Below are 70788 nucleotides of genomic sequence, written 5' to 3'. Positions count from 1 at the left end.
TTTGGGGGAGGGACTCCACGCAGCAACAAGGGAAGAGTAAAAGAAGTCATACCCCTGAGGAAGAAGGAGTGGCAGAGAGGGCATGAGATGAAGTGACTGCAGCCCCCACTTCCCATCCTCCTGTGCTGCTGTGGGGAAAGGTAGAGAAAATCGGGAGTGAAGTTAAGTTTGGAAAGAAGGGAGGATGGGTGTTTTAAGATGTGTTTGTATTTTCTCATTATCCTACTCTGATTTGATTGGTAAAAAATTAAATTACATTAAATTCATTTTCCCCAAGTCGAGTCTGTTTTACCTGTGACAGTAACTGGTGACTGATCTCTCCCTGCCCTTATCTTGATCCACAAGCCTTTAGTTGTATTTTCTCTCCGCTGTCCAGCTGAGGAGGGGAGTAATAGACTGTCTTGGCAGGAACCTGGCATCCAGCCACAGTCAACCCACCACAATTACAGTGAAGGAAAATGTTTCTCCAAGAGGCACAAAAACAACTCTCCACATCCAGGCTAGCTCTGGTCATGGACAACCCACAGGCAGTGGGAGCAGGGACAGGAGTGGAGCACAAGCAGGGGAGACTCCCACAGCTGAGCAGAGCTGTCCTCTGGCAAGGGAGAAGAAAGCCCAGAATTTGCAGAAGGACCTTTGTATAGCTTGGGAATCTCTGCCACAGAGTCATGTGAAGCCCACTTCCATATTCTCCTGACTAAAGCATTCTCCACCTTTGCTGTTTAATAGGGAGCAACTTGACATGTTGTATAAGCTGTTAATAAGTGTACTTGGTTCCTAACATCCATGCCTGTAAATTTTTTTTCCCTCCTTGTACAGGGGTAAGTCTCTAGGCATTTCCTCACCCCCTCTTTTCTTTAAATAATTTTTCTCTCAATCTTCATTTCTGCTACAGGGAATCTCCCTGAAAGGCGTATCCTCGCCGTGTTTGTCGTTACCCTTGTTAGCCTGCTTAGTAAAAGGGTTTTAAAGGCTGGCATAAAGACAGCAGTACTTTGAACAAGCCATAGCTGGATGAGAAGGAAGCCTATCCAAAATGTTGGTATTTACCCCTTTGCAAAAGACATTCAGGTGGCAGCGGAGCCACATTCTGCTATGATGCTGCCAAAACCAAGGGTTTCCTCATATTTCAGTGAAAACCTTTCATGGGAACCCAGGTAGTACAAGCAGCAGGGGAGGTCACTGGAAGTGACTTTCTGTCACTGGTGTATTAATGGAGTGGTAAGACAAATGTAACGTCTTGACATGCCAAACATTTTTGCCTGCTGGTGCTAAGCTGCTCTTCGATGGGGCTTGACTTGCACAGGGATGCCTGCTGCGCTGTGTTCCTGCCCCCATGCCCTCAGCACCTCGCTAGTTAGTCAGCCAGTCCTTCTGATAGATTCTTTAAAGTCTAGCATTACAGTAAGACCCTTGGTCACACCTGGAGTATATTTATATTACCGTACACAAATAATTTCAAAAAGATGGAATGAGTCAGGGAAAAGCCAGGAGGAACTTCAGAGGGACTCCGGAATATCAGTATGGAGCTATGGGGTAAGGGAGCCTCTTTCCCTAGGATGCTCCAGAACAGACCAAGACTCATGCACTGCCCATACATAGAGAGCTGATTTCTGCCCTAGATGCACCCCATCAACAATGGGGCATAATTCTGTTTGACGTCGCTTCCAGTACCTGCAGGAGGCTCCTTGCTACATTCAGTGTCCTTCCTTGGAAAGCAGGCCCTATGCTGTGGATTTCTGTGGATTCTTTTTAATTATTTTTTTATCAGGCTAAAGAAGGATATATTTTATCATAATGGTTTCAAATCCAATGTGTACAGGCCAACGCAAATAGGGTATTACAAGTTGAAGAACTGTACCTCAGGCACCATTTTATTAGAACTAGTGTTTACATCAAACAATACATCCTAAGTACTTCATATTAAGCTTGGACAAATCATTTGCCTGAGGATTAGGGTGTTGTGCCACTGAAATGTAATCCTTCTGTTGATTTTTTTTTTAACTGCCAAAGCAAACATGGTAAAATCAGTAACTGCTAAAAAAACAGAAGGGTGAAAACCTTAGCCTCAATTTGATGTGTTAAATGAAACAAAGTAAAAATTATCAAGGTGGGTTTGCCAACAAGTATCTGAACAGCAGGTCAGATTTTCACCTGTGTAGATCAGCAAAACTCTGTGGGGTGACAAAAAATGTTATGGTGGTTTTCATTGTTCCATCATGGGGGTAGAGGAGGAAGAGAGAGCTGGTCTGACCAAAAGGTGTAGGTGACCCTAGCACGTGGAAACTTGTGCTTGGTGGAAAATCTGGGGAGCAGAGCCAGGAGCAGTGGCTAGAGCAGGCTGTGTCCCACCAGATGATGCCCTATGCCCCTGTGCAGCCCAGGCATCATGCCCTGCCCCAGCAGACAGGCAGGATGGCACGAGTGAGAGCGTCAGACTTTAGAGGATGACCTCTGCTCCCAAAAATGGAGGAGCGAGTGTTGAGACATAACACATAGATGTGTAAGACCAGCTGTGAGGAGTGGTGGGCAGCAGGGACCCAGCTAAAATTTGTGGTGTTATGTGAATTGGAACCAGGCTAATGCCCACTGGCTTCACAAAAGCAAGCTGTGCTCCACCTAACCACCTCCTGCCTTTCCACTACTCAGAAAAGCACATTTCTCCCTGTGTCTTACCAGTCGATCATAGCTAGGCTTCGCGAACGAAGATTTGGGAAGGGCTCTACCCACGTTTGTTGCAAGCGCGTTGGTGGCTAAAAAGGCCAATACGAGATAGGCATGACCGGTTGCAAAAGGCACAGCAGAAAGACTCCTTGGGTGGTATATTCTGCAAGGCTCGATTCTTTCTGCGTTGTCTTTTCTCCTCAAGGGTGATCCTGCGTGCTTTCTCAAAAGTATCAGCAGCGTTATAGATGGTGTGACTCCACGTCTCCCAATTGGAGGCCATAGTAGACCAGTTATGATGATCAATGTGGCCAAGGCTCTAATTAAACCTACGTCCTGAGGACCTCGCTGCCACCGTCCAAGCTTGCTCGGCCCTGGCAGATAAACCTTGGGATTAAAGGGTGGGTTCAGTTCCGCGCATACTGCATCTCACCTAAAAAATCCATTGCGCAGGCTTGAAGGCTTTCCTTCTGGCAGTCATCCTAGGAGAAGGACAACTCTCATCCCAAACCCAGGCAGATGGAGCTCACTTAGCCCTGTAAGGCCATCCATCTAAGAGAAGGTCACCCTGTGTCTTACACAACCAAAGTATTTGCTTTTACATGCATGCACTGTTTGGGCCCCTTTTAACAAAAGACATCCTCAAAGGACAAGTCCTCAGGCACAAAGGACACCCCTGATGGGAGCTGCCATTGGGTATTGAGAGGCAAAAAAGCTTGACACCAAGCTGAACACAAAACACCTTCCATTTCCTCACAGGGATTTAAGCTCAAGTCAGAGGCAACACAAATATTACATAGATGCAGTCCCTGAACCAAAAGCCACAGTAATTCCTTCGAGGCTGTTTTCAATAGAAACCCCATAGCAATAGCGAAAGAGGATACATTTCCATCCTAAGTAAGAAAATACCTAGATATAAATATTTGGTTGTATTGAGAGCGAGGAACTGGGACTCTGACTGCAAACTTTCCTGGACTTCTGCAGCACCAGCATTTCACCTGTTGGTTCCTCTGACCTCCAGCAATGTGGTGATTCTCACATGTTCATATGCACTTCAGGCATCTCTTCCCTGCTGTCTCTCTCTTCCCTCCTTCCAGAATAAAGTCTCATTTCCCCTGTGGATGCCCTCTATCCACCCTCATGATTCTTCCCTGGCTGGGCACCCCTAGTCAGTGCTTCTAAGCTGCTGGCTGGTTGAAGCTTCAGGAATCAAGAGGGAAAAAATGGGCAGCAATGATGTGTCCCCACCTTTGCCAAGCAGGGTCAGGCTACTTAGTTCCCCAGTTTCTCTAGAAAATCAAGAAGGTGGAATAAGTACAATGTCAGAAATCAACATCCTGTTTTGGGTACAAGTGTGACAATAATTACTTCTGTTAATAATTCCAGGTGCATCTGTGTTTGAGAAATCTAGCACTCAATACCTTCAAGGAGTATGAGATAAAAAGAGGTGAACTGGGTTGTGCAGCCACCAATGAATGCCAGAACCCTAGTACCAGCATGCAGTGCACTGATCACTGGCCTTCATGACTAATCACTATAGCTACAGCAAAGTCCTGTTCAGAGGGAACTGAGCCCCGTGAAATTTTGCTTCACTGCTAAAGGCACCTGTTTTGCAGAGCAGTCACAAACAATGAAGTGTATATCAATCCACAGAATATGCCTTGGGAGATACTGATACTTGGTATTTAAGCATATCTAGGTTTTTCTAAGACTTTCCAGCCAGAATTCTCCAACAAAGTATATTTGTATGCTTTGGTTTTATATATGTGTGTCTGTGCCTATCCACTTATCTACATCTGTATAATACTGCATCTTTGGGAATTACATACTTAATAGATCTAGATCTTGCTAGAGATATAGATAGAGATATAGATATGAGACATATATGAAGAGGTTACCCAATACTGTGACAAGTGATGGTGTGCAAGCACATGCATAATCCATGGAGCTGATCCCACAGTCAAACAGATGACTTTCAAGTTTAAAGCTAAGGACAATTTTAGGTGTTTCTAAATAAAGAATTCAGCCATTGCTGAGGCAATCACCTCCATCCTCTTGGAAAGAAGAGTCACTGAAGACAGCATGAAAAAAAAGAATACACAGACTTGTGCTCTTGCACCATTGGGAAGAAAACCAAGGATTATATCTAAGAAACTAACTAGTAATTTGCTAATATGCTCCTATACATATGTGCACACACACTATGCTTACTGCTTGTTTCACCACAGTTAAAAAAAAAAAAATCATTTATGTTCTTTTACCAGACACGAGTTACAGGCCTTGCTAACTAAACTTAGCAGCAGCTCTTTGCCTGCTAGACTTTGTGACTGCTGAGACGTATCACAGACTTGTAAGGGCTCAGCAGCTCAAGTCAAGTGTGAGAGCCACAGAGGTGTATCCCACCCTGCAGTCCATCAGCCCTCACAAGCTTCATGGGCAACTCCTGCCTTGCCATTGATGAGCTAAACACTCAAAGTTGTGTCTGTTGCAGAGTGCCCATGATCACATACCACATTCTCCTGCTTCTGTCTAAGACTTTTGGAATCACCAGATTTTGTGCAGGGGCACAGAGCTGCCAGTTTCATTGAAAGTCCGAAAGGTTCTGCTCATACAACACTCCCCTAGGGCATCTAGACACCCAGGCATTTGAAAGTATTGTGAAGATCATGCTTGCAGGGTCTCCATCAATGTGTCTGATTTGAGGGGTATCCACAAGATGTGGCAGAGATGATGCCCAGTCCCTGCCCATAAACAAAATCTCATTGATGAGTATCAGGGCATAAAAGAACTGCAGCAGCGGCAAGTACCATGGTTTTCTTGTAAACAGCAAGAAAATACTTTTTAATGTTATTTATTACTTTTGAAAACAAATTTTGGGCTCAAAATTACACTCTCAGATTCCAAGTGTCTTTCTGTTGAGTCAGAGCTGCTGTGCGTTTTGTTAAACTAAGCCATGTGCTGAGAGGTGATATTTCCTCTCCTTATGGGCCCATTCTAGAAAACCATGGCTCCCAAATTAGCAGAGAAGAAGGGGAGTGTTAACCTGCTGAAGCAGGGCTCATACTGATTGAATCTCCCAGTAGATCCCATCCTGTCTGCAGTTTCAGCATAGTACCTCTAAACAAGGCACTGCTTTAAGAGCTTCACTTTGCCAAGGTTCCTAGTAGCACTGGTGGATGCTACTACCTTTGCTTCAAGCAGAAATTTCACAGAGATCACACATAGGTGAGCAGAGCAGATTAAAACAAACAAACAAAGAAAAAAAAAACAACAGGAGGTAGAACCTGAAAAATTAGGAAATTATAAGCAAATAGGGAACACAAGCAGGGGTATTGCACACAAAGGGCAATAAACATATGGAATAAATTAGGGGAGTAGGCAATGGAAGCAAACCATGTAAATGAGTTCCACAGACACCTAGGCTTGCTGCTGCAGAAGGAGGGATGGGGGGAGGAGGATGGAAAAGCAGGAAAGTGGAATTAAAGAGGCTTTTCCTGTTCCCATGGCCCTTTCTCATGGTTCTTATACTCTCCGTATGCTTAGGTATTGCTGAGACTCCAGATCAATAAGCGAGTGATATTTGTAGATTCCATATGTACAAGCATACCTAGGCATACAGTTTCTCTTGGTTTACATCAAATGCTGAGCCTGCCTTCAAAGTATAGTATCAGGGTCTCTATTGCAAATTAAAACACAAGCATCTTAATTTCCCTGATACTCTAAACTCTCAGTTTTACCATCCTGATGAGAAGACAGGGGAGAGTATAGAGATATCCAAAAAAGAAGGAAGCAAAAGAGAAAGAAATTCATGAAAGCATGTTCTGACTTGAAAGAGCAAAATACAGTATGCCTGTACAGGGGAGGGGAACGACGGGTTTGATAACATTAAAAATAGCTTGGTCACAAGCTGAAGCTGCCAGAGTTAATCTTATTGCACTGGTTTTACTGATATTTTAATGTCTTACCCAGAATTTACAGTACATTATTCACTAAGAGCTTTGTTCCCACCAGAGAACATACAAACATCACTGCTAGCCCCTTGTACATGTACACTTTTTATGATGATGTTATGGAGTTAACTCTCAGGGGCTTTTTCCCCCTTGATCCCCACTGTACCCACTTGCGGTGACAGGCTTGTAGCTACAGCCAGGTTTGGCACCAGCCCTGGGCTCTTGTGCCAGATCCAAGGGGATATCACCCTCTCAGCAGGACAGAGTGGAGGCAAGACAGAGCTGCCTGCTACAACAGAGAAGATGCTAAATACAGACTTTCTCCTGGGTCGTGTGGGCATTTCAATTTATCCTGGTGCTAGTAGAGCATTTCCTCAGGCAGCAGACAGGACTGGGGAACAGTGATGGTGGCTGCTGCAGACAGGAAGAGTCAGACCAGGCTGTAAAAATTGAAGGTTTCACATACTCTGCAAGGATTCTCTTTGAGAGATATAGAGAGGTAGAAGACCATCAGAGACAACCTGATCCATGGCTTTTACAGGGGGGCTGAGGCTGCTGAATGCCACACCAGCTCTTCCCAGAGGGAGCAGCACTTGGACGTGCAGGAGGCTCCTCACCTGCGGTGCTTGCAGGGGCAGCACTGGCACTGACACAAGGCTGGACCCCTGCCTCCTGCAGCACCGACCACCAGGGCTTAAACGCTTCTGTTAGCGCAAGCCTCGCAGGTGGCACCTCTTTCTATGCATATTCTTACATTCTCTTGCTACTGGATGAACTGGGGATAAAACACAGGAGATTCTACAATTTCATTTAAATTACATCTTTGAAAGGCAAACAGAGTGAAGGAAAACCCACCACCACCATTTAGGCACCAGAAATTCACATATCATGCAGGAATTAAAAGTTGAATGGGAAATCTCTATTCTAACATTTTTGCATTTGCAATATCCTCATATTTAACTTCTGCATGTCTTGAGTTTATATCTGTAATCTACATCCTGATATCAAGAATACAAGCACACAAGACTGACATGTTAGTGGGATTTAGTTAAAGCAAATTTTATTCATGTTTCTATTCATGGATACAGAACAAATCCTCCTTTGCACCCAGTAATCTAAAAAAAAACAATTACAAGGGGCTTGTAGTTTGTTTCCAGAAAAGTCACACCCTAGTGCAAACTCTTTCATATCTTCATTTTATTCTGTATGTCTACACCATGCTTATTTCCTCCAGTGCGCTGGAAACCCTATACCACTCTACAGCAGGAAACAGAAAAAAATTATTTATGCTAGAATTTGAAAGGCAAGAGGCTTGCATTTCTTTCCAGATCTGTGTGGGGTGGGATGTTCGGCCTTGAATAACTCCTTGAACAACTTGGTGCTTCAATTCCCTTCTCACTAAAGGACTAACATCAGCAGTCTCCTAGAACGAAGATATCAAAAGTCCTAGGGCCAGGGACACTGAAATATAACACTAGACCAACACATAGAGATACAGATAGCACCCATTCTTCAATTAGTTTTAGGTAAAACCAAAAAGTGGCAAAGTTTTCTGGTAGCAAGACCCCCCTGATAGTGGGACCGTCTAGCTAATTTCCTGGGAGACATAGTGGAAAGGAAAAAGAAGCAATTACAGAGCTTGGCCACATTATGCTCCACAAGCTACTTTGCACCCCAGCAGGCTCCCAGGTCAATGGCTCTAGGAGCGATTTTCTCTTTCCGAGCATAGCTGGGAGAGGCATGAGAACACTGCAAGCCATTGCTCTCCCCTGGCTTGCAGAGCCTCTCCTTGCCTAGATGACTTCTCTGACTCACTTGGAACAAAATTTGAAGAAGAAGGACTGATCGTGCCCTCACTTGCCTGGGAGGCATTGCTGAACCATCATCAGAAATGGCCTGATTGCTATGAACAAGGGGAAGCACATTTTGAAGAGGCCTAGGCAGGGATGCCAAGACATATCACACTGCTCAGTTGTGTTCAGAGTCCTTTCCTGGAAGTTCACAGGAGGCGTTTAGGGACAGGACGAAGGGCAATGGCTGGGGAGCCACAGGTCTGTCTGTCACTCAGAGGACCCTATGGAAAAGGCTGCCAGTTTGCGTTCTGCCAGCAAGATTCTTGTTGAATACCAGAGACTGGGTCTGGGGGAGGCCATTGAGTTAGAGACAAACAACCCCTTTGAGGAGCAGGCGGAGAAATGTGACACAGCCATGGAAGAAACGCAGCAGTGGATGCATGCAACTGTTCCCACCCTGGACACTGCCTGGGCAACAGCGAGGAGGGAATCAGAAGTGACAGTACTACTTTCGCACTCAACAGGGTGAATCCAGGACACAGGCACAGCTTAAAATGTGACTTTCCCATCACTTTGGGTTCAAACCTTGGTGTTATTTATAGGCAGGGTTGTGGGGTTTGCTGCCCTTCCTTGAGAATTTTTCCTTCTCATTAATTTTATCCATAAAATGGAAAGAGAAGGATCTATCAGTGAGGGTGCGAGGGATGACACAAGTGCCATGGCAGCTCAACCTCTTTGTCCAGATCTCCAAATACCAAGGCTTAGGAGTGGCTTTCCTAAAGTGACAAGTCCTGCTGAACTCAGGGGGTGCACACTGTCCCATAAATCATCTGCAGAATCTAGTTTTCCATATGGCTTTATTAGCTGCTCCCCTGACAAATGTAAACTTGAAAGGCACAGACCTAAAGTACACTTTTTGTCTTTATTTTCTAACTTATTCTTAGAAACAGGCCAGCAAGGATTTTTAGTAAAATTTTCACCTGCTTCCAAGTCAGTTAGGCTGATCTTAAGATAAGGACATAGACACAAGGCACAAAGGGATCAGATTTTTGAAGCACTGAAGTACCTGAAAGTGCAGAGAGACACCTAGCTGTTTCCCATTGCTCTCAGTACAGAAGAACTAGGCACAGCCCAGTAAATGTAATCCCAGAACCTCTATACTGGAAAAATGTGAAGAACAAACAGTAGATTATAGAAGGAACATGGTGCCTTTCATTACTCTCAGGTGTCAACATCTTGTAAGTTATATTTTGCAACTTAATCCACAGCAGCCAGCCTTATGTGTTGAGAACAATCTTAGTTCAGGAGCCGGTGCTAATTACTTATAGTCTATTATATTTCTCACACAGACAATGAAAGAATAGTACTTGTGTACTGTGTTATGATCCCACTTCCTCCTACCTATTTCCTATGACAGAAGTAACAGAAAACAGTGTAAGTCTCCCAGATCCCAGTCTGGTTCCCAGTCTCCCCACCAAGATGTAGATCACCTACATCCTCATCCCAGCACACACCAAGCCATCACACTGGCCAAGAGGTGAATGAGCAGCCCCACTAAAAATGTGTCCGTGCAGAAGGTCTTGAGTGTTCACACTAATAAAAATGAAAAGTTGACAAGTTTGGGCCCTAAATGTTGTCAGCATTTATTCTCATGGCTTGGCTAATTACAGTCTACAGTGTTGGTTAAGAAAATTTATGCTTCCCAGTGAGTAATGTATAAACCAAGATTCACATGAGGGCAATTTTTACAAAAAACACAGTAAAATGCTTCAAAATTATACTGGCAATGGAACTGCAACCAGCATGACAATTAGACACAATGTTAATCAGATATGTGCAAAATTAACCAGATTATTCTATTAGCCTGGGAAAGATGGTCAAGCTCCTTCCAGCTCTCACTTACCATTTCCTTTAAGGTTATGATGATGACAATTTTATTGTTAGAGTAAAATTTCTCCTGTTGTTCTTTTCTCGAGAGTCCAACTGCTTTACAACACGGTAGTTACTTAAGTCACTCTTTCAAGGAATTGCTGCTCACTCTCAGCTGCTGCTGTTGCACTAAATTGCTCTTATTTTCAAATCCATCTGTCTTGCTATTTTTAATGTACTCGTCCTGATGAGAACTGCACTCACACCACCACACCGTGCCTCACACAAAAGGGACTAAGGAAACACACCTCAGCTTCTCCAAAATGAGTTGTTTAGGTTGTGAGCTTCACTTAAAGCCTGTCTTTAGAACACAGGTAGAGCACTGTGGGCATGCTCGTAGCATCCTGCTCAATTCCTAAATCTCTACCTACCTACAAAGGAAATCATCCTGGCATCAGGGCTGCCTCAGAACACATGGATGTTTGCAGGCTGTCTGAAGTATAGCTTTTCCCTTATGTTGTGGTTTAGGAATGGTATTCTTCAATTTAGTACTCCCACTAAAACCATGCTCTGCTTCCCCTCCTTCCCCTCCAATTGGAGCACAAAAGCTAAAGATCATGGGTTGAGATAAGAACAATTTACTGGACACAGCAATAAGATAAGAAAACAAACAGTAAGAGCAACCATATTAATAACAAAAAGTATAAGAAAAGAAAGGATTTACACAGAAAGCCCCTGACAGTAAACAATACCAGACTGCTCAGTCCACCATGTTTACCTGACCAGAAGGAAGACATTCTCCCCCTTCTCCCCAAAAGAGAGAGGGAGTCCCTTTCCCCCTGCCCCCAGCAATGATGTGAGGTGACATAGCATAACATCCAGGCCTTAGCCATGCCCCCTCACGGTTACTGCAAAAAATGAACCCAGTCCTGGCCAAAATCAGGACACCTTGCCAGACCTCATAGCATATCTTCAATCAGCCCAGTGCAGGAACCTGCACATCCTGAAGGGATGCAGAGCAGTGCTCATTCCAGGGAGTCTGTGCAGAGCACCCCTGCAAGGCCAAATATCGTGGTTCAGATCCCAGGGGTGCACTAGACAAACACCACTATGGGTATAAGTGGTGCAAACCTACACCTGCAAGTGGGAAAATGAGCTGCAGCATCCCTCCCTCTCCTGTCCCGCCTGTACTCCCTGCAAGTGTAGTAGGATCGCTCTCCAGGTGTTTGCTGAAAACAGCACATAAATGTTTCAAACGCCACTTCATAGGTGTCACTCAAAAGCCATAAAGAAAACAGGAGGCGGAAAGCCTCAGCTCAAACCCTTGAATACCAAATATTCTTCTCCCCCCTATGCAATTTTACAGGCTGAGAAGTGATGTTAGTAGAAACCTCTGTCTTACAGCTTTTCCTCAAAAGCTCAGCATACAATCAGCCTCAGAAGTGTTACTGATGTTGCCTGGAGAAGACCTCTTGGATTTACAGGCAATAATTAATACTTAATCTTTAGCTCCAGCGAGGCAGCTGTGCTGCAGGGTTAGTAGGAGTCACCATGTTGGTAAACGATAATTGCACTGCACATACAGCCCTGAGCTGAGTACCCTGCAATTATGGGGAAAGGTTTCCTGGGCCTCTTGCAAAGGCCCTCAGGTTAGGAAGGTCTCACCAGGCAAGCTGGGAAGACCCTTCTCCTCTATGTGAGACAGAGTTTAAGGCAGTGTGGCCTGGGCAGCTGAAGCTTCTGAGGACAAAGCACAGACAGAGCCTAAGAAAGATCCATCAGGTCACCCATGTCTTGCTGGCAGCAAGAGTCAGGGCTGCTTGCTCTGTGCTATGTCTTTATACATCGAATCCAATACCATGAGTCACTCTGAATTGGTCCATTTGACCAGTTGAGGAGGGATAAATGGGATGCTGAGCTCAGGTGTACTTCACTCCCTGTGGCTGCCATGGGATGAGAGAAGCACTGCTCCCCTCTCTCTCTGTTTTGACTTCCACCACATTTATATCCGTTCTCTGGGGTGGGAGTAGCATCCATGGGTCTCAACTGTGTTGACTGAAGGAACCCTTGCCCATTGCTTGCCATACTGGTGGATGGGAATACCTTGGGTGCAGCCCGAGATTCTTGCAGGCACCAAGAAAGTCTCTTTCAAAGGTGGTAAAGGGCCTATGGAGAGTGGCAATGCTGGTTACTCTTCGATAAAGACTCATCTTCCTGACACCTGGCAAAGTCTGGCTCCTCTGGAAACAAAATAAACAAGGAGTAAAAGAGGTTAGCTTTCATATGAGCAAAGGAAAAGACAGTTTGCCTACTGTTATATATAAGAAACACCAGTCAAACACCAATACCAGCAAAATAGCACCATGGATATTTACGAGGGACCAAATCACGAAGTCTTGAAGTCATTTATTAGTCATAGCTTCAAGGGTTTCGTCAGACCTCTCTCATACTGCAGGTTGTACTCTATATTGAGCCCAATCTCTCGGATTAGACTCAGTCACATTACCAGTGCGGACATCCACATCTCTGCCAAAATACAGGGATGAATGGGACTGCTGATGCTCCTAGTAGCTTATTCAAGTGGCTAATCTCTTGCCTGTGCCTTATCTTGCATTTGAATTTGTCTGGCTCCAGCTTCTGGCCTATAGTTTTGGAGAAGGTTCCTTCTGCAAGAGGTATTTTCTCCCCAGGAGGGTATTGTCATGCAGGGCACTTGTTGCTCACCACAGGATTCCCCTCTCAGCTGGGGGCACTAGCCCCAGAGGCAGAAGCCAGAGTCACACAACCTGACACTAAGTAAATACCCCAGCTCCATTTGAATGGATGAGCTGTCAAACTGACCTCAAAAAAAAAAAAAAAAAAAGTCTTGCTGGGCTCTGCTGTATTTGTTTTAGTTCCACTTTGCAGTCTAGGGAAAGGGGAAAGGAGAGGATAGGTATCCCTCAGCCCTCTTCTCCAAACCCTCCCAGCCCTGGTCGGGTGCATCTGTCCCCCTCACCCCTGCACTGGCTTTCGGCTCCCGTGGAGCTGAAGAGAGAATAAGATCTCTAGGGTCTGGCCCCTAAGCTGATAATTGCAGCCTCTTCACTGGCACAAGGCGGCTCTCATGCCATTTTGACCCAAACTATGTCTTTTTTCTGTATATTTTTAATTAGACTCAAGAATGCAGAAAACCCAGCGTGAGATCCCTTCATTCCCCTTTGTTAATATCTGTTATTATGACATTAAGTGTAGGGTTTTGTCGTGGTGGAGAGTTCAAAATCCCCCTCCGTTCTACTGCCGTAGCCATGGGTTCGTGTACATTAAAGTGGTCATTTTCGGATTAGCTCTTGCTTTCCCTTTGATGCATGTGAAACGCTGAGCCAGTTAGTTGGAGAAGGCATTTTACCTCTTTTGTTGCCCTTCCTCACAACCAACGGCAGGGAGAGGACGAAAGCCCCCTGGCTCTCTTAAATCAGAAAGGAATTTCCAAAGGGTTTAAAGCTTTAGTTGCCACTTCTGTCTGGGGTTGCCTGACGAAAAAGAGAGCGGGTTTGCTTTCAAATAGAGCAGGCGGCGAGGAGCCTCGTATTTGCTGCTGTTGTCATCATCGCTTGTGTGGCCGTTGCCTGGGAATTTGGGAGTCCTGAGGGCAGTACCAGAACCGAGCTGCAGCACAGCTCCAAACTTTTCACTGGGATACACAAGTTTTAGAGGTGGGAATCAGAATTTTGCGGCAATCAGGGCTTTTTTTCTCTTCTCTCTTCCTTTTTTTCTTCTTCTCTTTTTTTTTCCCCCTTTTTGATTTGGCAGTTAATGGGAAGCAGAACGAGGGTCTGATTGAACAAATGCTAGATTTCACGTATGCTTCGCATTACACCGCCAGCATATGATTTCTTTCCGTTTACATAAGACCTACGCTCTGCACGGCTGTTTCTCTGGGATGTCTGGTATTTTCTTCCGAGGAGAGAGTATTCTCGAGCCTTGAGCTCTTCCCACTTTAACCATTCATATCGTTACAACTAGTCCTAAGGGCTCTCGATTAAAATAAAACTGAGTCAGTTGGAAATAAAAATAATAGAAAAAAATGTTAGTTAGAAAAAATAAATACACATGCACAACTTTTCTGCTGCCTTAGAGATCATACCAAATACTCGTGTGAAAGTCGGGCAAACCGGGGGAGGGGGAGTAGAACGTCGCGGGGGGGAGGGAATGTTTATGTCAACACGGCTCAGTGATGGAATAATGCGCCCCAACGTGAAGTCGCAGCCGCGGGGCATGTGAAGTCACAACTTCTCCAGGTGACAGGTGCTGCAGCAGTTCAGATGCGAGGGAGCCGCTCCTGCTCCCTTCCCGCCCCCGCCCCGGGCATCGGGAACCGAGAGGCAGGGGTTGCCCCTCCAAGCGCTGCTCCTCCGCTTGACATACAGATGGGGAAACGGGGCTCATGAAATATTCCTGATCCACCAGAATAATTTTTACCTTGAGAAACCTGCTTCCTTGTTTTGTTTTTTTTTTTTTTTTAGACGCTACTCGTGCCTAATCAGCGAGATATGTTTTAATTTAAAAGCCAATAGACTGCAGCTGAACTGCGCTACAGAAATCCGATGTAAGGATAATTTGGAGTATTCAAAACCGCTGAGTCAGCGGCGGAGCCCATCTCCATGGATAGAATATTGTTTTTAACTCCCGCTGCTGTGTTTCACTTACTGTTATACCGATTGTATCGTGTAATTATTGTTTGTTTTCCAAAAATGTAATTACTTTTTTTCTTTGTTTCCTTTGCAACGTTAAATCTGCCAAATGCCTGAGTAAGGCAGCTCAAGAAAATAAAAAAAAAAAAAATAAAGCCACTGAAAGAAGAGAAGGTCTCTTTCTCTCTCTATAGCCGAGATTTTCCCTTTCGGACACCTTCTTCCGTCGACTATTTAGTAAAGATACCGGCACGTGTAGAACGCCAGCCCGGTTTCAGGAAGACATCGGCTCACGGGCAGCCCCACGCGTTTTTCGGGTGGCTTTTCCTCCTCGCCGCGGGCACGGGGTTCGACCGCCCATCACAGAGCGATCTGTCAGGGGGGTGATAGCAATACCAATAATGATAATAACAATAAAGCTGTGGAGGTGTTTCCAGCCTGGTGCTGGGGCCAAGCTGCACGGCGGGACCGGGGGCCCTGGAGCCAGGGGGCGGTCTGAGGGAGCCTGTGGGGTCGCCTGCGGTCCCGCCCACCCTCTCCGCGAACAGAGGGACGTCTGCCCACCGGCGGCTGCCGTCCCTGGGCAGGAGGTGGCGGGGATGTCGCCCCGCAGCCGGGAAAGCGGGTTCAGTGGCAAGTTTGGCCCTCGGGCCGAAAAGAAGAGAGGATGGCAAATGCTGACCTCCCGCTGAAACGGAGCAACTTTAAAGGATAGGCCCGGTGCAGGAGGGCAGCCAGGGCGAAGGAGACTGGCGTGCCGAAATGCGGGGCGGGCTTCGGGTTTCACAGCGCCGGAGGTGTCCAGGCCAGAGCCAGAGGAGTCAAATGCCAAGGCTAGTGTTCAGCATCGTGCCAGGAGACGTTACTCCACTTTCCCTCCACTTTAATGTAGGATTCGGGAAGAGTGACCCCGTATAAGATCGGCTCACCGGCTCGATAATTTATACCTGCTTTAGTCAAAACGGTGCAAAAGGGTCAGATCCCCCACACACCAGCAAACATCCCCCTGGCTTCCCCAACAGCAAGAGCTTGCGGGCAGCACCGGGGAAGGACCGGGCAGCTGAAGGCACTTCTCACCTCACCAGAGTCAGATAATGCTGCCGGGCTGAATCTGGAAAGGGGATGAATAGAAAGGGTAGGAAACCTCCCCCTCGCCTTGCCTGGGTAGAAGGATCAGCCGCCTAACGCCTGTCCTCAGAAGAGGGGTCTAGGGTTTCTCAGCATGGAGAAACAGATAGTCTCCGAAACCGCAGATTTTATTTCTGGCAAACAATACTCCCCCAGCCAGCGCTTGTGTGCGAGGCAAGTAATTGTGCTCCCTTGCTTAAATAAATCATTGATGGGTGAAATTACACATGCTCACTTAAAATGTAATGTGATTAAGAGATTATGGGATCGCAGTTAATATGTTGCCTCACAGCTTCTGGACCCAATTCCTGACACCAGAAATCCATCAGCCACAACTGTCCCTCCTTGCGGGGAGGCAGCTCCTCCTGCCACTGGCAGCAATGAGGGCTGGCCGGGAGCGGGGACCGGGGGTCTTCCGCCTCTGGTCCCCGCAGGGGGCCGGTGAAGGTGAGAGGGATCTTCAGGTTTGCGTTTAAATGAATAATAACTCCTTACCGTTGTTGTCTGGGGAGAGGAGGGGGAAAAAAAAAGTTAAATGGAAAGGCAGGAGACGGGTTGGGGGGAAGCGAGGGGCTGGGGCTGCGCCTGCAAGCTGATTACCTCTCATCTGAAAGCTGCTCCATTTCCTCACACATCGGGTAAATCCTTTATCATGAGGTGGCACAAGCCCTGCCGGGGGCTATTGGTCGCCCCGAGGAAGGAGCCGGGATGGCAAGCGGGATCCTATCATCAGGCTGCATAATAACCCCGGGCTCGCCACAGCTGCGCTGTGACCCTTTGTGATGGAGCTGATAGTGCTCCCGTGAAATAATGTCCTCCTTTTGGGTGTGAAATCACCATGTTTATTAATTGAGCTAGACATGAGGGTTACCTTTTTCTTTCCAAGCCATGAAAATTTGTGATTCAGGGCAAATGGTTCCCCCTTCCCCCCCAAGTTGTTTTGCCAAAGGGTTGAGAGAGAAGGACCAGCTGGGGAGAAGAGCTATTTTGGAGGGTCGAGAGGGACCGGGCTCCAAGGCAAGTTCAGAGTACATTCACGCACGGCCGCTTACACACCTCGCTCGGCTGCAAAAGCAGCCCCCCACTCCGGCCAAGCACGGCGAGGAAATGCAAAACTCATTCCAAAAGGATGGAGGCCGGGGCGGGGAGGGATACGCACAGCGCAGCTTTCCCTGGCCGTCCCGCGTGGGGATGTGCAGTAACCACGCCATGGGGCGCCGCGCATCCCCACGCACAAACTGCAGGAGGTGAGTCGTGCTGAAAGAGTACGGCTTCTCTCTCCACACGCACTTTTCCTTTTTTTTTTTTCTTTGGGTTTTGTTGTTGTTGTTGTTGTTTGGTTGGTTGGGTTTTTTTTTGCTTTGCAATTAGGCTTGTTACGAGCTTATTGCAGTATGTGCTTCTGGGCCAATAATAGTTGTATTTAACCTAATTAAAGCCGACCTTTTAAAATATCTGAAATCTAAACACGCCTTTTTTTTTTTTCCTCACTCCTTTCCTACTCTGGTTTAGCAGTTCAACGTTTGAATCTCTGAGCTAAAACATGCAACCTTGCACCAGAGCACGGAGAAAGAGGGAGAGAGGGAAGGGGGGAAGGTAGCAAAAACCTGCGGATGAGGCGAAGGGACTGGCTTTGCCCAAGCATCTGCGACAGACTTCCAGGTAGGCAGCTACCCTCAACCCTCCCCCGCCCCCCGGGGCCAGATTCTTTCCCCTCTCTCCCCCTCCCCCTCCTTCTTCATCCTCCTCCGGTGGGCAAGGGGCGGCAGCCAGGGAGCGAGCCGAGTGCCGCCCAGTAGCCGGGGTGAGCTCCTCTGCCCTGCTGGGGGCCGGGACCCACGCGGGGACAGCCAGCTCCCGGGGAGGGGTGTGGAAGAAAGGGACGCGCCTCTCCCTGCGCGCCAGGCAGACACGCGACTTCCAACCGAGCGCTGCCCGCCGAGGGGCGGGCGCAGCTGCGTGGGGATAGACACGAGCCTCCCACTGGAGGCAGCAGCACTCCTGCCTGGCGTTCCGCAGCCGAGGTGGGGCTGAGAGGCTGAGGCAAAGCCCCTGAAAGAAGTCGGTAACGAGTGTGTGTGTTAATGCCCTCTACTCCCGTCACACAGGAACTGAACTAGTATATTTCCCGTGAAAGCCCACCCTCGCAAAATCTCAGCGAGGTGGGGTTTTTTTCGATCAATGGGAAATTTAAACTTTTTTTTCTTTGCAGGGCAAACCCGAATATGCGAATTTTATAATTTTTTTAAACTGTGTAATCAAAATTATCCTGGGATTATTTTTTTCCGCTGAATGACATTATAAAGAATTTTGTTCAAGAAAGACAGACTAATTGCTGCCAGAAGAGTCTTTTCGTAGAAAAGTCTGGTTTTCATAAGGCAGTTTTTGTGGATGTTGTGGTTAAATCCTAACGTAGTGGAAAGGGGCTTGGTTTTTTGGGTTTTGTGTTTTTGTTTTTTTAATAAAGGCGATTTTTCTCAGCGGCAGGAAAGACCCACGCTGTAGTTAAAAAACTATTCAGAGATTCACGGGGCAAACATTGCGAGGAGCAAACGCCGGCACACTCCGATCGGCCGCATGTTTGCGGTGCGGCTCTGCCCCCGCGGCAGCTCCCCGGTGCTCTCGCCCCCCGCCCCGGCCCGTGTGTCGCAGCTTCCGCGGCAGTTGCGCCCGGGCCGGGGCTTTGCGGGCTCCCTCTGGGCGAAGGGCGGGGAGGATGGAGGGATGGCAAGGTGCGAAATGCGGGCATCCCGACCGCGCTCCAACACCCAGCTCTGCCGGGAAAGCCGCGGACCTCACCTGCGGTGAACCCAGCAGAGCTGACGGGGGGAAGGCAGGACCCCCACCCGGAGACCCTTCGCCTCCCAGCAGCAGCAAGGCTAGCAGGACAGCAGGCAGCCCCCCGCCTTAGGGAGCACAGCGGCCTTCCCGGGAAAAGTGGGCCCGGGGTCGGCGGCGGGGGCCAGCCCGGGAAGGCGTGGGGGCTGTCCCCCATCAGCCATCCCAGGCACCAAAGCAAAAACAAGTAGAAAGAAAGAGCCAAATAGTCCGTAGGATGTAAAGATCATGCACATTTTTCTCTTTTTTTTCCGCTTTTCTCTTTAATTTTGAATCTCCCCCGGTTAACCACCCCGACTTCCTCTCCTTCCACTCCTTCAGCTCGGGGCTCCTAGGAGGAATTTTTAAGCCCCTTAGCAACATCCAGGACTCCCTCGCCTGAAGGCAAAGGGACTCAAAACAAATAAGTAAAAAAAAAAAAAGACGGAGCCTTTCCCTGACGCGGCGCAGAGCCTGCACCACGCTGCCCCTCCAGGGTCCCGAGCCGGCCGGGGAGGGCAGGAGCATCCTTGCCCCTCTCCCGTCCCCAGTCGCTCTGTCCCGCTAGGTTAAGGCTGTCTCCACCGGGCGAGAGGGGAAAGTCGGGGCGAGGGCAGATTCCTGCAGAAATCTCCCATTCCCCTGGCTACGGAGAGTCGCGGGAGTTTTCCAGACGCTGATTCCCAGCCCTTGCCCTGTCACTAGCAGCTCAACCACCGACAGGTGGGTGTTCCACTCACCTCTTCATAACCCAGTGCCCTCTGACTACCGGAGCTGTCCCTCTTCACCGTGACAGGAAAGAGAGCTCAATCACCCGTTGGGATGGCTCACTTCTATTTTTGATTTTTTTTTTTCCTCACAACAACAACAACATACCCAAACGCCTTTGCAGACAGAGCGACCTCAGCCCGGTGCTGCTCGGTGGCCCTTTTGTTCCCGGTGGGGGACCTGGTCTAGCTCGGCTCGGCCCCACCGGGGCTGTGGAGAGCTCGGTGCTCCCCTCCCTCCTCTCGCCGGAGCGGGGACGTGATAAAAGGAGACAGGGCTCTGAAAGGATTTGATTGAAATGGCGTGTGCCAAGCTGATGGGAGCCAGCGAGGGACAAAGCGCTGAGGAGCCATGGACACTCGAGCAATTATTCCTCCACGCTGAAGGTGGATTAGCGCAATGGAAAGAAGCATATGTTCGGCCTGGGGCGACACTCCCCCTGGCTGGGTTTAGAGAATGAGAGCGGAGAAAGAGGCTGAACCTGGAATATCAACTATCCGGGAGACAGGCCACCCCACCCCCTCTTCTCCCAGCCTCTCCAAAAGTCTCGGGGATGGAGAGATAAATACACACGCCCATGAAGATAAATAAATAGACAAGAGCATACATACAAACACCCGTAAAGACAGATGCACACACACCTCCTTGTACAGCCACACGTGCACACCGTTCTGCACACTGGCTCTTCATAGGCAGGGAGGAACAGGCACCCTAGGTGAAAAACCTCCTTAGGTATGACAATGCGAACAAATAAACAGTCGGCCTCTGAGAGGGTCATAGCAGCAGCCAGTTCTGCTGGAGGCTTCAGTTTCCCTAGTCCGTTTCCAGGAAACTTTCCAAAAGCAGAGGCAGCAAGGGACAGGATGATCTCCATAACCCCTACCAGGGCCCTGTCCAGGCTCTCCTGGAAACACAAGGCAAAATCCACAATTGTCCCTTTTCCATCTCATTTTCTGCTAAGCTGCATCCACCTCCTGCTTTCTCTCCCTTTCCCTAGCTCCATGCAAAACCCCATCCTCTCCAGCAGGATAGCTGCAAGCTCTCATAAGGGTATGGGGTTGGGAAGAAGCCCCAGCAGCCGGCCTGCCAGCCCCCACCCCAAATACTGGCATGCCAGGAACAGCCTGCACCAAGGCTCTGTAGCAACGATACACCCATCAGTTGTTGTCCTAGATCATCTACACCCATACACAGGATCCAGAACCCAGTCAGGGATGGCAGGAGCACTTTTTTATCACTATTACAGTGTAGCTCATTAGGCCTAATGAAGAAAGGAGCACTGAGGCCAGGCACAGACTCTGCTTTCCCTTCAGCACTGCCCCACTCCTGCCTGGGCCCATTAGCACATGCCGCACTGTGGTGTGTCTCCCCAGCTTTTGTTCAAGTTGCCCCGCTTGCAGGGCAGAGAGAGAAACTCCATCACAGGAGAGGCATGGCCACAGTGTGGCCATGCACAGGGAGCAAGGAAAAGCACAGGGAGCAGCATCCAGCAGCAAGGGAGAGGGCAAGGAGGATGAGCTGGAGGGAGGGGAGCCTGCCAGCAAGGTTAAAAGGGAGGGAGGGAGGGAGGGAGGGAAAAAGGGAGAAGGAAATGGAACGAAGCTCCCATTTTCTCCTGGGAGCTCCAGAAAATGCCCTGCTCTACAACCGGAAACATGTCCCATATATTTCGCACTTCTGCCTGTTTATCCTTAGCTTTGGGGATCATCATGGATCATGCACAGGGAGGAGGGGGCCAGCTCTGCCCAAAGCAGTGCTGAGGCAGGAAGTTTTGTGGGATGAATGAGCAGGTAGGAACATAACCCAAAACACTGTGTAGAAGCAATATACATCCCTCAGCCTGTGAGTGTAACTGCAAAGCCCACACTCCCACTAGAAAACAACTCTCTATTCAGAGCCCCTGCATCTGCTTTCAATCAAGTATTACAAAGGGAATTAACTATACCACAGGCAACAACAGCAATGAGGCTTGAGAGCATCTCTGGACAGAAAAGGTCTTCATGTAGACACTGCAGATCTCTTATAGAAACTAGGATGTATGTGTGTGTGCACAATATGCTTGTGGAACAACATGGTGAAATGGCTTGCGTTTCACACCCAACAATCCTCCACCTTCCTGTTCAACAAAAGATAATTTTTTCCTCACCTAGGCTACGGTTCCCCAGTTTATCCTCCTTACCCTTGTTTGAAGATCATCTGTGCAAATGAGCTCTGTAACTAGGAACAGGACAATAACCACAGAGCTTGGAGCAACCTCAGGGCCCTGGTTTCAAGAGGGAGGGACTCATACCTCCATGGGGAAACCACAGGCTTTGGTTGCCGGCACAGTGCCTTGCAAAATCAGAGCCTGAAAGAAAAGTGCCACAGGGAACCAGTGGGTCCCTTCTACACTACCAGAAAGCTCTCAGTAGTCTTACCCTGATTTCCACACTGCATCCACTCAGTGAAGGTGCTCTAACCTCTCTCCTGGTATGATAAAAATGTTGGCCCTTTGGGCCACCAAAGTTGAACTCAGCATCAGAGGTATGCCTACAGTGACTGTAAGAGGGAATAAAAGACCACAGATCTGTCACCTTCGTATCTACAGCACCAGAACGGAGTAACAGTTCAAGGACAGAAATCTTTACCGCCATCATAAGCTGTATAAGCTATGTTTACCCTGCCTGAAATACCAGCTGTTTCATCCACCCAAGAAAGCCTAGAAACTTCAACTAGATGAAGAAAAACAAGGCTATTTTGCTGTTCTGACCATACTGCTCTTCTGGTAACGGGTTCTGATAGAGTTTAACTTTTCCTCCCTTGCCAGTCCTTTACTTTAAACTATTTCTTTTGGGGAGTTTGGGGTTACTAAACTAAATACTGCAAATAGAGAGGCTGCAGCCTATGCAAAATAAATGATTTAAGAACTGGGCTTGGCTGATTTATTTTTTCCTCCATCTTGGAGATAAAAAGAAGGAACACATTTTAGTAATCCCTGCTCATTTTCATGGCCATTCTTGCACCTGTAACTCAAATAATGAAGTCATTTGTTATTTATATTGCATTTTCCCCTCCATTCTAGATTTCTAACGATCTGACCCTTCTTTATGGCTGTGACAAAGCCTGAAACCGGTGAGGACTTCCAATAATTGAACGATATAAGGAAAAATCTTTAACTGGAATGAAGCAGATGTTAGCTTCATGCAGTCCCCTAACTTGATTATTCTTTGGACATGTTAGACAAGCATTAGTGATTGATAATGACGCTAATTAACCCCTTTCCTTTCCAAAACAGTAAACCGATGCCAGCAGGATTCTGCAAACAACATGCACAAAATACAGCATATATCAGTATCTGTTCAAAGTGGATTAGGGGCACAACTTCATAGTCCAGTGCTTGACAAAAATCTTGTCCTGCTGACACCAAGCCAGCTCCAAATCTTCTCTAAGCGCTAACAGCTCCAGCTGCTTGCAGGACAGGGAGCAGAAACAGCCCTTTCACACAGAAGAGGTGCACAGGACAGAATTGGAGGCACCATTTACTTTTTATGCTTCCAACCTTTCACATTTGATTATCAAGCCACTTTAAATCACTCTGCCCTCACTAGCTGGGATGGGCTTCATGTTGCTCCCTGTCCAAAGGGCGTTGGTTATTTTAGCTGCACTTTGCAAATGCGAGGGCTGAGGCTTTGGTAATCTGGTCTGGGCTGAGACATGCATGTACTGAGGAGGGAAAGGGAAGTGCACATTCTGGAATTTAAATGGGAGGCAGAAGACGAGTAAACAAACAAGGAGCTGATCTGATTATGCAGTCGAATTTATCATGGACAATAAAGAAATTGCCTTTAAATGTAAGGGTTTGGATAACTGAATACTCCTAGCAAGTGAATAAAATGTATTCAATTAACTAAAAACCTTGTGCACTTCTGAACTGAAGTGGAATCGACTGTAATTGATTTATTTGAAACCAGAGGTTAAGGACTGAATTAGCTAAGTACAACTGGGTATTTCAAGCCACTGACTTCTCAAATGTCAAATCCCTTCTATTTTAAATATTATTTCAGCTGCGGGGCATTGCTGTCCTGATGGCTGTTCCTCCACTTAAATCTCAAATTATATTAATATTTGATTTTTGGAGGGTGGGGTAAATTACGGTACAAAGAGGAGGGCTGTCCTTGTTCACAGTGAAGAGCACCTGGCTGTATTTTGGTTCACATGTAGGAATTAGCTTAGCATGGCAGCTACGGTCTAACATTCAGCCACTACTCACCCTCATTTCAACCGATCTGGGGGAAAAAAAAACCAACAGATTTTTGTTTGGTATATAAAAGCATGACCTAGAATTTCACTGCTGCACCTCAATCACAATGTTAAAAATGCACCCAAAGAACGCTAAAGTAATTAGCACGTTTTAGGAACTGCATATTGGTCACAGCAGACAAGGCTGAACCAAAGCTAGTCTGATTTCCATTATCGCCCGTAAAATCCTTCCTTAGAAATAATAGTAATAAAGAAATCCATGCAAGGTCATTTCATTTCTAGTTTTTGGTGCCTTGCTAATGCAGCAGCAGGATGCTTAAAATGTGCTCTCCTAGCATAAAGTAGCTAATTATATCTTTAAAACATTATTTATTATTACCTTATAATGTTCTAGCATAAGACTGCTTTATACATTGCCCAGTATAAAACGATTATATTGGGTAAAGGTTTCAAAAAGTAACAAGCATCTGTAAATCCAGATATGAATGAATGGTATTTAATAAGATTGTTTTTGTTTAAAAATGAGTATTTATGTGTTGCTGTAGAAAGAGCAGCAATGTATTGCTGTTTATGAATGCTATTGTGCCTGAGGTTAGGATCCCACACACAATCTGAGATGCAGCCAAGAAAAACAGCCCTGATAGACAATGCTTCACTTCACCTGCTACAATACTGTGCATTTCATTTATGTCAAGAATATGTACAGTTAGGGTTCATTCACCTCATTATTTTGTTACATCTACTTTACGGTTAACCAGTCTCTCTTGGAAATAATAAATAACTGTTTTTAAAACAATTGCAGCTTTGCATTCAAAAGATCCACTTTCAATTTATGGAAAAAAAATATTCACCATTTTTATAAACTAGCTGGCTCTTGAAAATAGAATTTAGACTCCACCAACTCTCTTTCTGCTTGGCAAGATTGATTTTACACTGCCTTCCATAAGTAGATTACCAAAGCAAAATGAAACATCTTGGGCTTTATCTAATGCTTTGCTTCACCAGCTCTACCAAACGTCAAAATATATGAGTAAATGTTAATTCTCTGTGCAGCTTTATTGTAAACACCTCCCTCTTAACCTCCTCAATTTCTGCCTGAGTGAAAAGGGGGAAAAAAGGAGAGAGAGAGAGAGTCAGGGAGGGAAGGAAAGAGAGAAAAATCAGTCACCACCACCAAAATACCATCAGCACTTAAAGGAAAACCTCTCTTTAAAATGCCTTTACATTCTAAACTGCATTAACTCTCCCTTCCTATGATATAACATAATCCAGCCTGATCCTGACTTCACCTACCCTCCGGGCCAAAGAAAATAGATTCAAAATCTGAATTCTCACATGTTTTTACAGCCCGTCTTCAAGATGTACACTCCATTTTTTTAAAGCGAAGTTCCCTATTTCACAACTAGTTTCCACAAGAAGAAACTCAAGATAAAAATTTCAGTCCCTTATAAACTGACACAACCATCTCAAAATGTCAGTTTGTGCATTCCACTAAAACATGAACCATCAATCAGAAATAATCTGTCTCCTGCAAGATTTCACTAAAGTTCACAACCGTGAGATGATTTTGTTGGCATCGACTATGGAGCATTTCTATGTAGTTGAGGGGGAGGGAGCACCCAGCTCTGACTCATCAGTATATAATTTTTTTTATAGCATTAATTTTCAGTATTTGCTCAGTAATGATTCTTTTTAAAGTGTCCTTCTTGAGATGTGTTTTTTAATCTCTGCTCTCCATTAGGACAAGTACATGCACAAAATTTTATAGGCTTATAATTCTGTATGCTATATATATACATAAATAAAAACCTAGAGGTCAACATAAATAAAATAAAACTTTATTTTTTAAATAAAATTATGTTTTGGTTAAATAAAAGATAGTGTGTCATTTTGTTAGTAGTACAGACAATTTTTTATCCAAAAGAATACATTGTGCTTTATTGTGTCATTTGTCTGAATACAGACTCAGTGGAATATCTAAATGATACCCTGCTCTGAACTCCAAGTTGAAAGTAAGTTTTTATTATACTTGAGGGAAACAATGGGTTCAGCTGCTTATTGCAAGGAGCAATTGTCAAGGGAGAGTTAAACTCAATTACTGTAACCATACTGAATAAAAAATACTGCCAAGAACAAAAATACGCCTGGGTAAAGACAGCTACTGAATAAAAAAATCGACATAAAGCGTATCAAATATTTATTTATCTGGGCAACAAAGGACTATGATACATTGATAGGCATGGAAACTACTGCCGGCACAACTCAATACAATACAACTATAACTGCTTCCAATATGGCCAGTGGAAATACAGGATACCAGGTGGTCCCGAATGTTTGAAGTTCTTTGAGAAAAAAAAAAAATAAAAGAAAAAAAGCAGAAAAATAAAAACAAAAGGAAGGGAGAAAGAAAAAAAAAAAGAGGGAAAAAAAAAGGAAAGAAAAGCTAAATCTGTTTTAAAAGACAATATTAATTTATTGCTCTGTTGGTGCTTTCAGGAGAAGGATAGTGGATAAAAATAACTTCTTTCATTTTCCACAACACATAAGGGTTGTAAAACCACTAATATGTTTAAAAACCTTGCCAGGGTCCAACATCACTTTATTTTATCTTCAATGAGAAACTAAATGTCATACTAATTATATATAAAAATTCATGGTTTTTTATTTGTTCAGCTGCTTCATTGTCGCCTTTAACATGCTACAACAGGGCTAAAAATGATGAATCCCAGAGAAAAACCCCCAAAAAACCTCTGATATCTAAATAGGTACCATGAACCACATGATGAACTAAGAGGGGAAGATTTAAAACCCACTAAACAAGAGGTAAACGAGATCACCAGATAAATAAAAAAAGGCTTAAAACAAACTCACCATATTTACAATTCCCATTAAATTACACATAAATAAATATATACATACATGAACACTGATTCCCTTATATAATAACCGTGAATCGTGTTGCAATAGAAAGTTCAAGTTGGTCGCTTTACTTGGACAGGAAAAAGTTCTACAACTGAAGATATGACATGGAACCGCTTGTGTTTTGTGTTCAAGTTTATTCACAATACTGATAAAATGTCATCAGTCCTTTTTGCCTTTCGTATGTCTCCTGTTGCTGTTGTACTTTTTTCGCTTTTTTTTTCTTTTTTTAATATGGCTACAATCTTAACTGAAGTTTATGTAAGGGAAGGTGGTGATTCAGTCCGGTGAAGCTCATAGAATTTTTAAGTATTATTTATTTCTTTTTTTTTTATTTATTTTTAATATATTTTTAGAAAAAAAAGTCCTTTTCTTTTTTGTTCTGTTTTGGTTTTTTTGTTGGGTTTTTTTTCCTCCTTTTGTTTTATTTAAAAAAAAGTTCACAAACTCAAGACAGAACTTTTTTTCTTTGCTGGCTCCGTCCCCCTGTTCTGTTCTCTTAGGCTCCAAACTGGGGTAAATCGATGGTGGCAATGGGGAGTGGGGGGTCGGGGGGGGATTTAAGAGGGAGCAAATGGAAATGTGGATAGTGGGAAGGGGTGTGGAGAGAGGGCAGAGCAGTCCTGCGGAGTCAGAGAACAGGACTGGCAGAAGGACGCTCATTCTGTTGCTGTAGCCTGGGGTGCTGGGTGCAGGGGAGAGGGAGGGAGATGAATGGATCGATGGGATATGAGGGGGAAGGGAGAGGAGTGGGGGGGGGGATCCTCACTTTCGGTGCTTCTCCTCTTTGTCGCCGCTTTTGGTGCTGTTGTCTGTGTGGCTGTTGGGATTGTTGCTGAGGTACATTTTGTCCATGGCCTTGAGCGCCTCGGTGAGATAGTTCTGCAGGGCGGTGACGGCAGCACACACCGCCGGGCTCCCAAAGCCGTGCGAGATGAGGTTGAAGTGGGTCAGGCAGCTCTGGATGCCCGGCTCCAAAATGGGGTTGGGCCGCGAGTTCCCCAGGGGAGATCGGTCCTGAGCCAGCAGGTCGGTGAACTCTTTACAGATCTGTCTGTAGCATAAATGGAGCAGAGAGACGGAGGGAGGGAGCAAGAGGAAGAGAGAGGGAGGGAAATGAACCATCACTGGTGGCAGCAAAGCCTGTGCATTCTCCCTGCTAGACTGCACAAGCCCCTGGATCAAGGGGGCTGCTGCCCCCGAGTGCAAACACACTCTCTCGCCTCTCCCTCTCCTCTCTACGCATCCTTCCCCCTAGTTCTCACACTTCCCCAGCATGTATAAACCTCTTCCCTTCACCTTGCATGCACACACAACTGCACACCACATCATGCCCTGGCCCCAGCCAACACACAGGCAAATAACAGGCACACAAGAGACACCCACCTCTTGCCTACCCCTGCCGACCTCCATATCTCAGCTCCCCAGCACTGTCTCCACAATCACACATTCCTGCTCAGCTAGAGTTTGGAGCACATATGCAGTTTAAAGTTTTCCAGCAGGCTGGAAGGTAATAGATGGGCTGCGCTATCCAAAGGTAGGTTAAGGGATTTATCCACATCTTGGAAGATCCCTTTCCTTTGGGGGTGAGGGAGAGGAAACTGGAGAGAGGTACAAGCCTCTTTCTTCACAAGGCTAAAACACACCTGTGTGCCAGGAAGAATGAGTGAGGGCAGAGAGGGGACTTGAGGCTTTAAATTAGGGTATTCTGAAACATTTATATATGTACATCTCTATCTCCAAATCCAAAGGGACCTTTCCACAGAGGGGAAAGCTGACGCTAACCAGGGTCTGGAAATTTCCTTCCAGGGAAGTGGAAAGGGAGGATACGAGGGCACAGTGCAGAAAATAGATTATATCATCCACTCACTGCACAAATGGTTGGGGAAATAACACACCTTATAGCAAGAGAGCTGAGAGGCGTGTTGAAATAGTTGGTATTCTAAAACCCATGTTAATGTCTTCCAGCCATAAAGTGTCTCCCATCTTCAGCCTGTGCCCTCTGGCACTGTGCCCTTTGGTGACACCTCCATTAGTAATTAAGGGCTACTAAACAACCCTTTTAATTTCCAGCAAACATACCATAACAATCATTTTCTTTTCATGCACCACCTGGAAATCTAGGCAGCCCCACCAACGATAAACTCCACTAGAATTTTAACTGCATACAGATTGTCATTTAAAATATATGTTTAATATCCCTATATTTGCTAAGTAACAGAGCTGCTTAGGCAGAAAGAACCATTGCGGATTTTAATGAACTGAAATCAGTACAACGTGCCAGTTTTATTTTACTCTGAATGGGAAGCCTTCCCTTTCTACTTAAATTGATAAGCTAAGTGAATAGGCCCAGAAAATGTTTTGCTCTGAAGAATTACTTCTTTTTCTGTAACTAAACATCCACCCACAATTTTCACAAGTCACTTTCAATGTAATCTGCACAAAGTGACTTGATGGAAACCAAGCTGGCTTATAGAGTTCTCCTATATCAGGAAGGCAAATACACCCCCTCACAATTTGCGAAACCATCAACCACTGGTTATGTGGCAAACAAATATGTTCACAAATAAAAGCCCCAAACCCGGGTTTGTTCCCCTCCCTCATATCTGAGCAACATGCCAGAAAGTTAAATGTCTTACTTTGTAGCTAGAAGCATGTTTTTTCTTGTGACTTGCTCGTTTGGATCGGAATGTTGTCGGTTGAGAAATTCAGCTACTGCTTTGGCAGGAAATTCTGTCTCACAAACGTACCCAAAATCTCTAGCTAGATGTACTGCTTCTCCTGAATAGGGAGGCATGGGTGGAATGGAAAGAAACACACAGCTCATCAGTTTACATCCTACAGAGGTAAAAATCCATTAGAAAAAAAACCAAAAACCAACTACATTCTACTTGGGCTTTTCTTCTAAAAGGCTTGGACTTTTTCTTTTTGACAAAGGTAGGGCAAGAAATGCTAATCACATCTTATCTTTCAGGAGTTTTCTTTGCTTCAGACGAAGGCAATGCAAATCTGTATTTTCATGACAATCGTTACAAGTGAAATCTCACATAAGGATTTTTAAAAGTTTACATTGACTAACAGATACTTTTAGACAGATACTTTTAGGCTCCATCCACCTAGAATGTGTGCTTTGATTTACGTATCCCTACCTATAGAGAGCCATTTATGTACTTTTTATTCACAGCGATTTACTCTGAAAATGTGTTTGCCTCAGCCACATCTCTATATTATTTTGCAATGCATCAATGATTAATATTGATCATAATTACTCCTAGAGCTGTTCTAAATAAAATGCATTAAACAGCTAAGTGTTTAAAATTTAACTTGATCGCATATAATTATATGTTCACCCCCAAACGATTAACCATGAGAATTTTAGGGTCATTCCACCGAGTCTGTCTGTTTTGTTGATTTTCAAATCTTTGGTTTTAATTTCCTGAACCAGTTGGTTTTTACTGCAGGGCTTCCTGCCATTAGCTCTAGCTCCGGAAGAACGCATGCGCCAATTAGAGCTTCAAAGCCTCAGTCCAGTGAGCTTGTTTCCATAAAATGGAGCGGATCATAAACAATAACAGTACTCTAGAAAGTGCCTCATCGCTACAGGACTCAAAGCCCCAGCAATGTTTATACTATCATCCCCCCAAAATTAGCCACCATTGCTAAGTTATCTGAAGATCGGGCCTCTTTTTTAAAAAAATCATTCTTTTAAAGCCCTTGTATGTGAAAGCCAAACAGAACAATAGATTACCATAAAACCTTCTCCATATTCATTAACATCACAAATAGTGTTAAGCATCTACCAAATCTAGACTTTTTACAAGTTTTGCCCCCGTGATGCGTTAATGCAATTGTAAAGACCTTCAAAAACATGAAGATGCGGTAATTTTCACGCAATATAAAATATAGTTCATTCACTAATCCTGATGTTTAAAGCCTGGCATTGCAGCGCTTCTTTCCCCATCCCTTTGAACATGAAACATTTCTCGTAGACCGTGAAGCAAAACCAAAACAGATTCCCGCCTACACAACCAAACTTAAGCTAAACCTGCACAGCTCAGGCTGAGTTTAAAAGTTCTTTGCAAAATGAACCAGCCTAAAACGCAGTAGAACCCATAAGTAAGGGGAAAGGAGAAGGATCTATTTGCATGCCTTGGGCATACTTTGTGTCAATTAGTGTGCAAGAGCCACTGCTTCAAAACTAAATAACTGTATACGCTTGACCTTCCCACCTTCCGGTACAGACAGCATAGGACATCCCAAAGCATTAAAAGTAACTTGCACCTTTTCTGGCCAGAGCAAAGTAGAGGAGAACGATATAGCCAAAGGAACATGTGTTCTGAAAATGAAAACCAAAAGGGAGTGGGGGCTGGTCGTGGTGCAACTTTGAGGCTTTCAGGACACCATTAATTCATGGCTGAGGTCAAGGATTCCCAAATTAATTCAGGAAGTAATGGTCATGCATTTCTCAAATGCAGATGTCAGAAAAGTTAAATGATTTACTGTTATGTGGCTGCAGGCTGGGAAGGAGAACAAACTTAAAGTAGCTGCAGTTTCTGATTGCTTGGCTATCCACCTGTGGCAGAAGGACAGCAGTGAAGTATCAGAGGCTCTACTGCCTGTAACTTCCAACTCAACACTCGGGGGTCTCTTATGGAGCTAAGCCTGCAGCCCCTCTCCATAGGCATCCTTTCCATGCTGCTCCCAATGAGATCTGCTTACTAAGTGGAAGGATTACTCACTTGAAAGCAAGATGGGGCCCTGAAAACATCTCTCAGAAGCTTAAAAGCAAATAAATGGCAGAATGCATTGCTGAGTCTGCAGGACTCACTCAAGCCCGTTTTAGGTTAAAACAAAAAGCAAAGGCACACAATTAACACGTTCTTTTTCTAAGACATAGAAAATAAAGCTCTTCCAAATGCCAATAAGCAGCACTGACTTTGGGGAAAGAAAAAAAAAGCCATGAACAACCGAACATCAAGACTTCTCCCTTTTGACAAAAGCAATAGGCACATTTTCCAAACAAGCTCTCCCAGCTCTTTGAGTCACTTACCCTCCACGAGTGATGTGAGCAAGGTAACGTTAGCAGCTTTACGCCTCCCGGCTGGCAGGTTTAGTCCTATTTTGTCCAGTTTCTCCCTCAGAGATCTCCCTCCGTTTTTAGACTTTGCCCTGCTCCGCACAAAAAGGCATTGAGAAATGGGGCTTGAGGGGGACAAATGCTCCTGCTTTAGCTCCCACCCACAGATCCCCCCAACACATCGCCTTCCCTTGGAGGGGTGTAAAGGGTTTAGGCACATGGAATGGGATAAATGGTTGTGGATGGCTGAAGAACAACTGTTGCTGAAAGCTGAGTCTCAGACACAGGGATAGTTCTTTGGATGTTTCCATGTCTAGGGAACAGGGGCCCTCACTAAAGTATGGATCAGGCCAGGGCTGCTGGGGAGCTCTGAGGCAGCTGCCTGAGCTCCCAAGGTGCCATGGACCCAGGGGCAGCTTCTCCCCAGGTGTTACAGGGGGAGGAGGATTTGTAAGGCTGGCAGCCCCCAGAGCATCGCTGCCCTCACACCAAACCCTATGTGGGCCATCTACAGCTTTTTGGCAGAGCCCCGTACTAAGTGCTAAGTGGGCCTGTGGAGATGCGAGCTGCCTTAATTAATTCTGGATATTATTCCCTGCCCGGGCGCTGCCTAATCACCCGGGTGAGGCCACAGGGATGGGAGCCCATGGCAGGGTGCCGGTCAGCAAACCGCTCCTATCGGGCATGGGAGTGTCTGTGTGGGGTGTCCATCGCCGTAGCAGGGGAAGGGACACAGAGGGGTCCCCAAAGCGGGGCATTGGGGACGACACAAGGCTGCACGTTGCCATGGCGACAGCGCCCGGACCCCCCTCCCGCGGCCTGGAGGTGCCTCCCCGGCGGCCGCGCGTGCCCCGCCCCCTGGCGGCCGCCGCCGCACTTCCCCCCGCGCCGCCGCCCCGCGTGGGCGCTCGCATCCCTGCCTCCCTCCTTCCCTGCCGCCCTCCCTCCCGCACGGCATCCCGCCTCCTCCCGCGTCCCCCCGCCCCTCACCTCCGGAGCACTCCGCCCAGCAGGGAGGCGTTGAGGCACTCGGGCGGCGACAGGCGTCTCTGCACTTCCGCCACCGTGACCTTGTACTTGGAGGTGGAGCTGAGCAGCGAGAGGCGGCCCGGCACCGAGCAGAAGACCTCGTTGGGGTTCACCACCCCGCCGAAGAGCGCGTCCTTGTTGATGGGGATGGAGGAGACGGCGTTGTTGTTAGACTTGGAGAGGGACACGGGGCCTGCAGGGAGGGAGGAGCAGGGAGGTGAGGGTGAGGAGCGGGCGAGGAGCCGGGGAGGGAGGGGGAAGCGCCCGAGCCGCTCGCTGCGGCCAGCCCCGGCCCCGCACCGCCCGCGGGGCAGCGAGGAGGGAGCGGAGGCGCCCCTCCACTCTGTCGTCGGGGGGCGCAGGGAGAGAGCGGGACAACCCTCGACAGCAGCGGAGAACCCGGCGGCCCCCGCAGCCCCGGCCCGGCGCACGCTGTCGGTGAAGCCCGTCGGTGCGGGCCGTGTCCGGCAGCCCGGGCCGGGAATCGCGGCTGCCGTGCTCGCGAAGCGCGGGCAGCGCCCGGGCAGCGGCACAGCTCCCCAGGGGCCCCGCCAGCAGCGCGCAACTTCTGGCGTGGAAAACCCGTAACGAAGCGAGGAGCCGGCACCCCAAAATATAGCCCGGCCCCTGCCCGCCGGCGGCGGGCGGGGAGGTGCCGGGTCGTGCCGCCGCTCGGCTGGCGGTGCCCGCCGGCCTCGCGTTCCGGCCGCCTTCCCTTCCTCCTCCTCCTCCTCCTCCTCAATCCGCACCGCTTGGCGGGCGCAGTCCAACCAAGCGGGGGGCTCTCTCCGTTTTGGATAGATCACTTGTGACATTAATAGCTCTGGGAAGGCTAATAGATCCAACAGGAGTTAAACGAACTCTTGAGATTACTAATAAAAGAGCCAATTATCATGTCGACTTGGAAAGAGCATCTCTTAAGATTTATCCCTTGCACATCTAATTTGACGTGACAAAGGCTTTACGGGGGGGGGCAGAGTGAAACTTCAGGTTCGCTGGCTGTACAGCTATTAGGGTTAGAGAGGAGAGTGCCTCTACTCAGCGTCTCTTCCGGTGGTGGCCAGGGTACCCAAACTCCAGGCGACCGCGCAGCCGTGGCACCCCTTAGAGCAGGCAGGAGCTAGCTATGCCTTCAGCCCTGCCCGTTTTACTCCAACAGCAGCTCACTACACAGCATCCAAACGCAAATCCATCGCTTTCCACCGAGAATTGCCTTTGCAAAATGCCCTGTGCCACCTTTACTAATACTTCCGTTGTCCGAAGAAAGATGGGAAATGAAAATCGACTGAAAACATGCAATAAATATTTTGCTCGATTTGGGGACCAGCTTCCAAGCAATTCAATTCCAAGTGAAGCAAGCACACGAAGCCAACGAAAACCAAACCACCCTGACCGACAGGCATCAGTTTCAGAAACTAGCCCCTTGTTCTCCGCCAGCCCACCTCATCACCGTCCTGATTTAAGTAAGAAAACCCGCAGGGGGGGGAACAACAATTTCACTTTCTCAGCCCCGTTTACCAACAACGATTCAAGCCCACTGCTCAGCTAGATGCATGGGTCAAACCATGAAACTCAATTGTTTGCTAATGCACTAAAAGACCAGGTCGGATTTTCTAGATCATCTGCTAACATTTTTCCTCGTTAATGACAAAAACAATTAAAATAGCCGGCAAACATGGCCATTTAAGAGGGCGCATTTCAACCCACATCGCCCATTTTTCTTTCTCTGCTTCCAATATTTTGGCCAACAGTACATGCCAGAGGAAGGAGCCCGGGGCCGGGGGGGGGGGGCGGGGGGGGGGGGGGGGGAGGCCAGGTAAGTCCTCCATTCGAGCAGTCCCCAGCCTGTGACGACATGTTTGGTATGCGCAAGGAAACGGCTTACCTTTCTTAATTACAGTTTGATCTGGGATGTTAATACCGGGGTCTTCTACGTGCTGCAACAAAAGGAACAGGCAGGGATGTCAATGTACAACCACAACAAAAGGCAGGGAGGACCGAGGTGGGATGGGGTGCGGGAGAAGTTGTGTGCCCCCCTCCCTCCTTCCCGAGCACGGTGTGGGAAGGGAAACAACAGATTCTGCACGGGGAGGGGGAGAGAAGAGGGGATTTTCGGGGATTTCCTTTATGGGGAGGAATCCTGCATCCCTCCCAGCTCTTTCCCCCGATCCCCAAGAAAAATATAATAAATCTCTCACAAACCCCCGGGGCCCGAGTGGCCTTCAGCTTCTGCGGGGTCCCTCATCCCGTCCCTTCCCTCCTCCCCGGGAAGCAGCCCCGGCCCGGCCCGGCCCTTCTCCGCCGCTGCGGACTCTCCCGCGCCCGCGGGAGGGAAAGCACAAAGGAGCGGGGACCGGTGCGGTGCCGGGGGGGGGGCTCACGTATCCTGAGTGGCCCCGGGCTCCCCCACTATTGTCCCCTCACAGGTTCCGCGGTCGCGGCTACAGCTGGGGTTCGCGCGGCGGAGTCACGACGTGATTAGAAAGTCAAATGAAATCATGTTTTCTAATTCCAAAAACTGACAGGCAATATAATGTCTGGCTGTGTTTACAAATTAACACCAGTGCTGCTGAGATAGAAGATTTCGCAATCGTTACAAAACCCAGGCATTACCATTTAAGAAACTATTACTTCCTTCTCTAGTCTTTGTCCAACAATAATACTGATTCTAACATTTTCCATTCTGTCTTGGATTTATGCTCCTGTTAATTGTGCCTGATCTCAATGATTCCGGGTGGATGGTACTAAGTTGCTTTATTACAGGTTTTATTATACTCAATGCTCTCATTTGTAACTTGCCTAAAGTGCTTCTGGATTTAAGTATAATTAAATTGAGAAATGTTCAGAAATGACTACTGCTGCAGTTCTTGTGTTTTAACTATATGGGGAAATATGATCCCTTTATGCATGCACCCTAAACCCATAAAGTAAATGTAGTGTGGCATAATACTTTTATTTGTGTTATTTCTACACATATTCCATACAGGGAGGACTGTTAAGTTTAAAATCCCACAGAGATATTTATGATTAAATAATTTTCACCATCTACTTGACTTTCTTAAACATTTAGCAGTCATTTTTATTAAAGATTAACTGTTGCAGCAATGGAAAAATTAAAAAGACGACCCTCCCAACCCAGATTTCTGTAAAGGATTATTTTTTTAAAAAAATAGATAAAATACTCTTAAAAGACACATCCTTTTATTTTATACTTTCCCTCATGAAGCCTGCTGATTCAATTTTACAGAGAAAAAAATGGCTGGGCTGGCTCAAGGATTCAAACCAGATGGCATTTGGTTTTCACGAAGTATAGCAATGCTATTAATTCATAGATCTGCATAGGAGGCTTCCAGAATCAGCCCACTACCATGGAGCACAACTGAGGAGAGGGAATTCAAGAGAACATTTTAGGTCATGTTCTTCCTACAGCAATCAGGGGCTTGCAGTCAACAAATTAGTTTATTCTTATGATTGCCTCCATGTTATTTTATATCAAGTTTAAAGAATTGACCTGCTTTTAACGGATCCAAATTGCTTACTAAATCCTCCACTTTGGGAAATGTATGCGTTTATTGCAAAACTGCTAAACACAACCAGCAATTTTCTGTGGCTAATTTAGCCAGATGAGGGCTGTAATAAATTCACTATTTTCCCCAAGTATAATTTACAAAAGATTTCAAAATGACCCCCAAAAATAGGTAAGTTCATCTGAACATTATCCTTGCAACACGAAACTGTACTCATTAAACTGTCAGCAAATATATTGTTGTAATATTTGATCCTGTAATTTGGGATGGCATTTCAGCAAAAATCACATCCAGATACCACAGTTCCCTCCTCCTCTTTCCTTCTGCAAGTCAAGCAGCTTCGGTCCCTCAGCACAAGCTCTGTGGGCTTAAATAAATTTATTGCCATGTTCTAATTCCATTTTCAGGGAGAAACCCAGAAAGATGAACTTTGATCATGACTGATCATGTTGCATAAGGCCACTTTCCTAACTGAACAATAGCCCTGGCTTGCTTTGTAAGTAGCCTGTGTGCTAATGTCATGCTTAATTAGAAATCATTTTTTAAATCTGTATTTATCGATAACAGAATTAGGTCCCCCAAATAAAGCATCCTCCAATAGGCTCTCAACATTTAATTTAATATAGGGTGTATCAGGTCTGGCTCAAATTCGATAACCTATAGCTAATGATTTATGAGGTCATCCCTTTGCACCGCTACTAAAAGAAGGTGGCAGCGTTTTAGTATACCTCTTCCCTGATTTGTCAATTAATTCCTTTAGAGAAGAGGGTCTGCCCAAACCCTTTATAACTTTGGATGTGGTTATCCTAGATGCAAATCCTGTAATCGCGGGATACCAATTTTTCCTTCTCCAGCCACTTTCACCTACTTTTTTTCCCCCGTTATGTTTCCCTGTGAGGACATTTAATGACATCTCGCATTTCAGACTTGTGTTTTTCCCAAGGCAGCAAGAAATCCCCAAATGCACGGCCCTGTGGTGATATTATATATTCTTCCAATCGTAACAGCTTATTGTCATTGAGAAGGAAAGATATTGTTAACGATGACAGTAATTTGATTTATTTATATTTTAGCGGGCGCGTTAGCGGGATGCATTGCGCAGGGACGAGCTGCGAGAACCTATTGTTCTAGGTGGGGGCTTCACTTTTCCTGGGGGGTGGGGGGGAGTTCTCTTCTTCCCTCCCCGTTTTTTTTTTTTGGGGGGGGGGTGGGGGTCCCCCTCCGTCCCTCCCCTCCCCCGACGTTGAGCTCCCGCGGGAAGGGGGACGGGGAAGAGGGACGAGCGGGCCCCGGGGCGGCCCCTTGGCTTACCGGCACGTCCTCGATGGCGTGGGGGATGGAGTGGAGGGGCAAGTCGGCCAGCCCCGAGCCCAGCCCGTGCGGGGCGTGCAGCAGGTCGTCGTGCCGCCGGTAGTCCCTGCGTGGGTCGAGCCCCGAAAGCTGGTGGGGTAAACCTCGGTGCGTGTGGAGCAGCCCCGTTTCCTGGCTCTGCCTCTGTCCCGGCCATCCTGGGTGCTGGGGCTGCGGCTGGGCATGGAGGGGGTTGAGGCTGTACGGGTCGTTCACGTGGGAGTAGGGGTCCTGAGACTGGGGGTAGATGGGCTGGTAAGGGGGGGGAAAGTAGGGCGGCTGGAAGTCGGCGTTGGGGGTGTGGGAGAGCGGCGGGGCGCTGGTGTAGGGAGACTGACCCACGGTCCCCAACTGGGGTAGCCGGGCTGTCCCGTTGCTGGTACTGTCGTGGCGCTCCTGAGGTGGGGAGCGGGAGCGGGGGGGGGGGGGAAGGAAGGGGAAGGGGGGGGGGGGGGGGAGGGGAAAGGAGGGGGAGAAAAGAAAAACAAAGATAATATCAAACTGATTCTCCTCAAAATCGGATTGAAAAATTCATCTATTGGGCAAATATGGGCAATTCATCCTCTCCGAGGCAGAGAAAAGCAGATCTGGGGATTTCTCTGCCTCTGATTTCCCTTCACAAATAATTGAGAGGCAGTCTCGCTCTTTAAATAGCAATAACAACGGCAATAATGATAACAGCAATAATAGCAATAATTACAACAGGACTGCTTATAATAATTAATAAAACATTGCGGCGATACAGCATGGATTCCCAACAGATCGCGCCCCGGCATTTCAGGAGCAGGTATTTCCCGCAAATAAAAAGAATAATTCATAAGCGGGCATTATTGAAATAATAATTCTACCACAATCCAAAATCCTCTCTCTGACCCTGAACAGAACCGAGACAAATATGGCTAAGATTATTAATTACGCGTCCCAAGAAAACCCTGGAAAATCCAAACCCACTGCCATTTTGTTACCAGAAGACACTGAAATAGGCTCCAAACAAACCGGTCGTTTCCCCCAAGAGTTTTAGAAATGTTTCGGGGCGAAAGCACTGACATGGTCCCCCACCTGCGGGGAGAGCCGTACCGGTGGCCGGCGGAACTCCCTGCTCGCCAGCGGGCGATTGCGGAGCAGAGCGGGCGGCGGTGACCTGGCCGCTGGGGAAGCGGAGGAATGCGGCAGGCAGCCGGGGGAAACGCCGCCGCCCCGACGGGCGAGCGATGCCGAAGTGCACCCGGGGTTTTCAGTAGGCTCTGCCGGCTTTCGAGGCCGGGCAGATGAGCCCACATGTATGTCCGGGGAAAAAGGAATGGCCTCCACGGAGGAGGATTCGAGGGAAAGAACCATAATCCCGAAAAATGGAAACGAGAAAGCCGAAGATATTATGTTTGCAGGTGGCAAAGTGAAGGAATCGAAGCGGTAGGGTCCAAGCAAAGCCTTTTGCCGTTCTCTCGAAGCAGACCATTAAAAAAAAAAAAAAAAGGAAAAAAAAAAAGAGGGGGGAGAGAAGAACAGAAAAAATAAAGAGAGAAGGGGAAAAATGTAAACCACCGAATTGTAGAAAATGAAGCAAAGGAAAAAAAGCCCTCTCCGCGAAGCTGGGTGCGAAACCCCCACCGCCACCGCCGACAACAATAGCAACACCCAGCGCGCACCGAACCCCCTCCGAGAGAAACGTGAAGCAACTCACCATAGCCGAAAAACTGTGCACTAACATCTGCGAAGAGTCGGGGTTTACAAGTCAAGGTAGAAAAAATAACAAAAAGGCAGAGGAAAGGGACCGGCGGAGCGCGCAGCCCTCGGCGGAGCCCCGCGGGTGCGAGCGCGGCGCGGGCGCGGAGGGAGCGCGGCCAGAGCCCGGCGCTAGGTGCGGGCGGCAGGACCGGGGCGCCGGGGCTGCTCCTGCACCGCGGGCGCGCCACGATAATCCATCAGAACTTGCACCGATCTCTGTTGCCCTTCATCTGGTGTTGCCAAGGCGAGCTCTCTATCCTGGCGCGTTGTGAGTAGTCAAAGTTGGTTGCTTTCTTTTTCCTTTTTTTTTTTTTTTTTGTTTTGCGCCTTTTTTTTTCTTTTTGTTTTGTTTTTAGCGTGTGTGTGTTTGTTTCTCAATCCTTTTTTTTCCTCTGTCTCTTTCTTTTTCTCCTTTGACTTAGCTGCTGCTTCACTTGAGCTCCTAATAACAGATCTGCTGCCTTCCTGGAGACTCCTAATAGCAGATATTCATGACTATTAATATTACACGAACACTTAATAAGGGAAGAATGGCTGGAAATCGAGCGTGAAGCGAGAAGGCAACTCAAGGCAGAGCCTGTTCTAAATGACGTCCATTGAATGAAGAATCAGTGTATCTAATCAGAGATGGGGGAGAGGGAGAGGGAGAGAGAGACAAAAAGGGAGAGAGAGGGAGCGGGAGAGAGAGAGGGGGCACATGCTGCTGCGTCTGACGAATCACAGGAAAGGGGCAACATTTTAAAAGGTTGCAGGGCATGCAAAAGTGAAAGAGAAAGAGATCCGGAGAGAGGGAGAGGGTGGGAGCCAGGAGGGGGGTGCAGAAGGGGGGGGAGAGTGGGAGAGACGGGCAGAATGAGAGAGGGGAGGGGGCGCGGGATCCCCCCTTCCTTCCTCACCTTCCCCTCGCTTCGCTTCCCTTCCCCTCCCTTCCCCCCCGGCTGCCGCCTCCCCATGTTCCCAGCCCCGCAGTCCTTCGCGGGCGCACCTCGGGCTGCGCCTGCTGCGCGTAGCCGGCCTCAAAGCCCAGGGAGAAGAGCGGTTGCTGGCTTCCCGCTTGGCTCTTGCCGCCCTCGGCCGCACCGCCGCCGCCTTTGCGCGGGGTGGGCTCCGCGGGACCTCCCGTCGCCGCCGCCCCGTCCATGCCTCGACGGCGCCCCACCAAGGGGCTCCCCTCGCCGTTGCCCCCGCGGCGGCCGCCCCGCGCCGCCGAGCCGGCTCGCCTCCGTGCCCCGCGTCCCGGAAACCGGCTGGGAAAGTTTTTTTGGGTGTCTCCCCCTCTGGGTGTCAGCCCTCCTCCTCCTCTTCCTCCTCCTCCTCCGGTTCGAGCCCAACGCCGAGGCCGGTGGGAGCCCGGGACAGGGGGGCTGGGGAGCCCAAGGAGCATCCGCCGGGCTCCCCGCGGCCCCCCTCTCGGAGGATCCGGGAAAAGACGGGGGAAAAAGGCAGGAGGCGGTGAGGCGGGGAGGGAAGGAGGGCGGGAGGCACGCGGGGGGGAGAGAGCAGGGAAAAGAGGCAAGGCGAGCGCTTCTCCCGGCCCAGACAAGCCGGGGCTCCGGCGCAACCCGTTGGACTGGCTGTGCAACTCCCAAACAACTCCCTTAAACAGGCACCGCTCCGCTCGCCGCCGCTGCCCCGCCGCAGCCGCCGCTCCGCCGGCGCCCGGCCCCACGCTCCGCCGGCCCGCCCCGGCCCCCCGGCGCTCCGGCCGCCCCGGGCGCTCAGTGTGACTGGCCGGGCTTTCATGCCTCTTTTCTGGTTTTATTTGACTTGTTTGGTTTTTTTTCTTTCTTTCTTCTTCTCTCTCTCTTTTTTTTTTTTTAATATATTTTAAGGCAGGTCCTACCCCCGGCACCATACAGCCACCTTTTTTCATCCTCTCTAGAAGTCATATCACACCCTCTCCAGAGGAAAACACGGAGTACCAACCCCACACGTACGCACAAAAGCCAGGAGGCTCGGCGGAGCGGCCGCTGCTCCCTCTGTGTTTGGCAACACCTCGGTGCGAAGTCCCATTAACGCAAGGCAACAAAAGCCATTTGCGATGATATCCACACGCTCACACGTGTGCACACTGGAACACCGATCCTGAGGGAAGGGAGGGGGAAGAGACACGCTTTCCACCCGAAATGCAGCTGAGGAACATATATGTTTGTTTTCCGGGTTAAAAGAAAAAACCCCAACAAACAAACAAAAAACCACAAACCCCAATACTCCGACATCTCATTCCTAGAAATCAAGCACCCGCCAGCGGGTGGATCTAAAAGCTCAGCTCCCGCATCGGGAGACAGCTTCATCCCAAAGTCCTCGATCCGGGACTTGATCACCAAAACACTTAGTCGGCGCTGAGCCTGGCGAATCCTCAGTTCCTTTCCCAAGCTACAGCATCGCCCAAAACAGCAGCAGGGTCGGACGGGAGAGTGCCCCCTTCGACCCAGAGGTGCATGTCGGCAAGGCTCCGCCGCGGCTTGGGGGATCTTCCCGCGTGGGTCACGACCAAATAACAGCGTTCTTTTGCAAAGTAGAGTCCTTTATTGCGCGGTTTGAGCACACTGCACAGTCAACTTTTTCGAAAAGGGTGACAATAGTATTCGTTGGTTTAAGACTAGGCATGGGTCCTGGGCATCGTTCTTCTTTTTCCTCTTCTTCTCCTTTATGTCAGATTAAAAGACATTTTCCTCTTTCTAAAAATATGGATGCACACACAGACACATAGAGAGATGCGCACACACAGATACATAGAGAGATGTGCGCATACAATCTGTGCTGAATGGCTCCAAAACCAAATGAAGTGAATTATTTTTTTTCCCAAGCGGTTAAAATATTATTTCTCAAGCCTCTGGGAATGTGACCCTGAAAATTAGGAGGCTGGGGGAACATAGCTCCCAAACCCATGATTTCAGTTCGGCAGCTGACCCGTGCAAATTTGCGCAGCTCGGTATAATCAACCCGCAGCTACATCGAAAAGGCTGAATTTAAGCGTCGGTCCTGAGCCAATTTACTGGGATGCCTCGGGTACCTAGAGTGTAAGAATAATTCTCTTCTCTTTGTCTCTTTACCCTTTCATTCATTCATCCATCCGTTCATTCAGCCAGCCACCTATCCATCCATCTATCCATCCATCCATATGGATGAGTGTAGCATCCTACAAGAGCCTTATCTACCTATAGACCAGGCTGCTGCTTGGATCCTGTTTGCCCTTCCTCATACACTTCCGACAAAGCCGGGTTTCCACAAGCCCCGAAGTTCCTGGGGAAGGACCCCAGCCTCTCTCCGGCTGCAGGACCGCAAGGAAGCCTGATGACGGAGCAGAAGTTTTCCTAAACGAAATTGAGAGACGGAGGGATGCTGAAGGCTCCCGCTCGCAGCTGCGGGGCCTGGGCTCTGCCCGGGCCCGGGGGAAGAGCTTACCTCACATTCCTCATACTTGATATTATCCGTCAGTTTCCAAAGCATTTTCATGGATTGGCGTGAGAGGATTTGGTTCTCCCTGCCTTGCCTCTCCCTATGGTGGCGGTGCCGGGCGGCGTGGGGAGCGCGGCTGGCGGAGGCTGGCTCCCGTCCGCGCTCGGAGATCTCCCTCTAATGGTGGAAAGTTTTTCCTTTTCCAGCTCTTTACCCACAGTCTAATCGCCTCATTAGCATATCAACAACAGCCCAATTGCTCGCCAGCACAACAACCTGCAGCGATGGACACAGGTAGAAAGGACCCACGAGCAAGAAAAAAAAATAATAAATTAAGGGGGAAAAAAAACCCCTTTCTCCGACCTGCCGAGCCCTGGTGCGGGGGCCAGCGGGCCCTGCCTGCCTGCGGGCCGCCGCTACCCTCGTGCCTCTACCTGCCAGCAGGGAAGAGGCCAGCGAAATCAAAGAGGCGACCGTCCCTTCATCTGCAGAGTTTGGGACTAGCCATGGGATTTACCTTTCCTTCCCCCTCTTTTTTTTTTTCATGGAGGTTAAAGAAACCAAAGCAAGCAGAAACGAGACTCGAGTCTTGCTCGAACGAGGTTATTGTCTGCGGAGGCTTTTGTTGCCCTCTGGATTTGATCTTTTTTGGTGGACATTTGAAAAGCTTCTTTCCTTCGCAAACTATTTTTTTTCTTCTCGGCTCTGTTGTCTATATGTCTTCAAAAAAACACCACCCCAAACAAATCCAGCATAACCTCCCAGATAGAAGTGGGCGAGCGGTTAAGTGAATGAAACAGGAGTAAAAAAGTCTTTTGCAAGTACTTGAGCAATGACCACAATAAAACTTTGGCACTTTCTTAGGTGGAGCGCTTCTTTTGCTTAACAATGTGCTGCTAAGCGAGCGCTCAGTCCACCCTCCGGGTGGGCTGCTTCTCCACCCTTCTCCTCTTTTATTTCCCCGGGTGCCCAACCTTGATCCATCCACCGAAAGGCTTCGTTTTTCTTCTTTTTTTTTTTTTTTTTCCCCTTTTCCCCTCTGGGTGATTCCGCGCTGCTCCGAAGGGCGAGGCATTCCCCTCTCCGTGGGGCTGGCGTATCGGGCCTGGCGCAGCTCCCCGCGCTAGCCGTGCCCCCAGGCGTCCCCAGGAGCGGGGCATTCCCATGGCTGCCCGTGCACCTGGCTGCCCTGCTGCTCCCCAAAATTTCTTTTGCCAACGACAAAACCTGCCCTGTCGGCCTGGAAGACCCTCCCAGGGCCACCTCCCGACGTCGGAGGAAAATGTACTGCCTCCAGGAGCAAACGGCCCCTGCACTCCGCGGGGTAGCCGCAGTGGCCCTCGGGGGTCTCTGCACACGCCTCCCCACATCGGGAAGGGTGGCAAAGCCCCAGGGCTTCCGGGACTGCTTCTTCACACACACACATATCTGTGTCCCCAAAACGGATTTTTTTTCCTTCCCCTTCCATCCTCCTCTACCATACCCCCACCCCCGATGCTCTTTTTTAGCAGCGCTTTTGTCTAACACTGGCAGGAGAGTAAATTGTTGTTTTTACTCCCATTGAAGTTCAAATAGAGCTGGCAGATTAAGCCTAGTTAATGCCTGGGGGGGGAGTGTGTGTGGGGGGAAGAGATGAGAAAAAGAGGAGGAGCGTGACGAAGGGGCCCATCGCCCCTTAGCGCCGTCCTGTTGGAACCAGGCCCGTCGGGAAAGCTTCCCACCCGGAACAAACTCCTACCCGCGGCCGCCCGGGACTCCCGTGGGCCAAAGGCCTGACCCTTGTGCTTCCTCTCCCTAGGCCCAGGCCGGTGGGGTGCAGGCTTACGAGGGGAGGGGACGGCTTTCCCCGAGAGACGCACACAGGGCAGCTGGAGGCAAGTCCGCGCGGCCCGGCCTCTCCGGCCAGGCACGGCAAGGGGGGCCCTGCAGCGCCGGGGAGAGGGAGCAAGGAGGGAAGGGGTGTAAGGAAAAGTCGGGAACAGATTTCAAGGCAGGTAACCCGTAAATACGATTGCACAAGAGTTGACTTCAGTGAAAGAAAGAAAATCCTCTTTTGATCGCTTTTTCACACCGGTTTGATAAGGAAATGTCATCTCTAACTGTAAAAATAATTTAAATAGTTTAAAAGATATTTTTCTTTACTGCATTTTGTCGTGTCGTCCCCCACACCTTTTTTTTTCTTTTTTAGACGACTTGCTGCTACCCTGAAGAAAAAAAAATTAAATAAGGCAGTCTGGAGAAAGACAGTCGAGCGATTTGAAAAGCTGAGGGCAGAAAAAGAAACTAGGCTCCCATTTGGAAGCGGACTAGATTGTCCTGGGGAATAAATAAAAAATAAAAAAGTAAAAATCCTTTCCTCTAAGAAAATCCCGAGTGCTTGAACAGAACGATTCGTCTTCCCTTTTATTCGCCGGCGAACCGCGGCCATCCGGGCGGGCATTAGGGTGCAGCAGGGTTTTTCAAGTGTCTCCCGGTTAGAGAACCTCTGTAACTTCACACATGCCGTCTCGCCCGTGGTGCGGGTGGGTCCCCTCGGAACCGTGGGGCCGGGCGAGGCCCCGGCGGGCCGCGTGTTCCCCATCCGACCTCTTTTGCTGGCGGGTTCCGCTTTTCCCTTCAGCTTATCCGAGCGGGAGTACTTTCCACGGGCGCTCCCGGCATGTCTACCGCCTGGTGGGATCCGGCAGCGTTATTTTACCACGGGACGGGCTCGGGTGGGACCTCTCAGCGACGTTGCAGCTCCCTCGGCACGTCCCCGATGCGCGGCAGGCCCGCACCGCGCGGCCCCGGGTCACGGCGGCGGGCGCGGGCCCTGCCTCTCGTGGGGACCCGCCACGCTCCGTGGCCCCAGGGCTCCGCGGCCGCCGCCAGCCCCGGACACAGGGACGGCGGGCGGGCACACGCCACCCTTGGCCAGCCCACGCTGCTGGGCAGCTCACGCTGGGGTTGTGACACCCACAGTGGCGGCAGAGCAGCCCTCGCCCCTCTCGACCCCGGTCCACCTCTCTCTACCTGTTGCAGTCGGGCCTCACCAGTGGCCGCGGGCAGCCCCAAGCACCGGGAGCCGCAAAATGCCCAACCCCGGCGTCAGCCTTGCCCCCACTCCCTCCGGGCCAGTCACCTTTCTCACTCCAGCCTTGCTTCCCAAAATAATAATAAACGCCCCCGGGGCAGGGGGTCGCCTTACCTGCCAGTCCCCCATTTTGGCAAGGATAGACATCCTGACTGCGGGCTCCGAGTCCCCAGGTCCCTGCTGGTCATGGACTGCGAAGGCAAGCCACTCGCCTGGGGCGCCTGTGGGTAAATCCTCCCCTTACCTGCGCCAGGAGTCTCTTACCTGGCCATAAAGAGCTGGGTGCTCCCTGCCCGCGCCTGCGCGCTGCCTCCACGCTGCCTGTGCGCTGCCCCCCGACACCGCGCTCCCACGGCTCCCGCCCGGACCCGCCGCTCCCGGGGGGCACCGCCACCGGACCCCCGGCGGGCTCCCGGGCATGACTCGGGCGTCCTGAAGCCGCTGGACCCCTGCCCGCTTCGTTACCGTCTTAGTCCCTCAACCCCGTGCAGGGATACCGGGTGCCCTGCCGCGGCCGGGGTGGGGGCGGGTGAGCCCCCCATCTTCACCTTTCCCCGGGTAGGTTACCTCGGGGGAAAGATGTCAGGGAGCGCGTCCACGTAGTAGTAGTAGTAATAATAATAATAACAATAATAATAACAACAATAACAGTAGCCCAAAAAGAGAAAGCACCACAGGGGGTTGAACTAGCCCAGCTCGGTGATGGAGGCACTGCAAATAGCCAGGGGAGTCCAGGGAGAAACAAAGACACCCTCCGGTGCAGATGGTCTTCCCAGACCCCAGTACGCGGGCCGGGAGAGGATGGGTGGCAGCGGCCGGGGTGCTGCGGTACCCGGCTGGCCAGGCTCTGGCCCGCTGGGCTGCGCGGGAACGGTGCGGTGTGAGAGATGGTGCGGTCCCCCGGGGGAACCCGGCCTGCGATAGCCCGTGGCCCTTGGACCTCTCCATGTCCGCACCCCTTGTCCTCGCCCATGTTTTGGTTTTTTTTTTTTTTTTTTTTTTCTCTCGGGGATTCAAGTGCCGAAGTGCCCTGGAAAGTCGCCAGGGTGTGCCCTGATTTCACACTCCGAGAAAGAGAGAAAGCCCCTGCCTCATCTCCAGGGGGCTGGGCACTGGGGGCTTGGGGGAAAGCAGTACTCCAACTACAGGATTTTGGGGAGCGATGCAAACAATTTCCACTTCACAGTTGCACAGCAAGCCCTTTGCATTTCAGACACAGGTGAACGGGGCATCATGTCCCAGGAATGGGACAGTTTGAGGTTTCCTGAACGTCGAGGCGCACTGTGTTGGGTTAGGTCCTGGACTGGTCCCAGTCTCCGGTAGAAGGAGGGGGAATGCACCCCCTTGCCCCTAAGAGCCTGGGAACAAGGACCTTAGGGGAGGAAGTTCCAGCCCTGTCTCCAGGCAGGTGGGAAGAGGAAAGCGAGAGCCTGCACCCGCAGCCATTCGGCACCGGGGGAATGCCGGGGCCGCGGGCAGTTGAATTGTCGGCTCCTCGGGGGGCTCCGCTTCTGATCCACCGCCCCAGCGATACGGGGTTGGCGGGGACCGGGCCCCCTCGGCGGGGATCGGCGGCTTCTGCGCGGCGGCGGGGCGGGGCGCGGTCAATGGGCCGTGCGAGTCGCGCTTCGCACCGCCGCTCCCAGCGCCGGCCCGCGGTGTACAGTTAGCGTCAAATTACAGCAATTAACCGGGCACCGGCATTTAATTACCCAGCCCTGCCCCTTCCCCACTTCTATCGATCCTGGGGAGGCTCCTGTTCGGGGACGACGCGGAGCAAAGACAGTCCCGTGCAAAACTGGAGAGGGATGAGGAGGTTGTGCGGAGATTTCGCAGCTCTGAAACCCTGCTGCCTCTCCTTTCTCCTCTTGCCAGTCGCCCTGTCCCTTCAAGTCCTCTCCAGGAGGCGGCAATTTTGGCCCCGTAACGATTATTTAAAATATTGCCTTTATTACTATTTTGTGGACGGGAGAGGGGAATTAATCCGATTACAAACTGGCCTTCAGCGAAACGTCCCCAGTAAACTTGGGGGCCACGTTTCTCCCGGTAGGATCTTTCCCTTCTCCCTGGCTCCAGCGCTCCCCACACAGGGTTAAATCTCCCGGATCAGGACTCAGCCTTCGCAGTCCGGCTCTGCCCCGCGGTACTTGGCAGAGAGGAGGCCTTAACACGGCCAGCCCGCGGGGCGAGAGTCGAGCTTTCGGGGCTATGGGCAGCCCTGGCACGCATCAAGCTGATCCGTGATCTTTTTTTAGCCTAGGGAAAGAGGGCATGGGCTGGACGCGGTGCAGAGTCTGGGGTTGTGGGGCGCTCCTTTTCCTCTCCCTTGGGCATTGGTGACTGCACTTCGGGAGTGAATTCGACTTCCCTTACCCGGGCGTTTAGAGGACACCTTTCCCTCGCAGCCTTGAGGGCAAACCTGGTCCGTGTAGGGGACTGAAATCGCCGCACCCTAGGCTACTGTCATCCCTAAAGTGCCAACTCTGCCTCGTCCTGCCTGTCCTGCCGCCTGCCTCCTCCCTGTGCAAAAGGAAGCTGAAGCTGAGTCAACTTCTCTCCCCAGTCTTTTAGCGCAAAGACAGATGCAACTTTTTTATTTTTTTCTTTTCCTCTCCCCTCTATGTCACACAGTCTAGTTCACAGCTTGGCAGTGATTTTGGCAGGTGGACCAGAGAGAGTCATTGCGGAGCTCTATGCCTCTGAGTTATTTTCGAGAGATGCGCCGTGTGTCATAGCCCGGGCAGCAGACGGGGCAAAGCCCTGCCCGCTCCCCTTTCCCTCCACCAGCAGCATCCTTATGGCCAAACCCCACCACACCTCTCTCCCCAGCAAGAAAGTAGAGAAGATATGCTCTTGGAGGGCATTCCCCTTCCCGGCGTCGAGTTCCTCAGCCGATCTGAGTTACCGACAGGTCCTCTCGCCCCTGAGTATCCTGACCAGACGAGCCCTCAGCTGCCGGACAGATCTTTCCTGCTCTCTCCTCTTGTTCTGTCTGCCCCACCCCGGGCGAGCCGCAAGAACGTTGGGATAAACGCGGCTCCCGATTTACTCTGGGGGGAATTTAGAGTTGGTTATTCTTCTCACTGTTACTTTTCCTTTCTCCCTGCCCCAGTACCGCCCGGCTGGGGAGAAGCTCAGCGCGGCTGATTTCCGCCGGCTCACTGCCACACAAATAGATTTTTTTTTCCTAAACTAGTTTTTGGCAGTGGCCAGTCGGCGCCCTTGGGGCCACTTGCAGCCCAGCCAGCCCCAGGGCCGGCAGAGGCGCCACTCGGCTCCGTCCGGAACAGACGTTCCAGAGTAGACGCGCGTCTTCGGCCGGCAGCGGGGTGGGCTTGCTCTCCGGCAGGGTCGGGATGAAGAGCCCCCCGCCCCGTCCTCTGCCCAGGCTGAACTCCCGGCGTCGGTATTTTCGGAGGGAGAAAGGAGAGATTCAGGTTGGTGTGGATCTACCTCGGCTCTACGGGGTTGGGGGGAAGCGGGACGGAGGAAGCCCCTGGGATGAGGGTTGTCTCCACCCTGAGCACGAGGAGTCTTCTCGGCCTCACCTTAGAGCACAGAGGGGAGTAGAAGGAAAGAGGCAAACCCAGACAGAACATAAAAACAACCCCAATACTCCAAACCTTACAAAACAAAAACAAAAAGAAAAAAAATACAGACACTCTCCGCCTTTCCTCGCTCGCACTTTGCGGTCCAACATGATTCAATTAGTTCTGGAAGGCCGGTGCCGGAGAAGGGGAGGTGCTCCGTTTTGGCTGTTAGCGGAGAGGCTTTTCCTCGGTGGAATTTGGGGGTTTGTGCCTTTGTTTTTATGCCCTGCTGCGGGGAAGAGGGCTCCCAGAGTGGAGTCTCAACCTTGCGGCCAGTGGATCCGGGAAGCCCATTCCATGAGCAACTTGGGATGTTGAGAAGGAAAGAAAAGAAAGGATAAGAGAAGAAATCCGTACGTGTCCGCCTGTGACCTCCTTGTTCACTGTGCTGTCTCCCGGCTATTCATTTTAGTAGAGTTTGTTTTCTTTCAAGCCCGTTTCCAACGGGAGAGAAGCTCACCGAGTGCAACAGGTCGATTCAGTCGCTCCCGGGACCTCATGAAACTAAATGCCCCTTCTCTGCCCTTCCCACCCAGGCTCCCCCCGTCGCGACTTTGCTCGACGACACGCTTTGGAGGGGCACGCGAGACGTCCCGCGGGGAGAAGACTCGGAGCCGGCGCCCCTGCCCAGCCTCCGCGGAGGAGCGGGAGGAGGAGAATGCGGTCGCTGTGCCCCTGAGTTACGACACTGGGTACCTCTCCACGCGTCCTCTGCCACCCCCCCCACACACCCCACACCCTCTCCCGAGATCCCCTTGACCCCCGGCCCCGCTTTTGAATCCCCAGTGTTGTCAGGTCTCCGATCAGATTGGAAATCAGCATATAAATAGCTATAAATGCATATAAATAGCTACTTTTTTTCAATATCATAGGACGAGGCGGGAGAGGTGTACGAGTGCAATTTTTTTGGAGCGAGATGAAAACTCTTTTTTGGGGGAGGGGGGAAGAAAAAAGTTGTTCCAAGAGGCAGGTGGCTCTCACCTGCTCCTTTAATATTTATTTGCTAAACTAACTACACCAAAGCAACTAAACAAGCAAAACCGGCGAGTAATCAGGAGTTAAAACTGAGCACACGCTGTGGTGCCAATACAATCCAGTTACCGAGGTCTCGCCGGTGTTTGCATGAGCAACCATATGGTACAAATTCCAATGTTGTAGACCTCGTAGAGAAAGGTAACAGGTACATTCTGCTTCACCGGATACCTTTTTCTCAACCTAGGCCCTTTAGTGCTGGGTACTGTCATTACCATCTCCAGAAAACGAGCTTCTAAAAAGATCATTCCTATGAATAAAGCATTGGTGGGGTAAAACTCCATGCTTCATCTTTTTTTGATTACTCAGGGAGTAGGTGCATGGTCTCAAATATGAACGCTTGTGAGGATTTTTTTTTTTACTTGCAAAGCAGAATAAATTCAGGCTAAAGCCACCAAGTACTTTTGTCTTTAGAAAAATAAATCTATCCGCTGTAAGCATGTTACGATCTGTTTATTTGGTCACTCCATCCTGGTTGCTTTTTTCTGTTGTACATTTCATTTTCTAAACAGACAAAACCCACCCAGTTTTAAGAAAATAGTTGCATTTGCAGCTCGGACATAAAATTGGAGTATTTTCTGGGCAATTCGGACTGCTCACGTGTCCTCCAAAAAGCTTTTGCATTTGAAACACAGGCAACTATTTTGCCAACAACCTCATAGCTGTAGTACATTGCAGTTTTACTGATCATGCCACCCCAAAATAATTACAAATATGTTTTATTTTCCATTTCTTTTCAGTTTTCATCGATAATATTGCCACATGAAATTCAGAAAACACTATGCTGCCTAAGGTCCTTCAATATGTCCTGCTTGATCAAAGCCTTATTGCTAATTATAAGTGTTCTAGGAAGGGCTGCTTTTCTCTAGGCAAAGCTTAACTGCCTTCACTACCCCCCTTCCCTAAAATCTACTGATGCAACTGCACACATCCACCCAACTGCAGATAGCCTGAGTACGAAACACAAGTTACACTCCAGCGTTAAGTCTCTACATCGGGAGTTTTGCTTGGATTAAGATTTCGAAACTGAGCCCATAATAAGATATGCCATAAAACCTCAAACAACCCTCCTCCCCCAGGGATATTTATCTTACACATTTAATTGCCCAGTAAAATAAATTCTGTATGTATACACTTATATGGGAAAGATTTTGATCTGGTAATTTCAGTGTATCTTCTGATCTCTAGCAGCTTAGAATGACATCCTTAAAAAGTGTGGAGAAGCAGAAACTGTGCCCTGCTAAATAACGCCTATTCAGCTGCTAAATATTTACACATAGGCAGGAATGAGCTTTCCTTGTAATGCTATCTCTTAACTCTATATTAGCATTCAAGAAATAAAAACAAATGCAAGTCATTTAAGCATAGGCCAAATCCCTGCTTCTGCTAAAGCAAATAACAGAGCTCCGCTGACTTGCACGAAGCAGAATGGGGCTCCTTCATATTACCTCCATGTCATATTGACACTGTCGTTTTTATAATGATTTCCCTCTCAAAGCACTTGCTACTGCATAATAAGCTTCAACAAACCCTCAAGAAGTGCAGTGTTATTAGTTTATCTGCTTTACTGATAAGTAAACTGATGCAAGGGGAAGATAAGGAATTTCCCCAAGGTCTTGCAGCTGGTTTGCTGGAGATCAAGGAAAGGAAAGGAGACTAAGAATTGGGACTGAACTAACCACCAGAATAGTATCCACTTCTCCTACTGCTGATGGCAACATCGTTCCATAGTCAGAAAAGAGATATTAAGAGGAGGAGCAGGCAGTCGGGATCTCCATTGAACAGGTAATTTCCAGCCAGATACCTAACTGTACTCTTTGATAGCTAAACTTGGGCACTTACATTTGAAACTCTCAGCTTCTCCAATGATACTTTGGTGTTGTGTCCATCCTGGCATAATATGATATAATGGAAGTGGAATTTCATTCTTTAGTGCATTGAATAAAACACCCTAATAAGTCATGTTTTAAAAACAAAGCCTGGTATTACCCACAGCAGAGTTTAAATAAAATCTACTTTAATATTTCTATGCTAACATTGGAACCGCTGTCTGGGAGGCATATATTTTAAAGTGTCAAATAATTACAAAAAGACATATTACTGGAAAATGGCTGTTGGAGGCTCTGACGTCCAAACCAAAATTAATCTGCACAAAAAAATCTTTTAAGTAATTTTTTTTTTAACAAGAAACTTCCAAAGCTGTACTCTTTAATCTAGACCAGTTTGTATGCAGCTGCAATACATTTAGCCTTTAACATTAGCTCTAGCCATTGTCCTAGCACATGTCTACACCCCACAACACTTTATGGTATTAAAAGCAATGCTATACGGCTGGAGCAACTTGTCACTAAGATATATATCACTCAGTGGAGAGCAAAACAAAACAAAATAGTGAACAACATGGCTTTTTTTTTCTTTTCCCATGGCAGCTTATATTATGGGTTTAGTTCGCTTGGCTCAGTTGTGTTTATGTAGTGTTTTGTACCAAAATGTCCTGCCTGCCTCCTGCTTGACAACTGTGGAGCAAAACCTCTGGAGGTGAGTTAAAGAGCAGGCTGTGCACTGAATAATCTGGTATTATCGTTCCACAGAGCCAGTGAAGGAATACCAGCCCGCTGTAAGTATAATCTAATCACAGTCAAGAGCCGATGTAATCGCCCTTGCACCCGGCCTCCTCCCTATGTCAAAAGGAAACGAGGGTGCGGTTGGAGGTTATGGCTGTCGTGAACCTACATTACAGCTGTCCTGGGGATCTTCACCTTGGTGTCCATTCCAGCAGCTGCTGACATCACCATGCCAGATCCAGCTCACAAGGACAAACTGATGGGACAGAGGTTCAGACCATCATCTAAACATCCAGGAATGCAAACAGTTTAATAGCTTGGACACAGGACAAACAAACTTTTTATTTTCCAAAGGGTGGTATTACCAGACTGATATAATGGCACTCTTCCAAAGGCATCTGGGAAATTTCTCCAGAACAAGTTTGAGGCCGTGCTTGCATGTGCCGTGCAAGGACAAAGCCATGCACCAGCCCCCCCCAGGAATCAGAACCCCACACCTGGGCACACCCCCTCTCTCTTTAGGACTCCCCTTATGAGAGGCACAGAGTTATTAGCAGCCTGCAGCCACCCAGCCTGTTTACACCAGGCAAGCTTAAGCGATTGAGAAGCCCCAGTGCGTTTGCAAATTAAGTCAGTCTTGAGCTGATGAGCTACTCCCTTAAAGCTGCCCGCTCCGGAGCGGGAGCGAAGCCCTCGTACTGCACCGGCTGAGAGGCGATGTATAAAAAAGGCTTAAGCTTCTTTTTCTAAGACTTTGGCGCCCCTGTGTGTTTCCTTTTTGGGAAATTCAGTTGAAGAACAACCCCAGGCTTTTCTCCCTCTTACCTAGCACCAGAAACACCGCGCTCAAAAGTGGGAGAGCTCTGTGAGGACGGCCTGGACAATGTTACCCAGCAACCTGACCCTAATCTGAGCTGTACCATTTCCACTCCTTACCTCTTCTCCTTTAAATGCTGGAATTACCTTCTTTGGCTACTTTATCCAAAGTGACTAATGCCTTTAAAGCACCACTTCCTGGAGTCATGACATTTATCATCAGCTTTTCTACATCCCTGTACCTCCCAGTACGCACAAAGTCCAGACAGGAAAGGGCCTTAAAGACAACAAGTTAAAAAAAAAATCAAGTCATTTGAAGTATCTTGGGCTCATAAAGGTCAGACTTACAAATTGGACAGGCAATACATGAGAAATACATATCTATATCTCTACACCAGGGTTGCAATACAAACAATTTTTCTTCAAAGGCAAAGACAGACACTGAGGAAATTGGGCACAAAAATTTAGCAAAATCCCAAGAGGAGCTGTAAATATTTTTCTGTGAGATAGTTGGCATTATTTATCCCATAACTGGAACACAGATAAATTAAGTAAATTGCCTCAAGGTACAGAGATGTGGCAAGACAGCTGGACATAGAGGAAGGAAACCCAGTCAGCCCAAGTTCTGGCAAGATTTACTTTGTTGGAGGTCCTGGTATAAATGGGCTCTGCAGAAATGAATTTCCTAAACCTTTGGCCCTTTCCTGTCTTCCAGCTGTCGGTCCTTATTTAAAAACATGTAAGAGATGTGCATGTCTGAGGGGTGCGGTGTTTATTTGGGGCAATTTAGAAAACACACACACACTCTGCAAAGTGTCACTGGAAAAATATGGCATGCAAACACAGACAGGCTATCACTTGCCCCAGAGTCAGCATCACCTGCTTTACACTCAACCTCACTAACCTGGAACAGGCCCTCCTCTCCTGACACCCTTACCTGCCTTTAGACAGATGGCCCCAGCTGTAGGCATGTAGATGTAGCCTTGCCCTGCCTATATTTATGGGTGGGTGGTTACCCTGCCTTTGTTTCCCACCTGGAGTGATTATTACTCCTTTCTCCATCTCTTCCATGATAGCCTTCCTTGTCAGAGGTAAATCTGGCCCCTAAGGCAACAGCTCACCACACTAGGGAAAGCTATCCCAAAAGACATCTCCTCTCTGCTTCACCCTCATTTATTTTTCTGTTTCCACTCTTCCCATCCTCTCACACAGTATCAAGTTGCCCCAGCAAAGCTTTTGGTAAGGCGCACTGCTGAACTCAAGTAGTCAGCTTAAAAATAACCCTGAAGAAAAAATTACGGAGTTGCCTAAATCAGGAGACTTGTCCTGTGAAAGGACCTAGGACCTCTATCTTGCTGCCTGCTTCCCTGCTGGATATTGGCATGTGGTAAACCCTGTCTGGTCTTGCACTTCAAACCCCTGTGGGTTGTGTTTCAGAACCTGAGAACAAGCTGCTTGCTACTGAATCTATGTTTAGACCCATTAAGGAACCTAAGCTTTGTTAACAGTCTAATGCTTATGCGGAATCTTCAGAAGGGAAAAGCCTTTCTCCAGGTTTCTGGTAATCCTGTTCTTGGCAGCACAACAGGTGGGATGATGGTCTTTGTCTCAATGGGGTGATGCTCCTTTCCTTACCTCAATTTTCTGCTCTTCTCTCAACAGAGGAAAAGTGGTACTGTTTCATTTTGGAAGAGCAGCATTGGTTGCAAAAGCTAGTGGGTGAGTGTGGGGTTGAACTCAATCCTGGGATTGTATGAAATTGATTTCCAGTACAGGAAAAGGGTTTCCGTGTTTTTCTCCTACAACAGGGCCCATTAACTAAATAGGGGATATATCCCACTTGTGAGGGAGCACAGCACAAATACTGCTCCTAAGGGCTATAAGCCCCAAGTGCCTATGCTAATGGGTCATGTGTTGGCTTGACCGGGTTTACAGGCTGTTGATTGCACATAAGAATTTAGAGCATGAACAAAAAATTGTCCCATAAATAGACTGTCTGCATTTTAAACTAAATTAGCCCCACAGTGAATGGCCTCCTCTACTGAATTACAGCATGACTGAGCCTGCATTGGGGATTGAAGGGGATTCATGTGGCTGGTTAAGAGCAACATTATTAAGATTATTATTGGGGGCTGGATCAGTCCCAATAGGAATGCAATTATTCAGGACCTCTGAGCTACAATTACGTGACAGAAGAAACCTAAGTAGCTGATGGCAGAGAGTATTTGGCCTTTATGGCCACGTAACTCACATACAAGCAGATAGGGCTTAGGGCTGTGACAGACGGGTTATGGTGAAGCTTGTTGTACTGGTTGAAGATGTTTCCATCTCCAGCCACTCACTCCAATAAAAGAGCTGGCAGTAGGGAATTGGTTCCTGAGCCTCAGTCGCTCTGGGTAGAAGCTCAGCACCTCAGGCTGTGGTTTCACACCACAGAGGGTTCAATGACAATAGCAGCCTTAAGGGATTCACACCCTCTTCCTCAGCCTCCTGTCAACTTTTTGGAGACCTTCTGGACTGATTCAGTTTGTTACAGTGAAAAAAAGGAAAAAAAAGAAGAGAGGGGAGGATTACCGTCCCCTACGAATTTGGGCAGATCAACGCCTGAAACTGCTTATAGCCTGGCCAAAGCTCCCCAGCCAACTGAAGGCATAGGATAGGAACAGCCACCAATTTGACAAACAGGACCTTACCTTAAACTGCTGCTGCGGGTGTTTTTTTCCTGCCTCCCTTTCATTCCTGTGCCTGTGAAGTGGCGTGTCGGCTGCTCGAGCCTGCTTGCAGCCTCTTGGACGACGGGAGCACTTACCCTTGCAGGCAACCTCTTCTGAGTGGACTGTGCCCTGCAAGCAAGAAGACAGAAAGCATGTATGATATTGAAGTGGAAGCGGCGTGGAAAAGAGTGTTTGGAACAGCATGGAATTTTGCTTATATTTTCACCTCCAAGTTCATCCCAGCCGGTTTACACGCGGCAGAAAACACTACCTCTTTGTAATGGATGACTACCTACAATTTATTGGAACAGAGCTGTTGCTAAACACATGGAGTAGCGATGTATTAACACATTGTAAAAGGCTGTTTGATCACCATGGGATTCCAGATGAGCTAACAACAGAAAATAAGCCGTGATTCACAAATGATTCATTTCAGCATTTCTCTTTGATGCAGCAGTTCAAGCAAGCCCTGTCTATGCACATTCAAATGAGTTCACTGAATAGTCATTGAGTCCAGCCGTGCCGTGCTTACAAAGTCATTTTTTACAAAGTGTAAGTACAGTTTTTAAGTATAAAAATTGGGCAATTTCTAGCAAGCCGAGCCACTGCGTGACTCCCAGTCACTCCTGCCGACAACTTCCGACGCTTAAAACCTGGACACCATATATTAGTTTCCCATTATTCGAGTCCTTCAAATGCGGGGGTCCTGATAAATCACACCCCGTGAGTCGGACATCTCCTTTCAGGTTGAAAATTACAGCAAAGGGTGCGATGTCTCAGTGAGACCCGTTTCCCACGGGCTCGCCACGCCTTGCCTTGTCCGTATCCTGCCCGTCTGCCGGCGCTGCCAGCCGTCCTCTTCCTCCTCCTCTCCCCGCTCTCCGCTACCGACCGCGAAACTTTAGCCAGCATTGCCATCCAGTGGCACAGGGGACAAATGACAGCGGAGGCTTGCGGATAGGAGTGGAGACCTTTAGTTTAACCGCTCTACCCGGCGGTGATACGGCTTTACAGGTTGGCCCAAACTTGGGCAGCAACCTGATGGCTGGATGTAGTACATCACTGATTGACGGCTTGGAACACCGCTGTTTAGTACCAGCTTGCTGTTAACTGGGATGTTGCAGAAAAGGCATTGAACGTTTAACATAAGCAGAGAATGGCATACTAACTGAAAGGTACCCGTCCCGTTTCAGAGAATGCCTGCCAGTGGATCCTGCTTATATTTGAAGTTTTGTGTTTTGTTTTTGTTTGTTGTTTTTTGTTTGCGTGTTGTGGTTTTTTTGTTGTTGTTTTTTGTGGTTTTTTTTTCCCCGGTGTAATTTTTAAGTGTTTTGATAGTCCCATGGAAGCAGTCAGGTCCCAGAAGAAACTGAGAATGTGCAGAAGCTTCAGCTAGCTCCTCATCTGGCTATGTAATTTTCCACATTCGTGTGGAAACAGCAATGACGGGACTGGCTGAAGGAAAAGAGTAAGAATCCACCTTTCAAGAGAAAGGTAAGGCAGGAGGGCATTGACAGACATGGTGTGCTTTTAGATCCAATGAAACAGGATGTAAAACACCACAAATTTCATGCTGTACACACAGCAGCATCACTAGAGCTTAGTCCCTGAGCAGGCTGGATATTAAATTGATCAAACTGGTAATGAAAGTGGGAATTGTTCCATCTCAACTGACACAAGGCAGGTGACCTTATTAAAAAATATGCCAGTGTATTTAATGGGGTAGGGCAGTTTCTTGGGGAATTAATGATTAATGTGGCTATAACTCTGGAGATCCCACAGCTAATGCCCCTGGAAAAAGTCTTACTTCCACTATGAGATGGCCCTGCTGAAATTTTTAGAATGGTACTGTATGAATACAAGCACATAAATTCACCATTATTTTCTGATAGAGAAGCCAAGTTACTCAAGAACTGCTGCATTTATTAGAAGACATGGTGGTCTCATGGTGGACATAGGAAGCTGACTATGGAAGAAACCTCAGAGCCTGCTGAGGGATGCGATGTACCTCTCTGTGGTCTGTTGAGGCTAACCACCAGGAGCAACTCAGATTCCCACATTGTTGAGTTACCACCGAAAAAACAGAAGCCACTGCCAAGATACCTGACTTCACGTAATGTCTTGAGCAAGTTCTGACTTGGAGAAACTTTGGCATCTGCTGATAACCAACAGCCTGGAGCAGGGCAGTGTTTACAGCTGTCCTGAGTTATGCATGTGTATATGAAAAGGACCTGAGAGAGAGAAAAGCAATTGTCTACGCACCCCTGAGAGGGAGCAGGGACTTAGGAGGGTCATAACATCCCCAACTAGTATGTATCCTTAGCATGTGCTAAGGCCTTTGGAAGAGCAAGGGAGGTGGGCAAGAAAATGCAGTGCTTTTCCTGGCACCCTTCCAGCCTCCAACCATTTGCAGATCAGGATTTTGTGAGATGGACATAATTGCTGTGTATCCAAAAATGGTCCTCTGTCATGAACTTGCCCAGTCACTTGAACAGAGCTCACATAGAGATTCAATAAGAAGCAGCCTAGGGATAAAGGTACCATTTTCCTTATAATTGCTGTAGGCACAGGAAAAAAGAAGCCCTTGCGTACATTCTTTGCAAATGAAAAGTACTAACAAAAACTAACCCAAATATAGGCTTGGGGTTTAGGCCAAGAAGCACTGTCAGTGTGAGCAACAGGCAACAAGCTGTAAGTATTTCTCAAACAGAGAAATTGAACAAAACTGGAAGAAAAGAAACAAACATGTGCAGACTTTTGAGACTGCAAAGTAGAATTGCAGTTCAAATCAGGATCCAGGAATGCTTCAAAAGGAAGGTTCCAGAAAGCACTGTGAAATAACCCATCACAGGACAGAAAACATGCCAGGGCACGAGCTGCCAGGTATGTATGGTAACAGAGGACTCCAGTAAAAAAACCTTGGCCTGGAAGAAGCTGTTTAACAGGTAGGGATGAGACAAGACAAAGCTGTCTGCAGGAGCAGAGGAATATGATGTTGTACAAGGCAGGAGATTTTCAGTAGTTTTCTAGTCTCTTTATGACCTTCCAGTGATCCGGTATGGGGAGACCAAATTGTCCCAGCTTCAGTAATGCCATCAGGGTCTGTCTTCTACCCCATGGGGACTGGTGATTGCAGCCACTCCCCTTCCCGTTAGAGAGCCATAAAAAGTTTTTGTGTAAGCAGTAGAACAAGGGACAAAACATAAGCATGATCCTCCACTCAAAGCAAAAGCAAAGAGGAAGGTGCTTGGCAATTTGAAATGCTCAGGAAATGCAATTTGAAAAGCCTCAGTTTGAGGCTTTGTCAAGAAGTAAACCATCACAGATTTATCATTTATTAAAGGATTTTTCATTATACTTAGGATGAAGCACAAATGTATCATACAAATCCTTTTCCTTCTTGAGTGAGTGGTCCAGGACTATCCAAGGTTAACCAAACTCCGATGTTAATGGTAATTAGCAGAGATTATGAGCATATTTCTAAATGGTGACAAAGTCCTCTTGTTACAGTTGCTGAGTGTAATAGGATCCTCAGCCCAGCTACAGCCAAGTTGCGGTACTGTAAAATAGACCATCATAGGAAAAGGAGCTGGAAAAGACCTAGAAAATTAGCAGGTTTGAACCAGTATGACTTGCAAAACTGCTGAAAAAGCTATGCCTAACCTGCTCCCGAAAACCATCGGCAGGAAAATTCCAGCCTCTCCAGACAATCTAATCCACATTTAACTGTTTATCACTACAAAGCTTCCCTAGTGTCTGATCTTTACCTCTCCTGATGCTATCTAAGATGATTAGTTCTTGTCTTATGCACAGAGAGCAGGGAGAATCAGCTACTCCCTTCCTATTTGCACCAGAATTTGCTTCTGTTTTACCTTTTTTACATATTTGAAGACTTTCTGCCTTTTTTTTTTAATGCTATAATAAACATATATATATTTCTGTCATCCCTGACAGTAGATGGTTCCTAGACCCCTATGGGTTCTCTGCTCATTTTGTAGCCGGAAACAAGTTATATTGTCAGAATAAAGAACATGATAATGCTACATGCTTAGTGTAGGCATTAGAAATAATAACAGTGACCCATATATCTGCACTCTCTGGCATAGCCAGTCACCTGTACCAGCAGGCAGGGCTGTGGTCAGACTTGCTTGGCAGAGCAGGTCACTCTCAACCTGAAAATCCAGTTGCTTTACTCCTTTAGCTGCTAACACACCTGCACCTGGGAGCAGACCCTTGGCCATGCAGAGACCAGGCTGCAGGGACACTGCCCTGACCTGGCACCACCCTGAGGGTCTGACACCAGCTGCTCCACTTTGCCCACTGAAGGGAACACCTTGGGTTCATGTTCATAAAGTTAGCAAGAGCCCAAATATTTGCAAAATCCAATGTAGGCTGCCTTTGGACACTTCTCCAGGGAAAATAGTAGTGACACATGTAAATTTGTACTTTACTGTACACTAATCTGCAATAAGAAAACAGATCTCTCTCCATGTGTTGACTACACCAGTGTCAGCTATAAAATCTAGTCATATTTAACAGAAGAAAGCCAGCTTCACCACCGCAGCCTGCCTGTCCTCTATTAGGACGTGTTTAATTATGTCTTGCTTTCTCTGCGCAGGAGGATAAATGAGCAGGGAAGAGAATGCCATGCTGTTGCTCCTGAGCAGCTGATGAGGAATAGTTTGCACAGAGGTGAGTACGTGTCCCTGTTGGTAATTAATTGGAGAAGGGAGCAGTAGAGTGCTCTGCTTTGGACCAGTAGCAAGTCTGACTTGCAAAATGCTCTCTGCTAAGAGACTGGGCAGCTTACCTATTCCCCAAACCTTTGTGTCTAAAAGTCTGCTGCAAATGCAGACAAGTAGTGAAGTTCCTGCAGTGTAAGAGTCTGTGTGTCTGGAGCTTGAGAGCACAGCAAGACAAAGGTGGATGAGATGGTGCATTGTCTGGCCCCTGCTATTTGTGCAGACAGATGTGCTCACTGACTGTGTACAATTAGATTACTCAATGGTTTTACTGGACTATGTGAGCTGAGGTAGCATTTGCCTTGATGTGTCATTTCATCTCTCCTCCCATTTGCTGCCAGTGCTGCTGCGTTGTGACTGTCCGGTGTCAGTGCATCTGCCTGGGAACTCCTGTTTCAGGTAGGTTTGAATTTACTTCTCTTTGAATAGTCAGATTATGGCTGGCTGGGAAGTGCAGGAAAGGCAGGGACTGCTTTGAACAGGAAAAAAGGGAGGGCAGAAGAGAGATAGGAATAAATTCTGACTGCTTTTGCACTCAGAGTCTGGTTTCGCTTCCCCTGTGTGAATACAGTGCATACTATACCTTCCAGCTCAGGTGGGGCATGTGACTAAGGCACATGTTAGAGAAGATTGCTGTCAGGTAGGGCTGCTCCTAGGAGAGAGTTTTAGGGAGACCATGCACATTGTATGACATCCCAAACCAGCACAAGACCAAAGAAGTTTCATCTTGGTGCGAGAAGGTGTGTGGGTGGAGGAGATCCTTTACTTGGGCACAAAACAGTGGCTACCTGCACCTCCTAAGCAGAAAAACCACACTGAGGCAAAATTGTTTGCTCACAACAGGTTCACTGTGATTTTAACAATGGTGCCAATTCAAATTCAGAGCTTTGCATGAGAGAGTCATGAAACGAAATGTCGTGATACAGATGTTTTTGTCCTAACAATAGAATAGAAAATATCAAGTGATTTCAAATAGACCTGTAACGCATAACATTCATTGCTGCTGGCTGAGGCCAAAGAGGAACTCAAAACCAATGTGCAAAGCCCGTGCATCTTGCCTTTTAATTAGCTAACAAATAATAAGCTGAAACCAATTACCTATATTTATTAAGGCCAGGAGCAGTTTACTGAGTATTGACTCTATCCTGAAGATAATATCCTCATTGTCTGGAAAGGTCTGTTCCCATTCATCCGCAGGGAAGACATTTCAATCCCCAATCCTACTGGGGAGTGTGTTTTCACTATAGGCATCACACCAAAAACTCCTGTGATGCTAAAATGAAAATTACTACAATGCATGTCCAGGGAACAATAGAAAGGAGCAGCACTGCAAATCTGTCAGCAGCAGTTTTAGTTCTGCCAGCATAGATCCCTTTTACACAGCCTATTTGTTAAATTGCATGGTAAATTCAATCTTATCTTTTTGTCCAGTAACTCTGTTTTTGCACCCAGAATATGCAGAGGTTCAATACAATCTACAACAGGAGAATCCAGGGGCATCATGAGGTCTCCTGACACCTTACTGATTGCTGGTGCCATAATATAGTTCAAATGTACATTTAGATTTGGCTGCTCCTTGCAACTGAACTTAGAATGAGTCTATAAAATCAATAACTCACTAATACCTGAGAAAGACTTTTTCCAATAAGGTGGCTCATGCGACTTATACACTATTTATTTGTTTGACTGGTTTTGGTTTGTTTGTTGGGTTTTTTGGTTGTTTCGTTTTTTTTTTTGAGGGGGGTGTATAGGTGGCTTTTTTAAAGTTTATTTTGTTTGGTTGGGTTTTTTTGTGATTTTTGCCTATAATTCAAGGCATGGATCTTATTTCACACAGAGCAGCACAAAGTAGAACTAGTGCTAAAATAACAAAACCACCCCCCCCCCCCAAAACCCCAAAGGTTTTGACAGCTTGATTTTCCACAGCAATCATTTAGAGGTATGTTTTCAGGTTTCTAAACATTAACTGTGCCAGAGAATAGAGGCACCAGAATTGAGAAGTAGCACCAAGCATGCAGCCTTCTTTCTCCCAGGGCTATTAGTACCAGAGGATCATGGTTAGTCTGGATTTCTGCAAAGGTGTTGCAGCAATGTCTGTGCAAGGAAAAAAAACCCATCAACAAAACAGACCAAGGAAAGGTTAATCTTGCATTGGACTCCTATGAAGACCAGACCCATTTCGTTTTCTGCATGTAGCTTTACTTGTTTGTTGTGGACCAGGCTAGTAATGCGGACTTCAATACCTAAGAGAGAACAGTCTCCTTATGTACATATATATATAATAGCCAGTCTTCGCGAACGAAGATTTTGGGAAAGGTCTTTTACCTTTCAAGCCTGCGCAACGGATTTTTTTAGGTGAGACACAGCTTGCGCTGAACTGAGCCCACCCTTTAATCCTAAGGTTCATTTGCCGGGGCCAAGCAAGCTTGGACAATGGCAGTGAGGTCCTCAGGACGTAGGTTTGTTTAGAGTGACCTTCTCATAGATGGATGGCCTCACAGGGCTAACGAGCTCCATCTGCCCGGGGGACCTGGATTCGAACCTGGGTCGCAGCGGTGAGAGTGCTGCATCCTAACCACTAGGCCACCAGGGGTCCATATATACATATATACATATATATGTATATATACACACATATATATATATATAATGTATATATTTTAAGATCTTGAAGGTTTTCCTAGCTGTGTAGCAGGTTATAGAGTGCCTAAAGAAGTTTTAAAAACATCTGAGCAGACAGTTTCAAAGGCATCTAAATGCTTTGAAACATCTCAGCCACTGGTACTTCGGAAAAGCAACCTGTGCTCTCTGCTCCCAACTGAGACTTCCCCAATGAAACCCTGACACCTGCAGGAATGTTGGCATCTGCCCCCTGCTATTCTTCTTCTACATACTCCTAACTCCAGCTGAATGGAGGTCTCATGTTAAGACTATGGCAGAGGGGGAGAAATGGTCTTGCAGCCAGCTGACCCAGTAGGAAGGTGGGAAGATGATGAATTCTCTGGTCTATGGACTGCACAGAGGACAGCAAGAGGCTGCTGGTCTTATAGTCACCAGCTGTCATGACAATTTGCTTTTCTGAGGTATCAGGCAGGGGAGTGGTGTTTACACCTGGATATAATTCACTGTAACAATCAGATTAGGAAGATGGTGTTTGCTGTGCATTTCTATTCTAGACTTGAATAGTGGTCTCACCTCAGGAGCAGTGTTTTCCAGATGACTTCTCAGCAGCATCAGGTGAGTCTCTGTTACTCCTTGGCACTTTGCACAGGTCTGCTCCAGCTCCTTAGCTCCATCGGAGCCATTCTCCTTCCAAAGGCACTGGTGTCTGTGAAGGAGGTTGCACTGGATCTCCAGCAGGACTGCAGCTATCCCTACCTGTTCCTTCTGACTGCCTGGTGAGGAGTGGCTCAGTCAGGACATTTACTGACTGGTATAATCTCAGATCAACTGATTTTGCCTCAGCATTGCTTCACATTGGAGCAAAAAGACATGATGTTGCAAAAAGTTTACATGCCCCAAATATGCTGTCTCATGGCAGGAGATCCACATGAACAAATTCACAGTTGAAAGAGACCAAGGATTTCACTTTAGTCAGAGTCATGCCACAAGCCCTCATTGCATAAGCGTGTTATACCAGATGCATGCATAGTTCTTAGAAATGTCTCATCAGAAAACCTACGGTTAACTTCAGTAGTTTAAATAGCATGTTTTGCTAACCCAGTTCCTTGTGATGGATGTAAGTCTGGAGCTCATCACAACACATGCATGACTTTAAGCAGAATCTGTTTGTCAAATTTCAAATTTACAAATTAAGAAAACACTGCTGAAAAAAATGTAATGGCTGTGATATGAGTCTACACAGAGACAAAAGGATTCTCTTACTTTTTATATGTGAATGTTGGTGGCCTTACATTAGAAATGAAGAATAGTGAAGACAAGAATATAGAGGTGGAAGACACATGAGTGATTGTTCTCCATCTTGTATTCTTTGGCTGGAAAATGGTATGTATGGAACTGGTTTTCTGATAATTACCTTCTAGAAATTATATTTAGAAAGGCCACAAGAGCTAATACATACTTGATCTAGTAAGTAGTGTAGTTGTCACTGAGACGTATTGAAGTAGTGTTTATTTCATGTCAGAAGCCTTCCACAATTTGGAAGCGGTGATAACTGATACATTGGATGGTTTAAAAAAAAGTCCTGTAAGTAAAAAAATAGAATTATACAAGAGGTAAATATGAGGTTTTCCTGTCACTAGGTGCATGCACAGACATTTTAAGGGCTATATGACACATGCAGGGAGACTGGGGAGGGAGGAGTTAAGAACATACCCATAAATTGAATTTGGGGACACCGTGAGATATGTGCCAGCTGTTCATTGCCAAGCCAGTAATTATGCAACATGTCTGTTTAATCTTCAGGGTGCTGTGGAGCAGCTTCCATCTGCAAGTCGTCCGCTACTTATGCTGCTTCCACATCAATGATGGCTATGCAACTATTAGTATTGAAAGTAAGGGCAGCAGCTGCATAATGGGCATCAGATGGATGCATACATTCTCCAGCAGGAAGCAAGCACGGACAGCAAAACAAGCTGTTGATGGTGTCTGATCAGACCTCTCTGCAATATTTCAAGAGAGATCCTTTTTCTGGACAGTAGTGAATACACTCAGATACTGCTTCTTTGCCATTTCAACTCTTGGTGTTTCACTTCCATTTGTTTTCTACACCGTTAATGCGCATGCACAAAAATATCTTATGAGGCTGAACTTCTCAGTGAGTTCAATTTTAATAGAAGCCTGTAAAGCACTTAATGAAGACAAGGTGTCCTTTCTGAAGGAAAATGCTTTAAAAAAATCATTCAGAGAATCTAATTGCACAGAGTACATAACACAGAACCACTACATCACCTGTGCCCTCTCAGCTGAGGAGGCTGTGTTCCTTGTTGCCTACATCATGACACTGCACGAAGAGTTCAAGACCTTCAAGTGGCTCTTCAGGGAGCTGTACATGTCCCAAAATGTCTATTGCGTCCACGTGGATGCCAAGTCACCATTTCTCTTCTGGTGGGTGCTGCAGCACCTGATGGGCTGCTTCGCCAATACCTTTCTCGCTTCCCAGGCAGAAGGGAAGGTCTACATCAGCATCTCCCAGCGGTGGGCTGACCTTCACTGCATGAGAGACCTTCTGGCCTTGTCCGTGCCCTGCAGTGGTAGAACAGGGGGGAATGGCTTTAAATTTAAAAAGGGTAGGTTTAGACTAGATATAAGGAAGAAATTCTTTACTGTGGTGGTGGTGTGGCAAAGGAACAGGCTGCCCAGAGAAGTGGTGAATGGCCCATCCCTGAAAGTGTTCCAGGCCAGGTGGGATGGAACTTTGAACAACCTGGTCTAGTGGGAGGTGTCCCTGCCCATAGCAGAGGGGTTGGAACTAGATGATCTTTAACATCCTTTCCAACCCAAACTATTCTATGATTCTGTGCACATGCACGTACGCACATAGAAGTACATAACTGAGGTTGATTTTGGCAAAGCCTAGATGAAAAATTTAATCAGATCATAACTGATATAAAAGGTTGATCTAACAAATAAGCTTGCTGGCCCTTTTTGAACATGGAGGAAGAGGTGACTGTGCTGTGCAGAATGTGAATTACCATTCCACATCTGAGCAGGAAAATGCCTGGGGATCTAAGTTCAAACAGAAATCCTTGGACATTTAAGCTGATTCAAGCCTTTTACTTATAAAATCTGAGATGATCAAAAGAGAGGTAATAAAGATTATGTATTTTAATCTATGTAAACATTGTAGTGAAGTTTTTTACCAGATGTTCATTTTTCTGGGAGAAATTTTATTTTTAACAAATTGAAATCAATTCCTCTTTCCTTATTATTCCAGCACAAGAAAATCTGAGTTCAGGCTAGAGTCGAATTCTAGTCTTCACATGCTTTTCTATGGGACCAAAAACACGCACACACACATACCAGCTCTCCTGTAACAACTGCAAAAAATCCACATCCTCATAACTACTGCCTAAACTCTGTTGTACAAGGTCAAGGATTTGTGCAGAGAAACAGAATCAGAGACAGTATTTTCACCTTTACTGTATGTATATACAGTTACTTTTACCTTGTTCACATGACTGAGAAAGGGTTGGATGATGCACAGGACTTCACCCCCCTGCCCGTTACTTTTAGAAGCACCTGGTAAGACTCCACTGCTCCTGACTCCCTAGCGCTTCACAGCAGCCCAAAGCAGGGATATGAGGAATGGAAGCACAGGCAAATTTCTTCTTCTGTCTTTTTCTTTCTTTCCACCCTCTTCCTACTGTAACTTATTGCATAACTCTATGAGAATAGTGCTTGCTCTTCTGATAACTATATTTTACAACTGGCATGCACAAGAAGCACAAATGATTACTGATCAAGATATTTGTAGTATAATCATCAGCATATATTATTTGTAGCTAGCTGACTTTTCCTAGAAGCTGGTTGCTGTGATCTTACTACAATCCATTGCCTCAGAAGCAATAAACCTGGGACCAGATATGTTTTCCAGAGACAGAAAGCTTTAGGTGGTTGCCATTTGTTGTACTGCACTGTGTAGCTTACATAGGCTGCATATTTCATAGTTGTTTTCACAATAATCACCATTTGTTTTCCAATGTTGCTCATTGGCAAAACAATTTTTTGAGGTTGTTCTCTTTGCATCAGAAAGATGCAGCATTTCCACAGCATGTATGGTTTTCTCCTCTTCCTTGTTTTCCTCGCCATCACATTAGATTGCCTGGACAAAACTGGCCATCTTGCTCTGACAGATGTGCTCAAGGACTGTGGTTGCCCAGGATTTTGAATCCAAACTTATAAGCCTAACACTCACCAGAACATATCCAAGTCAGATCCAGATCGCTGAGTGACTTTCGGGTGAGAAATCATCCCTCTCAGTGCATGGGGTGTTAGCCTGGAACTCAGTTCCAGGCTCTAACAAAAAAACTCCTATCCGAGTTTGACCAAGCCACTTCTTTAACTTTTCAGGCATATCAAAGGGAGGTAATGGTGTCGGGCAGTGGTCCAGCTGTTAGAACAAAATGTTGGAGGCCACCAGGCAAGCAGAGAAGTCATTTAAGGACCAGTTTGGATGGATAAGTGTATCATGAAAGAACTAAACCAGAGATATTTGTAGTTTCAGATAGACATGATAATCTCAGTTCAGATAAAAGATAAAAAAAACTGGCCCCCAAATCTTAAAACAGCATACTTACTACAATTAAGACCAAGACTTTTTCTTACCCCCTTAAAGGCTAAAGACTTTCAATTCCTATAACAGTCTTAACTTCTCCTTGGTATTTATCTCAGGCCATTTATCTCCCGCATCATTCCTGCATGACAGAAGGTTCTTTAAAGTCACTTTTCAGAAAAGAAATAGAATTATGGGGAAATTAAGAGAAAGTATTTTCAAGGTATGTAGGTCTGAAGTGTCTGGCCCTAAATTACTTTCCCCAGGTCTCACAAGGAGCATGTACCACCACAATGCAGGGTAACAGCCACATCCCAGGCTAGCAGTGTTACCCCTCTCTGCTCATATAAAGCAGAAAGTAGGTTCTGATGGTGCTGGGAGAGGTGTGAATCCACAGTCCCTGATATTGAGTACCTCAGGGTAACTTTACTGAATTCTTTTCCAAGCCAAAGTCCTGTCTTCACTTCCATGCAATAATGTCACAGCATAGGCATGAGCTGGGATACAGGCAGTCATAGGTGATAATAATCCCTCAGGGTATGCATCGATGTGTACATTGAGATACACCTATGCTGGTCACTAGCAATTCACACATTGTTCAAGTGGGAAAATTAAGGTCACAAGAAGTGAGAGAACCACTTCTCATTCAGAAACACCAACACAGTTTTACAAGGGAGATCAGTGCTATTATTCTCCATTCACAAAAGCAGGCAGAAAAGAGTGAAATGATATTCCCAGATATTCTTAAAGCAGACCATGGGAAAAGCCACTACTGAAACACTGACACCTGACTCCCAGTCTAATGCACTGGATTAAACTGTTTTTTCAGAACAGGCTCACCTGCGGAACAACAGTGTGTGATTACACTGTTGCTTCTGCTCTCTTTACTAAGAGTGAGTGTACACAAGATGGCTGAGCACTAGAAGCTCTTTGTTGCCAAAATAGACCCGTTCTGGAGTCCTTCTTGACAGCTTCTTGGCAAGTTGGCCTCTGTCCTCTCTGCCCTGTTACAAAGAGACCAGAACTGTTACTGCAGCCTGGGACACATACCCAAGGGATTGTCTCTTACCTGCTTTAATAGGGTATGTGCAACAGCTAATGCTGTTGTGGTGGGGACAACTTAATCTGTTTTCCAGTGTTCCCCTTTCCTATTGCTTTCATTCCCTGATGATAAACGTAAGAGATAGCAGGTTCTGGCACTCATCCAGGATCCTTGTTCCTGGATACCACAAAAAAACCCTTCATGAGAACACTCACACCCAGACACACTGATTTTTCCATCTCACCCGAAGCCCAGCATCAATAACTTCATTCCACTATTCATATCTCTGACTCAGATACACATATGGCAGGGAAGTATGGGAACACACTAGGCTACTGGGGGATCACTTTTCTGAGCCATCTGTCTCAGTTTTGCAGCAATGCAATGAGTATTACCAATCCAAATATAGGAGTTGTTGAGCACTTAGCAATCCCCTCAGGCTATGAGCTGCAAGAGAAAGTTTGCGTGTAGCAACTGGCTGCCACAGAAATCACCCACTCACTCCCTGTCCTGTACGAGTGCCCAGGTATGTTCTGCCTACTGAGCAAGGCTGCAGATGCATCCTGCCATGCTAGAGCAGCCCTCCTGAGCTTCCATGAAAAGGCAGTAATTGCTCCTACAAGGAGAGCACAGTGGTTAGCAGCCGTGCCAGCCATTAGCCACAGAAATGCACCTGTCTTCCCTGCTTTTGTTCTGGCTGTCACAAAATTCACCTAGACACCTGTGGACAGTATGGTTCCACCTCTGAGATGTGCCTTGGTCATTAACACCTCTCCATAGAGATCATGAGTGGCACTTGGCAGTCACTTGGTGTAAGGGAAGCTGGGAATGTGCAGGGAAAGTGCCAGAGCAGAACTGCTTTTATTTCTGGTTTCTGCAAGAAGCCTACAGAATGAGGACCGGCTATGGGCCATGTGCCCTGGAGGGAAAGGGAGCGGGAAAGGAGCACTGTGGCGCTGTTGCTCTTGTGCCAGACCAAAAGTGACATTCGGTACATGCCATGCCATCACTGCCTGATACAAAACTAGATGAACTTCTGCATCAGAGTGAA

General features: G+C 47.5%; 2 protein-coding genes and 1 long non-coding RNA gene across 10 annotated transcripts in view; 1 reads left to right on the top strand and 2 right to left on the bottom strand.

Annotated features, from left to right (window-relative positions):
* LOC113964284 overlaps positions 1-14454 on the bottom strand; it is a 17205-nt gene extending 2751 nt beyond the window's left edge. Inside the window, exons 1-5 of one of the 4 annotated variants that reach the window (XR_003533144.1) lie at positions 14403-14454; positions 14175-14308; positions 13665-13949; positions 12380-12516; positions 11235-11330 (exon numbers count right to left, since the gene is read on the bottom strand). This is a non-coding gene — a long non-coding RNA (uncharacterized LOC113964284). The other 3 variants (XR_003533142.1, XR_003533143.1, XR_003533145.1) reach the window with 3 other exon arrangements.
* An 11269-nt stretch (positions 14455-25723) lies between these two features.
* On the bottom strand, positions 25724-46224 carry TFAP2A (transcription factor AP-2 alpha). Of its 5 annotated transcripts, none has more exons than XM_027676208.1 (7): positions 46118-46224; positions 37765-38199; positions 34812-34863; positions 32888-33119; positions 31871-31989; positions 29460-29601; positions 25724-27874 (listed from the first exon to the last, which is right to left on the bottom strand). In XM_027676208.1, the coding sequence occupies exons 1-7, from the start codon at positions 46148-46150 to the stop codon at positions 27586-27588; spliced, it is 1302 nt and encodes a 433-aa protein (XP_027532009.1). In that variant the 5' UTR covers positions 46151-46224; the 3' UTR covers positions 25724-27585. The 5 variants fall into 5 exon arrangements, with proteins under 5 accessions (XP_027532009.1, XP_027532008.1, XP_027532010.1 ...); XM_027676207.1 differs by lacking the exon at positions 46118-46224 and adding an exon at positions 42937-43165; XM_027676209.1 differs by lacking the exon at positions 46118-46224 and adding an exon at positions 39485-39565.
* An 11937-nt stretch (positions 46225-58161) lies between these two features.
* Positions 58162-70788, top strand: part of GCNT2 (glucosaminyl (N-acetyl) transferase 2 (I blood group)) — a 15678-nt gene continuing 3051 nt past the window's right edge. The window contains 3 exon segments of the mRNA XM_027676286.1: positions 58162-58187; positions 61338-61411; positions 66099-66674. Of these exon segments, the coding sequence (XP_027532087.1) occupies positions 58162-58187; positions 61338-61411; positions 66099-66674 (676 nt within the window).

The sequence above is a fragment of the Neopelma chrysocephalum genome, unplaced genomic scaffold, assembly GCF_003984885.1.
Source record: "Neopelma chrysocephalum unplaced genomic scaffold, ASM398488v2 Primary Assembly neopelma1_26b, whole genome shotgun sequence".
NCBI lineage: Eukaryota > Metazoa > Chordata > Aves > Passeriformes > Pipridae > Neopelma > Neopelma chrysocephalum.
This window is presented reverse-complemented; position numbering and strand designations above follow the sequence as displayed.

Coding starts and splice junctions, on each gene's coding strand:
- TFAP2A (XM_027676206.1), bottom strand. CDS start 33,741: ATGTCACAAGTGATCTATCCAAAACGGAGAGAGCCCCCCGCTTGGTTG. Junction 31,990..32,887: donor CTGGGCGGAGTGCTCCGGAG/GTGAGGGGCGGG, acceptor TGTGCGGAGCAG/GGCAAAGTCTAAAAACGGAG. Junction 29,602..31,870: donor GCTCACATCACTCGTGGAGG/GTAAGTGACTCA, acceptor CTCCCTATTCAG/GAGAAGCAGTACATCTAGCT.